Raw genomic sequence first — 72,089 nt, 5'->3', positions numbered from 1 at the left:
TAATATACATCCTTCAGCTTAGCAAGGCTTTCCAATGTATTATACATATTTCACTAGACTAGCCACTGCTCTACTTCTTTCAAAATAACAGCATTAAGAAAACGTTAATCATCAGTCTTAACTTTCCTGTATTTATTTCTTCCCTGTGAGTAAGTCATTACAGTATGTCTGATTATTATGAACAAGGAACAAACATTTCCCCTCTGTGAAGAGCAGGAAACAATGTTTGGAGAACAATCAAGTCAATTCTCCATGGAAAATGAAATGTAGCAACAGGGAGAGGCTTGACCTTTTTCCAATTAAAAGAAAAAAAATCCATTTTCATCTGAAGAAGAAGAAATCCGTTTATGTTTTCACCCAATCTGACCTCTTTTCTAAAGATGTATTTCATTGTAAAGTATATTTAAATATCAAGTAGAACCATGAAAAGAAACCAAAACACTAGGAGTTTTGGACTAAGTATTTTGCTTTCATCTTGTGAAATTCTTGTTTACATCTGCCTGCCATGGTAAATTATGTTTTCAGCTGAATGTGAAAAAAATGCACCAGATACAAAGAGAGGCCGTTCCCCTACACGGAGCACACACGAACACGCACTGCCACCTGCTCGCAGCTGTAGCTTACGTGGGGGAGTCAGCCTGGGAAATAACAGAGGCAAAGGCAAAGCAACTGCTCTGACCACAGTCCAGCTGAGGTCTTGTAAACATCAACAGTTCTCTTCTCTGGTTGGAGGTTTGAATTTTGTTCAGTATTTGTTCCAATATTTATTAAAGATCGGGGGTGGGTGGAAAAAAGAGACAAATGTGTATGGCACTGGCACAAGTAGTGGTACATGCACTGATTCCCTTAATCTGACACAGGCTGAAGTCATATGCCTCCTGTCACCTGTCCCATCCTATTGGATTTTGTACTCCAGATTTCTGTTGTATCACATAGTTCTTCCCTTTGGACTAATAATTAATTCTTTAGTGTGGGGCAGTATGTAATTTTGTTGCCACAGGAGCTAAGTAGTCACAATATGGTTCCCAGTTTGGCCCAAAGGAAGGAAGTAATTGATGCCAATTTTTAACTGATGAACAATACTTCCCTGTGTGTCAGCTCAGACATGTGGTTTGTGCATCTGGGAACTAAACACAAGGTTTAAATGTTCCCACTCGCACCCCACACAGCAGAAATTTGATGGAAATTTTTCTCCTCGCTGTGCTGTAACAGCAGCTGCCCTGACCATCTTGATACTGCCATTAAGATCCCTGGGCTGGCACTCCCGCTCCGGCCCCACAAGTACCCTGGGAACACTGATACCTCACTACATTATATTTCAGAAGAAAACGCGGATTTACCAGTCCTATGCAGCAATGATGTTGCCAGAGCTTACAGTTTTAGTATTAGTTTTTCCCTTTTGGGCACTATTTCCCTACTTGCTCAGCAATAACAGAATCTCAGGGGAGACTTTTTTCCCCCTCTTTTTAAAGCATATTTCTAGACCTTTTGACTAGGGCGGGGGGGGGGGGGGGGGGGGGGAGGCTTGAAGAAATGAAACATACAAATTTGTTGGGGCACAGAAAACAGGGGGCTAAGGTTTTTTCATCACATTTTCGAATTCACTATTTTTCATCTGAACTCATTTCCACAGGCAAAGTCATGGGTTTTAGACACCTGAGTCCGGTGTTACTGAAACAGCAAATGCTCCTTGCAGTCCTTCTGTGCTCTGAAAGCTGACACATTTCCAGCACTGAGCTCCCAGCCTTCATGCTTGCTGGACAGGAACAGCATAACTGCTCTGATCTTACCACGTCCAAAACCAAGATAACAAAAAAGGGCATAATAATATGAAGATCAATAAGACGATGAGAACTGCTTATTCTAAGGGGAGAAAGATGCATTGCAAAGAAAAATGCAATGAGCAGCGCCTGTCATGTACAAATTCCTACTCGCAGCTCACAGGAGACTGGAGAAACAGTGTTCTTTAAAAGGCTGCACACTTACAAATTGCCATGAACTATAACCCATGAAACTCATTGCCATTAGATGCTACAGAGCTTAAAACACGTCAAGAAAAAGATTAGTGCATAAGGATGAATTCAAACACTGACATGCACAAGGACGCAAAGAAGCTGGGGAGAATTTGACCTGGTGAGCAAGAGGGTATAAAGCAGTACCTGCAGTATGTAAACTTTATGGGTTTTTTTCCCCCAGAAAATAATGCTCCATTGGTGCTTGCCAAAGTACTCAGCCACCATCTGACATCAGGCTGAGAGCCTGATTAATACGTGTAAGATAACCTTTCTGGCACATTTCTTTAAAATTACTGATTGCATTGTAGCTGTGTTTCAGATTTTACTCCCTCTAGAACCAGACAGTCTGTCAAATGCATTCAGTACATAATATGTTTACTGAATTTCATGATATATTAGAAAGCTATTATTCAAAGGAATGTTCTCAATGGTTCATTCAGCTCTGGTCAAGGCTCTGCTATATGGGCTGCTGTCGGCTAAATTTGCAAATCCTCCTACACATGCAGCAAAATACCAAGGCATCACAAGAACAAGTTAACTTTATAAATCTTAGTCGCCTTTTCCCCTTGCTTGAAATAATGCTGCTGTTGTCTCATTTGCAAAATTCCTCTTGGGATATAATGATCTTTAGTCCCAACATATCGCTGTACTACCACAGAGTTCTTAACTTCTACGGTTTGTTTGCAAAATTAAGCGATTAAGCTTGCAGACTCAAAACTTCTCAAAACACTTTTTGTCTCAGAAATCTGGTGTTTGGAGCTACTTCATAAAACATAAGGACCCTGTCAGTAGTTGTCTCACATTGAGTACAGAGCAAAAGACTGATAACCATATCTTAGAAATATATAGCTAAACATTTATCATAAACTGCAGGAATATTCCGCAGATTATAATGAATATTCATTCATCACAAAACCTGATTAATTTCTCTTTTCTCATTCCATTCAGGTTTTAATGCATATTATGGACTGGATTCCACCTACTTCATGAGTCTTTTCCATTTTAACTCATTCCATTTGTACAGTTAGAGTTAAAAAAACAAAACACAAGTTGGCAATTGCATACTCCATATCTCTGTAGCATACTTAAGAAATTACATATTACCCAAAAAGTTAACTTCTGTTTCCACTGGTACTGGAAAAGCACTTCTAAATTAGCCTTACAGCAAAAAATCACTGTCATTCTGTTTTATTCTATGAAGATTTACCACCGGGGGTGCAAACCCTTCCCACCAGTCCAGAACACTGAATCCACCGATCCAACATGGGTTTTTGCAAAACTGGGCCTTGTTCTTTCTGTATGTCCTGCTAAGTGTTGAATATATTTTGCCTTTTTGTACAGTACAAAATTAGGGCTATCTGTGGACCTGTATAAGAGGCAAGAACAATAGCATAATGCTGGCGACACTATTTCTAGTCTGGCAATAAGCCCGGCACCACAGGCCAGTCAGAGCCTGCTGGTTTTGGCACCAAGCCATGATAGAATTTGTCATAGGGATATACCGTAAAAGTCGTTGAAAGGAGAGACAACGTTTGCAGTTGGTCTGTTAGGGAATTGAAGGCTACCTGTAAGGTCCAGAAACAGGGCTGCTATGGTCACAGCCTTTGCTCGTAGTGTTATGAATGACTGCATATATGGCAACATTGCAATTAGCAAGCACAGCCCAGGGACAGGGGTGTTTCAGGACCAGGCATGATATGAAAGCTCATACAAAATGCAGCTGTGTGCGGCAGGGCGAGGGCTGTATCCTACAGAAGCTGCACAGAAGAACTGCAAAGCTGAATTTGACAGCACAGTTTCAGGCCTGAGTGACAAGCCGTACTGATGTTGTCCACAGTGACAGAGGAGCTGTCTATGAGGATTTGACGGAAAAGATTAAAATCTTCATTAAACTTTAGCTGCTGGCAAGAAACCCTTAAGATGGTGTCAGGCAAAGGCCAGTCAACGAAACTGAAGGCTTGCAGTTTAAAAAATACAGACAATGAGGAACTGTTTGAAACAATGGTCAACTTTCAAATTCTTTTTATAGTTTGCCTTGGGTTTTTTTCCCAGAACAACATTATCTTGGTGTGAAAAATGGCATGCAAAAGTGAATAATTCATATATTTCTGCATTTTCAACAAACACGAAAGAATACTGAATGAATATACATTTGGTGCAAACTTCTGATCAAGAATGACCCATCTTTATAAGGATTATATTAAACATATATTATGATTATTAAACATATGATTTTCCTTAGCCTGCTGTTCGATTCCTTCACACATCTACTGTATTTAAATCATTATGCTCTTTACTATTTGCTCACTGTCATCACTGAAAATCCTTCTATAGCAAGAGCATGACTTCACTGTAGAAGCCTTTTAATTACAGCTTCTTCCAGTATTTTTCTGGCTTTTTCTGGCTTTCCCCAGTTTAGCTCTACCTCAGTCTCACATCCCAGCCTTGGCAGTGCCAGAGCCTGGGAGGGAAACCCCTTCATACAGGGCAGCTGGAGGGGAAATGGAGATGGAGGCAATAAGGCTCAACGGGAAAACAAAGCTTTGTCTCCTAAACTCTTCTGCCTTAAAAAAAAAAAAAAATGCACCTCCAGTTTGCCTTAAAGGAATCGTACTTCCAAGTCAACAGGCAGCCATGACTGCCACAACAGGGTGCTGAACCCCTGCTCGCCCCGATGCACACACCCCTGGGCTCCTCTGCCGTGAGCCTTAGCACCCCTCCATCTCAGTGCCACCTCCCAGCAGGAACTCCAATGTTCTCATGTTCTTTCTCCCTCAGCTACCTTCCACTGGAGAAAATTCAACCTTGCCTGAGCTATACTGTACATATGCTATGTGGTACATATGCTGTGCCTGGCCTTGCACCTGCCGTGCGACGACGTGGACTTGCCTGGTGGTCACCATGCTGCTGGTTGAGCTTGGTTTCACTGGACACACTGTCACTCCTGGCTAGAGACGGAGTGGGACAGCGCTCGCCCTCGGGGCCACCTCAGCCTCCAGCTTGCCTCCACTCCCGCAGGCCCTGAGATAACATGGTTGGGGCAATCTAACCTTCCAGTGTTCCTCCCCATCGCTTTCCCTGCTCTTAGGAAAGCGATTCTTTCCCTATGGCTGGTACTGAGGACCTGCCTTTCAGTGTGCTCCATCCAGCTGAACTGTGTTGAGATACTCTGTCTTGCTCTTATCTTTTCTGCTTGGTTCCATTTTTGAGCTAACTCAATGACAAGCAGCCCAGCCCAAATAAACAATCCCATACATCATCTTCATCCTAAAAAAGACAATTGTTTCCCAGTTCCTGTGGGACTGGATGGTTATACAGATGGTGTGAACATCCTTCTGTATGAAGATTTTGGCGCTGGCAGTCTCACAACTGAACACTCACTGTCCCACGATGTCTCCTTCACTTACACTAAATTGTTCAGCAGATTTACAAAGTCTTGCATTCAGTGTCTCCTCCACTTCTCAGAAGAACAAGAGGCTCAGGAGAAGCTTTATTGATCAATTCCGCCAAAGTGAGCAAAAGTTTTCAAGGAGATGCTTTATGGTATTAATTTTCCAGTGGCTGACTTGACTTGCCATGCTCCATTAAGACAGCCTTCTGTACTAAGCAAGCCTTCAGAAATGGAAAATTGTGTCTTACGGTAATTTAGACACCAACCCCCCAAAAAACAAGATTAATTCTGATAGGATATGTGCTGGCACAGTTCCAAGCAGCTGGGCTTGCACAAAGCAGCCTTTTTTTCTTTAATAGATTCTGGTGAAGTTTTGTCCCTGTCTATAAAAATTGTATTATCCTGAAAATAGCAGCAATTGAGCTTTCCCTGACCTTATCTGGAAGAAATATAAAAAAAGCTCATTTTGTTACAAAACCTAATTAATTTATGCTCTCAAAGTTCATTACAAGAACATCGTTGAAAGTTATTTGGAAAATCATAGGAAGCCTCAAAAATGTTACTTGCCATCCATTGCATGGCTGTCACCCACTGATTCCCAGGGAGTACTCTGGAAGTTTTCAATGTGTAACAATTGCACAATAGTATCCAAACCAGACACAGGATTTCCTAATCTTCAGTTTCATGCTGGAGAACTACTAAAAGCAACTATTTGTGTGGCTTTCGAGATGCAAGGCCGGGTTTGCAGCATCATCACATTGCTTTTGCAAATTCTAGACCACAAGCAAGGCTGCCATGTGCCCTAAACAGAGATGCTCATCTTGCATGAGAATTTTATTCTGCACCAAGGATTATCTTTAGAAACAATCACCCTGTGTTGAGTAGTCAAAAGACATTTAAGGATTTATTTAATTTTCATTTAATGCTTTTGTCCTGTTTTTTGTTTTCACTGAAGGCAACTTGAATGTGTTTATAAAGCAAGCTTGGAAAGCTCACATAGCGAGTTCTACATGGCTGAATTAAAAAAAAATAAACAAAACTAATCCTACTACTATAGATACCTATCTGTCTTTTTAGATTTTTGGGTTTCTAGGGGTTTTTGTTGTTTGGGTTGGCTTTTTTTTTTTTAAAGCCTATCTTCAAACCATTGCTCTATTTTGGATTTTACCTCTTCCTCTTGAGCAACTGAATTTCAAATATGTCTATAAAATATCTGATTTTTAAGGACATCACTAATTTTATCCTCAAAATCATATGTATTTCAAACCCCCACCAGCTCTCTCTTTACTTATTGAAAATGCGATCAATTCAGGATTAAGGAATTGAGAAGAGGCTAAGGAAACATTCAATCAGAGTGAAGAAAGAAGTTTAAATATCTGATGTATGGCTCCCTTTATTGTACTAAGCATACTGATTTTTGAGCAAAGCGACTTAAAGAAATAGGTCATAGCTTTTGAGGAATTATTTGATACACCTGAAAAAAATAGGCAGGTTTTCAGGCACCGAACCTTAATCAGTGGTAATTCAATGGTACCTCTGTTACAATTTTTAATGTAGTTATTACCACAGGTCAGTCACCATTTTACCAGCTGTAAATCAAAGTACAGATGCAGGTAACTAAAGGTATTGTAAACCAAATGATATTCAGTTAGACACCTAAGTACTCTTACAAATCTGTGCTCTAGCTATTTGCAATGAGACACACAGGGCACCTGAAGTGGCAGAGAGATCTGAGCACTTGTACATAAATGGAACATCCCTTCCCACAATCCCACAATATAATCAAGCCAATGTTTTGCAGAAACATTCAAATACCTTTTAAGCTACTTTCACCTGACTTTTGGGCAGAAAGAAAATTCCATGAAACACAAATTGTGTAAAAACTGAAGCTAGACCTCAAACACCATGCAAACTGAATCCTAATTTGAATGCTTCCAAGTTAACGACTGTTTCCAAGACTCAAATAAAAAACATCTGATTGCATGTAATTTTTAGAGTGCTCTTGTTTTTTCAGCCCTCATGTTTCATAAATGTTCTTTTATGTGACTGAAATGTATTGGATTTGTGAGAAGTTCTATACTTAAGTTCTGAACTACATCAAACCTCCAGGAACCAGGGCCATTTCAAAGCAGATACCTCTACGTAGCCATAGATGAAGCAGCCGACAGACAAAACACCTCCAGCTCTGATGGGCCTGAACCCTGGTATTACTGACTCCTTCAGCACACTGCTTATGATCTCAGAGCTGCAATAAAAAATAATCACTACAAGACTGCAGCTGCCCATAGAGATACAGGAGATGATACCCGCAGAAAAGTGGGAGACAAAAGGGAAATGTGTGTTAACAAGAGCCAGTGGAAGCATGAACGAGACTTCATTAACAGACTCCTTGTCCCTTGGGGACTTTGCTTTGCACCCCCGCCACCCTCCCATCCAAGACAAAGAACTGGCAAGTGCAGCCCATTCACGAACCTGGCTCTGAATCAGAATGGCCTAATTAAAAATTAATGCTCTTAGCCAAAAGCTAATGACTGCTTCACATATCTTAGAGAACGAATTGAAATACTTTCATATTTTTACAAGTAAATTAAGGCTGCCTAATTGGATTGCAGCTCCAGGAACTGCGGGTATTCACCTGGACATGCTGTGATGATAGTTTTAAAGCTGATTTGAAGCCCTATTGTCATACACGGGGCTATCGTCATTACCCAATTAATTGGCTTTCAAAGCTGTTACCAGATCCTAAGTCAGCCATAACTCACAGAATTTTAGGAAATACTTTTCAATAGTATCATTAGATTTGTGTGAAATTTCCCAATTAGAGTTTAAAAAACTGTATCACCCTCACAACGTGCCAAGTCAAAGAAAATTCAACTTTTTCAGTGTGCCATGCTTTTACTAGACTATATCTAAAATGATAAGTAATTGTATGTTTTAAGAACTGTTTGACTGCATAATTTTGTACCTATTTAATTAATTTGATGTGGCATCTAAGACTATGTCTTCAGTGAAAGAGAAATCAAATGAACTATACGAATGAGCTCAGAATAAGGTATTGTGAGGAAAGAGCATCAGAGTCAATGCTCACTTCTGCCCTTTGTTACATTTTCCCTCTGTTGTGCCAGGCAGAAATAACTCCCACTTTATGATTAAAAGAAGTTCTGCTCTCAGGATTCATTGTGATGCTCACACACACATCGTCAGTGTAGATTTCATAACAAACAGGAAGACAGCTTTTACTTTTCAGATCAGAAAAATGTTAGATGTTCAAAGTTTCCCAACATCAGTGCGTTGTAAGAAAACTCACCCACAGAAAACTGCAAAGTTTCTAAATCTGTTTCATTCACTCATCTTTTTCATGATTATATTTAGACACAATTTGCTGCATTATTTTAAACTTCTTTGGGTTTTGCCTTTGATTGTCTATTTGGAGCAAATTTCTTAATGATCTTACTCCACCTTGGAAATCAGAGCTCTACCACACTGTGCTGGGAAGCACAGCTTAGCCTGACTCTCAAGTGAGCATGTATCATCGGTATCACAAGCCTGAGCCAACGATTTCCATACTCCCTGGGGGTTCTGCCATTACATCTTCAGGAAATGTTCTACCAGGTTTTCAATGAGGAATGACCTTTAGATAAAAAGGCAGCATACAAACAGTTCAGACATCCTGGTTCAGCTGGAAATGTATTTGAAGCCGATATGATTTTAGGATCTTTTTTTTCCTGACATAAATATTCTGCTATACTTGATCCATATTACTTTGCACCTCAAAACTGCAGCATTATGTAAAATCTAGCATGTATAGTTTAGCAGCTTTCAAACTGATTATGAAACCTCAACAAGTAGAGAGCTTTCCTCAGACAAAAATTCATGATATTAAATATTTGTATTAATTCAAAGGTGAACTATTTTCCAGAAAACACTAATGTCCTTCCTCATGAACCACACTTAACAATTTCAAATTTATTCTAGCCTTTTACACAAGAGGCTGTTAAATTGGTTTAAATGAAAAACAACTCTGAATTGTATTTGCAAAATATGTGGAATGATACTTGGATTGTTTGTTAAATGAAAAGTAGTTAATATAACATGAACCACAGGTGAAAACTTCAAGTGTGGATGAGAATATAAGGTCTTCATTTGCTTGTGTTCTTGCAAGACCCTCAGAGAAAATTCACAGGATGGCTCTGAGGGGCAGGCATTATATCCGGAGTTAATGGAAAGATGTGTCAAACAGTGTCCAGACTAGCAATTCACTGTTATCTATTGTGATTCTGAGAAGTTATTGCTTCTATAAACAAGTATAGAATATATTTTGGGATCACTAAACATGCTGAAGCACCTTAAGTTAAAGTTACTGTAAAAGTCTGTATTAAAGAACCACCAGTACAAGTAAGAATCAGAACACCATTAGCAACACATAAAGAATGAATGTGGATAATTAGAGGTTTCCGTGTGCCCAGGGGTATATTTAAACATTGTTACTGTTTGGGAGGAGCTGGGTAAACTGAGACAATCTAGACACAACTTCATATTACCTAATCTTTCGTTAGCTATCTTCCTTCCAAATGATGTTACTAGCCTCTTCTTTGCCCGTGATTCATGATGTGCAAGACATGTCACGAAACACAGCACACTGACTGGGAAATCTCCTAACTTAGCCAGAAGGAAATGCTGAAAGCTGGGTGTATACATGCAGGCTGGAGGAAATCACCTATTTCCATTGGGAATTAACGGCTGCAAACTGGGCAGAGGTGGTGCTTTTCCACAGGATCCTAATGGTTGGAGCACACTTGTGAATTGAAAAATAACTGAAATCCTTCACAGCTAAACAGTACTTGAATGTTGGTAACCCACCTCTCTACAGGGGAAGGAACCATTAGAGTTGTGAAGGAACGATCACAATAGCTTTCTGAAATGGATATTTCTGAATTTCTTCTGTGGCATTACAACTGGCGCTCAGAAAATTCACTGGAAAACTTTTCAGGTCAGAGCAGATCTCTGAAATGCAGAGAAATCAAGCTCTGGTCTCTACGACGTTCATCATCCCTAGGAAAAAGACACCCTAGTTCCACTGGGCTTTAAACACAAGTCTATATGAAGACCAAAGGCTTACTTTTATGGAAATTTCCGTATACAGGAAAAGTTTTTTCTCCACTTGTGTAATACATGCTCCATTTCAGTCCAGAATGCTTGAACAGATCTTGGCAATATCTGTACACCAAGAGAGAAATGGGAAACAAAGCTTGGGAATAAGGTGTGTAATTGCAGAAGTTTCCCTGGAACTGGAGATTCAAGTCTGAGCCTTACAGGACACCACCTTTGTTCCATTAATCCCAATAAGAACTTTGTTATGGACTTGAAATACTCGCAAGAGTGGGACAAACTCTAGCAAAGCTAATCACGCACTGTGTTGCAACATCTATTGTGGCTGCAAGAGCTGAGGCTGCTGGAGTGGCCCCAGGGATGGAGTCTGGGGGGCAGGAGATTAGAGCCGGCTACGTGAGGAAGTGTGGCCTCCCTGTAATGAGATCCCACAGGGAAAGTCATCCACAGTGCAGGACTGTTCCAGACTTTCGTCATATAGTGGCAGGGAAGGTGGCAGCTTATAAACACTTTTTTGCAAGGAAGTTCTCTTCATCTTCTTCCAGTACTTAAAAAGCAGAATAACGATGATACTGAGCTCCACAAGCTGTTTTTGCAGAACTGGATTAATATCAGATCACATTTTCAGATCTACACTTCTGAAGTATGCTTTTCTCAGATGATTTGTAGTACCTCCTTACAAGGCTATTTACAGAGATTTTGGCAGGACTTCTACCCCACCAAAGAGGAATTATTTATTTTCCCTTGCTAATTACAGTGTTACCTATACTTAAAGTCAGAGAAAGGGAATAGGCTGAAAATGTGACCCTGAACTATATGGGGGAGGCAGGGTGCCAAGAAGTACTGAAACACATGTAAGTTCTGTTTTCTTAGCAAGAAAGGCCCCGATTGTGGCAGCTCGAGGATATCTACATTGGGTGGTAAAGCTGGCAGCAGAAAATCAAAGAAATCTTTGCACTAAAGCAACAGTGTAACAAAAAATACGCGTCAGCTCTCCATGGCCATGCAGATTATCAGTCAGATAAGACTGTGATAGAGGGTAAGAATTCTTTCCCAGTACGGTGTTGACACTGCACAAGCTTTAATCTGTTGTTCTTTGCTTTTCGGATCTCTTGCTTCGGAACACAAACACTAACAAGTTGACAAAAGCTGTGTTTGCGCATTATAGCTACTTGCAAACTAGCATTTCAAGTTCAAGTTTAGACATACGAGCACGCAAAGCAAAATGAAGTGGAAAGCTGTGATTTTAACGGGGATTTAAACTCTTTTGTTCTTTGACATTTTGTGGCTCTCAGAATACATCAACACTTCTGTCGCATGAGTTGCCTTGTTGGCTTAGTTCGTGCTGATACAGCCAAGCATGCATTCAAGTGCAACTAGAAGTGTAGGTTTTGATGGTATTTTGCACTTTTTCTATCAGCAAGTGCTTATTATAAGCGCTGCCCAGTGGGGTATAAATCCTGTGAATCAGCCCAGGCCCCAGCTGCAGTCCCAAGTGCAGTGACTCCTCCAGCTGGACAGAAAGAGCCTCATCCCACAGTTAGAGAGCAGCTTCAGAAAGCAGCTGATCAGGTAGCTGGCAGCACACCGAGTCTGGAGGACCTGCCGCGTCTGCCAAGCACCTTCTCTGCAGAAGGCCAGAAAAAGGCAGAACAGCACTTGAATAGAACTAAAACATCTCGTAATACAACATTTTCAAGTCTGATTGTTAAGAAAACAACACACTGCATTTTTAGTGTATATATGAGGCATTTTTTATTTCCCCTTCCTTTTCATGCTGCAACACCTTCTCAACTAACAATGGGAGTTGCCCAGTTAGAAGTGCAATAGGAACTGAACGACTACAAAGGGAACCCACCGCAGAAAAGGAACCCACAGCAGGAGGAATGAGCTAGCTGAGGCCCTCCCCAGCAGCGATCAGTCAAGATCAAGTAGCAATTTGTGGATTACCTATGTGATAACAAGCCTCATATTCTCTCACACCAGACTCTTAAAAACAACAGCCCTGGCTTCTGAGATGTCTCATCACAACCTCTCTCTCGCCTGTGCCCTCCTCTCAAAAATTCAGCTGGATACACTCTAATAATGATATACATGAAATACATTAGAAGATTCTCTCCAGGCATTTATGTATCCAAGCAGCAACTGCAAGTCTGGATAGTAGCAGTGTTAGCTCCTATAACAGGAATATTGTATGGACGAAAAAGATTTGGTAAGAAAACAAAAAGATGTTACTTTTGTATTTGAAATCTGAGAAAGAACTGGTACTGATGCTTCACATGGTTGGAGATCACCAAGAGAAAAATGAAAGGGTATTTGCTGGGTTGCAACAGAGACCTGCATCTTGTAGGGATCAGATGCAAACTAAACACTGCAGGTTTAGTGTTGGGTGTTTATCATTTAAGTGGTTCAGCTGCCAAGGGAGAAAAGGTTAAGCCTATTAGATGGAAAGAATCAAGATTTGGGAGTATTGTAGGTATTCAAACTTAGAGAGTATATAAGTTCAGTAACCTTCATGTGACAGGCCAGTGGCAGCTGTGGTAGTAGAATTGTCCATGTGATCATTAAAAGAGGTAGGAGCATGAGTGAAGGGGAGTTTGGAGAGAGATCTGTTACAGCCATGCGGGCCTGAGCATCCTAAGATAAAGAGCCTCAGATGCTTTCGTCACACAGTGAGTTTTTTTAAAGCTGGGTCTTGTCATATTTAACAGCACAAATCCTTCTATCCTCCTATAAAAGCATGATGCTTTTATAAGGCAGCTCTAGCTGCTGTTTGGGTATCACCTGTTTACTGCAACTATGTCACAGCTGCCTTCAGAGTGCACTTCGGGCAATTCTCACTTTAACATTTTGACTGTCTATTTCTTTTTCAGGAGACTTGAGGTATTAAAAAACCTAGGTGACCAGAAAAGACCCTGTCTTAGGTATGTGATATATCCATGTATATCTGAAAATTAAGGTGTATGGCCTGCAGTTGTTTCCCAGAGCAGAGCAGCTCGCTGGACTGCCAGCTCTTACCATCTGTCAGACATAGTTCTCACACTTCCTAAGGCTGACTTTCACACTGGTGCTATTTTCCTTAGCGATTAATAAATTCCATCCAAATCTCAAAGTGTTTCACATAGCTAGCTGAAGAATATCTCTGATAAGGCGTGCTTGTGCAGCTTAACAGACCTCCATGGAATGCCATGCCACCTTTTCCATTGAAGGAAATACAGATAAAGTTCCTGAATAGTGAATGCTGAAACCAAATGATTATATAAGAAGTAAATGTACTGCAGAAGGTTGAAAAGGAAATAACTACTGGAACTGAACTAATTTTTCGAGAAAACCATTTATTTCAAGATCTAGTTAAGTTAAATAATGGCATCGGTATACCCCATACCAAATACAGATACAACAATGCATCGCAGTGGGGAAAAAAAATGTTTCTGCATTTTGTGCATATTTTGTCTTTTCCAGAAAAACAAAACCCATGGAACTGCTTTTGGAAAACTTTCCTTAGGCATCAGGAGGTTTACTGTCTGCTTGCTTTCTTTTCTTTCATAGAAGACAACGCAGACTCCCAACACCCAAGCATCTCCATCCTTGCAAATAAAAATAATTTTATATATTCTTATAGATAGGGAAAAGGCCTGAACAGCTTACAACGTTGCAGCTGGTTGAATAGCCTTCAAATATAAAAATACATGGAATTCCCTTCTGGGTCCCACCAGTGGGCCACCTAGCCCAGTAGTACATCTTGGTGGAATGGGAGGTGAGCACATGATCTTGGGGCAGTATCTGTGGGCCCTTTCCACTATGTTGCCCAGCATCCAGAATTGTTGTATTAGGAATGCTAAAGGATGAAATCTTGCCTAATTCTTATGAAGTCCATGCATAAACTTACTGTCCTTGAATTTGTCTAATCCCTTTTGAATCTCCTGATACTATCAGCTTCCACAGCTCCTCGTGGCAGCATGTTCCAGAAGCTCAATACCTGCTGTGTGAAGAACTTTTTTATCTGCTTTAAAGAGATACTAGTTTTACTGGGTGCTCTACACCTCCGTTATTGCAGGATTTGCTGAATAACAATTTCTGCATTCACCTCATCCATCACCTTCATGATTTCATAAACTTAAATTACCAGCCCCTCCAGCTTTCTCATCTTCAAACTGAAGAAACCTCTCCCTACAAGACAGCGGTTTCAGCTCCAGGTGCTCTTCTCTCTGCTGATTCTAACTTCAGCTCATATTTCTTGAGACGTGGAGACCAGCCTGCACAGAGTCCAAAATTCAAAACCTCTCCAAGGTTTTAAAAAGTGACAAAGCAAAGCCTTTACATTAATCCCTACTGCAGCTCACCTGCCAGGTTTGACCTGCTCAGTATCATGAGGTTCTTCTAGAGTTCTTCACTATTAATCTGTCATATGAACACACAAAAGAGCTTAGCATCATTTGCATCCTTGGAAATGCCACCGTTCACTGCCTTCTCCATGTCAGTGATGAAGATGTTAAACAAAATTGGTCGGAGGACCCCATTGCCTGCCTCTTCCATTCAGAGAAGCTCCACCTTCTGCTTGCCATCTTTTAATCAGATTTCAGTCCACAAATAAAGCATTCTTCATATACCATGGAAAATTTGTTTTTAATAATGTCATTTCAATATACAGTTTATGTATTTCATGAATTGTAAAAGAAGATACTGCTGCACTGCTCATTTTAGTTTTTATTTCAAATGTTTGCATTTGGCTAGGTAAGGACTTCTCACAGAAATACACGTGGAACAGGCTGATAGTCTTCAAAGAAAACTTGTAGATCCCGCTTGGAGCCCACAGATATTTGTTGAGAGAACTTTCATGCCAAGTTCTATACCTGTGCTGTATCTCAGTTACCTCTTATTAATATTTGTTTGTCACTCTCTTTAGGTCTCCTTTTGACCTTAGAGTTCAGTTCTCCAGTCTCTGAGAACAGGGGTTAACCCAATTCAAACTGTTTTGTCTTAAAATGGGATAATTCAGTGGAATTTTAATGAATTTACACAAATGTATCTGAGATAATTTAGAATAAAGTATGCAGTAATGTGCAAAAATCAACAATTATTTTAATAAAACAAATCAAATTACTTCGTATGGGAAAGAAAATGTTTGAAAATGTTTCAACACCTTTGCGTTTCCCATTAGTCCCTCTTAGATCATGGGGAAAATGTAAACGTCACAGACCAAAAGTCCCTAGGCTTCTTTAACTCTGTGTGAGTCTCTATTCCACATGGAGTTCAGCGTCTTTCTCCTACTCCTGTACTTGCTCGTGGTCTGTTATGTGAGTTTACCAGTCACATACGGGCACCACCTTTCCTGCCCAATGTCAGTGTAAGCAGTCGTCGGCAGAATGGCTAAAGAAGGCAGCACACACTGATGCCGCAGTGACCAGAAGCTCCACAGCTACAGTGACTCAGCTCAGTGAGAAAGAGTTACAAGTCTCGTGAGTAAACGGCTAGAAAATATTTCCACAGGAAGAGGTTCATAATCTGGTTTGGATTGTTTCTGTGAAGAAGCAGTTTCAAGGCCATAGTTCTTTCTAAACAGTATCTAATGAGACGCATATTACATTAATATGTATTACAGCTTTGGTATTGCAACTTAGAGATCTGAAGTGAAAATCTGATGAAGATAATGTTTTATTGTGTGCATTCCTGGACATTATATGACAATAGCAGCAGAGATCCAAATACTTCATTACTTGCACTAATGCTTTTACTGTTTCTAATATGAGGACAAATAAACTGCACAAATTCCAAAAGAAAATGGAAATTCAATACCTATTATAAAACTCATTAAAATATCTGAGTTGATACCACTCTGGCAGTTTAGCTTAGATACAAACATATTGCAGTTTTTTTCTACAATTGTAAGTAGAAAACTTTTAAGGTTATATCAATGTGTTAGCAAGGGAAGAGTTAATCCTTTGAGAAGAAAGCTTTCATCCATAATAATGTTTTGTTTAATCTTCAACTTGTGTATATCCGAAATTGGACTTAGGCTCACAAATACAATTTTACATGTAAACAGCAAATTGAATAAACAACTCTTTATTAGCCAAACTGACCATTTTACAGAAACAAGTCAAGGTATATATACATATACATGTATGTTTGTGTTCACATACCCACACATGCATGAAAGTGTTCCCAGAATTGCTACTGGAAGGTTGTCCCTTAATGTACCCTAAATCTGTATTGGCTTGTTTGAAACTGGAATTTATCTTTTTTTTTTTTATATAGTGCATTATAGAATAAACACACAAAAAAAGAAGGAAACTGCTCTCACAGTGCTCCACAGAAGTTTTTGTGTCCTCAGCTTCTGAAACATTTGAGATTATTGACTTGCTGGCAGGCTCCCGAGGAATTTTAAGGCATCTGTGCCTGTGCTACTTATTTTAAGCTCTGTCTTCCAATGTTATGAAATCAGCAAACTCTCTTGACTTTCTTAGTAATTCCATTTCATGTGGTCTGGCTTTCAGGCAGACTCAAGAATGACATAATCGTCTTTTCCCACCCACAGGTTTTGGACTGTTGCCGCTGGTTACACCCTTCCCAGCAATGCGCGACATCAACCTCTGCCTGAGCCCATATGCCCCTAAATGGAAGACAACCCAGCGAAGATGACTACAGTGCAGTTTCTTGGCTTTCTGTCAGTCTCCACCAGAGGTAGAGTAAGGCTTCTTCCTCTTGGTTAATATTACTTAGGCTACAGCAGGAATGTCAGTCCAATGTCACACTTGTTTAAAAGGACACCGACTGCTCTCCCAACAAACCTTACTCCTGTTGCTGAAGGGAGAGCAGATACCTCCAATGTAACAGCAGTGAATAACCAAGCTCTGAAAAGTGCTTCTTTTGTTTTTTTTACTGGAGCATTTATGCAAATGCACTCCAAAAGTACAGAATTTTTCATTTCTGTAAAAAATCTGGAATTTGGCTGGTGTGTACTCATAAGCACTATCGCAATCAGACTTTGCATTATTAACAATACTGGGTTCAAGTACCAAGCTCCACAGCAACAGGATATGGAGAAAAGGCATTTTCTGAAGTTTGCTATCACCATTAGAGACTTAGAAGCAATTTACAGTGCTGCCCCACTGCCCAGTCTCGCACACCCTCTCCTGACTTCCCCGAAGACTTAGGAGCGTGTTTGTATGCAGAAGTGATGTGGCATGTTGGCAGTGCACACAAAGCAAGGCCTCCAGCTGCGCTCAGTGCAATGCTCAGGCACCGTGGCAAGGTGACGGCAGGATGCACTCAGCCTTGCCCTAGGCACAAATTCAGACTTTCAGAGAAAGAAGTACTCCTTTGCCCTTGGAACGTGTGATGTGTGCAGCAATGGCACAGCCCAGTCTGCCTTGGCCGTCTGCTCTGGACTTGCTGGTCCCTGCAGCAGTTCTGAGAAGACAGTGCCTTTATGTGCCTCTCTGGTCCGTACTGGACAGCACAGGGAGACACACCTGTTCTTTCCCTTGTACTTTCTACATAAACCTAAATACTGTTTTGCCCTGCAGATTAGCTCTAATGACAACTTGATCTGTACGCCTCTGACACCAAAACTGTCTAGTAAAAAACACCATTCATTTCCTAAGGGACATTCATTTGCAGGATTTGTCCCCAGGAGGTCTATTCTTTACAGTTATGCTTTTCATGCTTGGTCAAATTTTTAAGTACTGCACAGCATCATGGCTACTCAAACCTCAAACTCAGGACTCCTGAGAGGCATTGCTCCAGGTCAGCTTCAGGGCAACTACTTACTAGCTGGCAATTACATTGCTGCTTTAAGAGCTGGCACTGAACTGCCAGGAAAATAAAAAAGCACGTATAGTGCTCAGGGAAACACTAGTTAAGTCCAGAAGAAATGGTAAAGAACACATAGAGTTATCACCATAAAAATAAAGGACATAACTTAAAAAGATAAAAAAATCCTGACTTCTGATTTCTTTCTCGGGCAATGAGTCAATTGTGGGAAAAAATACATCTGGGCAATGTGAGGCAATGACTCGGCATCAGGACGTGCAGGCTAAAGATAGAGGAGGAGTATTTAGAAGATAGAGTTCTCATGGGACTTTTCTTCATGATCAGGTGCACTCTTGTATCTCCACTTGGCCCTCAGAACCAAGTTCAGCGCAGCTGAGAGTCATGCTTTTCTCTCAATCCCAGCAGTGTGTGCTAATCCATTTGAACAGATCTACCAGGAAGAAAGCTGTGAGATCAGCTAGGAAATGAGACAAATTGATCGCAATGGTCATCAAAGAGTGAAATTCACTGCAACAGGAATTCCATGTGAATTGGATCCAGAGGATTATTTCCTTCTCTAGGTTCTGTTCACAGTGCAAACTACAGTAATATTTTTGTTTCTGTGATAGAAATTACTTGGCTAACAAGTCACAACATTTTAAGAAAGTGATAATATGCAAATCCCATAAAATTCCACTTTGGTGCTATTAAAAATTTCAAGGCACTCTAAAACGTGTCCTCTCAAGGCAATAGCTAAGTTTTAGGAAGTTTTTACAAATTTATCTGCCCTTTGATGACAGAATAAAATAAAAGATTATTTAGATGGCCAAGCTCTTAAAATTTTACTAAGCATCTTTAACGCTGCTTATAATGAGATCTATTTCTTCTACTAATGAGAATATTGTTACCAGCTGTTCTGACACTAAGAAAGAAAATCTGGTTTAGCTGCAGTGGAATTGTAGTTATTTAAAACGTTAAATCCACCCATCCACATTAACATCAACATGAAACATTTTCGTTTCTCATTAATACATTACACAAGCACTTTCAAAAACATGTAAAAATCTTATACACCCTGTATTTCTATACTATACCTGAAGACAAGAGTAGCTATGAAAGTATTCAACTTCTGTCATTACCTTGCAGCAAGAAGATAATAGATACTTCTCTAGAAAGGTGGTAAGAGTCTTTCTAAACTGATGGGTAGAAGGTATATATCATGATAAACTATATCAGCTGGTATTTTATTTCTGGAGCAGGTGAAGGTTAAGAATCCAAAGCACTTATCTAGTCTTCTCCAACAACCTTACCTGTGGGAATACTTGGGGTATTGCCCCTGCAGGGGTCAATCCGAATGGAAAACCAGAGCCTGAATTGCCGGCTGGGGCTACGCACACAGCACAAACATTTTCTGTACTGAGTTTAACAACATTCATGTCCTTAGTAGGTCTGCTTTTTGATAATATTCTAAAAAAATTCTTGTCAGGAATGTTGCAAAAATTAAACATACATTTCTTTAGCAGCATATGCATAAAATGCTAAAGCTGAATTTCTTTTTTTTTAAATAGTGATAATAAAGGATGATTCAGTGAGTAATGGCCCATTAAGGAATAGACAGAAAATATCAGATTATCCACCCACACATCAAAACAACCTGTACTGAAAACAGTACATTGTAACAAGTGACTCATGATGAATTGCACTCCATACTGGACAGGTTATAAACTGTATTTGTCAAATTAATTATTAATGTTAAAGCCATGTTCACCTCACTCTGTTTTTACTTCATGTCCAGTGCAAACACCCCTGCATTTAAAAGAGCTGAATTTAGTCTGCAGATTTCAAAAGATCAAAATAAAATAAAACAAAATAAGTCTTTGGAAATGCTGGCATTTTAGTACTCATAATCAAAAAGACAAATTCCTGTACTAGATATGTTTCATCAGGTAGATGGCAATGACAGTTTTCATCAATGTATTAAGTGCTTACAAATCTCTCTTCCTATTTAAATTTGCAATAAAACTTTTACTGACTTGAGTGAGGGAAGTAAGAGTAATCCAGCCTGAGGTACTGAAAATCCTGTTGCTAATTTTCAAACAGTTTAACAGAAGGAGTTATGGTACCTACATATTACTACATTATTGTACCATTTGGTTATTTTTCGTTTCATTTCACCGGTGACATAGAAGAGACTGCACTGTCTTAAGCTGCAACAGACATTCAAATGTTGCTTTTAAACCATGTAAGATTTCTTATTTTAAAATAAACTTGAAAGTTTGCAGAAAATAAAAATTAAATAACCCTATGAATTAAATCAATTTTACTGTCAGTTTTGCCTCATACAATTTTTTTTAAAGACTGTCTCTCAGACAGAAACAAGGCTGCTTCATTCATTCATGGGCAATACTTTGGCTCCATGTGCATTTATATAAGTAAGAAGAATTTTGGACCTCCTTTCTATTACATCAATAAGCTTTTCAATTCCTTTTCTGCCTCCTTGGCTCTCCCAGTATATTTTGTCAAGGAACAAAGACTGGAGCAGCTTCTCACGTAAACGCTGGCTTTTCAGCACTGAAACTGCAGATTGAGGGAATCTGGAAAAGCACAAACACATTCATCAGCTTTGCCATCGCTCTGAATTGCAATATTTATGTTGTGGTTTAGCAATCAACTCTATTGATACAGACTGAGACTCAACAATGATGTCCATGCATGCCTAATCATATGCACGTAAATTGTATCTTTACAGTTAGTAAATGTAGTGGGATTACTCACACATTTTTAGACACACCCTGTAAATGTCTTGGACCGATGATACCTATTCCCATAATTTAGTGTCTCATGCTCAATCTGGAAGAAATTATCAACGCCTTTACAAATTTAATAACTTAAAACTTACTCATTGATTCCTTGTAGTATTTTGAAGTCAAGATTGTCCTCGTTTCTGTCAAAGAAACCCTTATTGTCTATAAAGGTCAAGTGCCTTCGATCATGCCTTCTCTGAACTATGTGTGTCAGGTCAACAGCGTCCTGGTCACTACATTTCGACTTCAGTCCTTGCTGCATGCAGGAATCCTCCTTGAGAGGTTTGAATCCACAGCAGTTTCTGTCTAGTCGATTATATATCTAAAACAAAGCACAGCAGAGTGCCAAGTGAAAACGATACCGAAGTATTGGGGGCAACGTTCCACTGTAAGACAGCGCTCACGAACACAGCTGACAGGACAGCAAGCTCAGGACAAGTACCAGTAAAGTCAGCCATGAAACGGCATTGAAGACCTGGTCCCCACACTTCATGTACTGTTAGAAGCGATTTCTTAGAGAGTGTAATATTTTATCCATTGTATTTGTTATGTCAGTAGAAACTCTTTGAAAATAATGGAACAATACCACTGTGTAACTGCAATAACAAGATGGTGAATACAATTCTATTCTTTGCAGAAGGCTGTAGGTTTTTTACATTTTCTCTGCTGGAGAACAATAGAAATGGCACAGCCTGACACACACAGAGGGTCTCCTTTTGCATGACCTGCTAGACAAATACTATGCAAACTAATTGAAAAGATTAGTAAGGGGCACAGCAAACCATCGGAAGCTAAAAAACACATTTACAATCACAGAGAAGCCTCTCTGAGTTGCATTGTGGCATATACTCTAACAATATGATGGTCTAGGCTATTTTTTTCCCCATGTGAACCCTTGCATATTCATTGTACAGCACTTAGCTGGAAAGAATGCATCTGGTCTAACTTTAGTGGTGTATAACATGAAGCATCTCTTCTGACTTAGTTGTTTATGTTCCTTTGCACAAACAATGACTAGAACGAAGCACCCCCGGAGCAAAGGATGCCATTCTATGATAACCACGTAATACAGGAAGGATAAAACTCCTTGAAAGTGCTTCTACCCCTATTGACTAGATGAGAGTAAATACATAACATTGCTAGCAGCCTGAGTGCACAAATAGGCCTTAATTGCCCTAAACAGCCCCACCTGGGACCCACACACATGCCCCCTCCATCCATTGGGCCCCAAACCCTATTTAAACTCACCTCAGCCTTCCTCTAAGCCCTTTTGGGGGGTGAATTTGCTGCTTGTCCTGCTCCCTCCTGCTCCTGGATTGCCGCTTGGGGTTTCTGTTTGTTTGCCTTTGAGCTGGCTCACTGTCTTGCCTGTGCCTGATGCTTGCTGTGCTCTCCATGGGACCTATGGCTTGCACCATCCTTCCTGCTGGGCTGCCTGCCCTGGTGCTCTGGGGCTTGCCCTTGGCTCTGCTCGTCTCCCCAGGGTGCAGCCCTGACCCTTCTGGCAGAAGCTTACAGACTGGGAGTCTGGTCTGATGCATCTAGGGCTTAGTAAGTAACTTATGAAAAGTAAACATTATTTTTTGGTCCTTTTTTGTTGTATACGACTAACTCTTCAAACTGCTCTAAGCATAAAAACATTAACGTTCACATCAGCCTTCTAAACTTAAGTTTTATTTTTGTGGCACTCTAGTGAAATGAACTGTTAGGACTCTTCTGATGTAGGCCTATGCTGGCTGTTAAAAAAAAAAACAACTCCTGATTTTGTTCATCAAATGGAAATCTGAGGGTTGTTTTGGGTTTTTTTTTTTAAGTTTATAGCACCATTGCCATCAGTCTTGGTGGCAGTGTTTATTTTCAAATGTGAAAATTCTGAGGAAAAGAACACATTCCTCTCTCATTAGCAGCATTCAGCACCTTCTGGCACTGTAGCCCCTCTTGCTTGTGGTGTTCTAGTTCATGGGATCCCTCGTTCAACTCATCGTAAGGCTTTGCAAAAAGTGAAGCAGAGTCCTTCTAGACAGACTCCTTTGATGTATAGCCCTAATTAATTCACACCAAACTTCATTACATGCATTAAATAGATGAGGAGATCATGTTCTTACAGACAGCCTCTTCATAATGTCACAATTCCAGTGTTAAAACAGAATGATGGGACACTCTGGAATTGATGCTGCAAGATTAATAGTTTAGCATTGCTTTTTGTCATGTATTTATGTACATGAGAGGTCCAAATTCCCAAAATTAAAGAAGCCATTTTAAATTTAATGTCCTTATTTTACTTGAGTTCTTGCAGAAGGCAAGTGGATGTCAGCTATAAGCATTTCTCAGCCTGCTCCCATGTTTCATAGCATTTGAAACTAGAGATTAGGAACATCTATTATGGGCACCAAACTCCTTTTGAAGGCAGTATATTTACTAGAGAATACTTTTTACCATTATTCTTTATTTCTGAATGACTCATGAAGCACCGATTGTTGTTTTCTTAAACTCAGAACCCCTTCTTGGCATTTTTTTGTCTTATAGCCTTCATGTTCTACTGCTGATAAACTTTAAAGTGAAGTCTGAGAGCTCCCAGATAAATTTTTAATCTTTAAGAATGGTAAGACCTACTTTCACTCACTTTCTGGAATGCATGTTCTTGTCTGCTAGGCAAGTGGAGCTATAAATCACTCTGATACCAGCTACTGTTGTAGGAGTAATTTGTTTCTTTGTCATGTAAAGTTCAATCCTGCTGATACAGTTCAGTCTTGTTGTATTCTACTTTAATTGACTGGTCCTTCTGGGTAATAGCACTTCTGTTATGAAGATTAGAAATTTGCCTTAAAGACCTTAAAATTCAAAATCAACGCAACTCATGAGAACTTTTAAACTGGTCAACAAGAAAACAATGGCATGAATACATTAACTCTGATGCAATCTCTACTGTTCCTGCAGGGGCATTACTATGTTAAGCATCAGAATAATCCACACATGCCTTTATACTTGCTTATAGGGGGATTAAAGATGGAGTCATTAGTCAAGTGATGATCTATTTTCAGAGAAGAATTGAATGCTCTTTTTAATGTAACAAGTCTGCAAAAATGTAACCCCAAAAAAATGGAAACATCAGTTTGTCCTTGAACCAGACTGAGAAGGATGTGGTTAGGCTCTGTGTAAGCCAAGTCATGATTTTTATATTTGAAGTAATGTAACTCTATTAAAAGCTGAATTATATGAACAACCAAACACAGTGCATAAAACTAGTGCTTGCTGCAGTTTTAAATAAACCAGTAAGTGCTGCAGGAAGCTCAGTCACCTCAACTTGCCTGGTAGGCAAGGACAAGTGGAAGTAGTGCCATATCTCAGGAAGCCATAAAATTGGCTTCCAACCAGGTGGTTTTGTTCACTCTTATTAATACATGGAATGTATTGGTATTCTACTGCGTAATTGCTAAACTTTAGCCACACAAGATACCGCTGAGCAGAGCCCTGGTTTGGTGTTATTTGCAGAGCCAATGATTATATGCAATACCTAATTGAAGAACAGCAGCCATATGGTTCATCAGTTGCAGTTCCACTCTCCTTACGAAGTCACTGGCTAGGTTTTTAAAAAGAAGGAAAAATAGTCACTACAGTTGTTACCTTGATCCAGCTTTCAGCTGACCAAAACCACCTGAATTACCTCTGGGCACTGGGGAGGTGCAGGAAGAACCACACAGTAAAAAAGATGTACAGTTGTGAACATAGTCAGGAGCTATGTTGGGAGAACCAAGGAGTCAGTGTGCCTGCCTCAAGATGAAGCAAAACAAGGCAAAAGCCTTTGCTTCCTTTTTTACAAAATGAGTCAGTTAAGTTCCTGCTCTCTTTCTCTGATTATAAATTGCATCTTGGATATTTTAATCATAAGAAACAACCAGAAACAAGTCCAAACGGTGCAACTACAGCTTTTCCTCATTTCAGAAAATGAAATAAACAAGAATTACTTTTCTAGGAGTCCTATGTGTGCTCACATGACTTTTGAGGTAGATTGTTGCATTCAGTAAATGTTTTACCTGCAGAAGAAAATCAAAGAGTGCCATCTTGGACCACTCGTGATGATGGATGTCAGTACAGCCCCACTCGGCTTTAGGAACTTTACCATTCTGCCAGCACTTCTGCTTCAATAGCTGCTGATACTGCCCCCAGGTCAATCTCACTGAAGAATGGGTACGATTATCTGTTGGGATCAGTGAGGAATCCCAGAGAATAACAGGACAGGCTTGACCATCTGAGAAAGGAAAGACAGATCATCAGAGTAGTGCGATACTGTAGACTTACTTCATCATTCTTTAGACATTGCTTAAGTATCAATAATTATGCCTCTTTGCAGATGGGGCAGGAAAAATGACCAGACACTAAGAACTTGATATCCTTTGGTTAACGTGGTCTTACTCGACATCTAAAACCAGCCACCACAGAAATGGAAGAAGCATAGACATTACAAACACCTTCAGTGTACAGAAGGCTTTCTTTGTTTGAAGCAAGAGATTAATGTACAAAATAGTGTACTAAACCAAACTACTAAAAAGTTTATAGGTAGGTTAAGGAGCTATAAAGCCACTGTGAATCAGTGGTGTAATTCTCAGTGAATGGCTGATGACTTTCAAGAGCTGAGAATTTGTCAAACTATTTTTTTCTGCATAATGGGCATAGAAACACTACAAATACTTTACTCAAAGTGGATATATATAATCTTATGTATTTTAGACCTATAATATATGATTTCACAGCTTTGAAATGACATATGAGAATACTAGAGTGAGTTTAACGTGAATAAACACCTTGACAAGATTTTTTTTTTACCCAGACATAATATGAGATCTGTCTTGTATAGCTGGTATTTTGACCAAATTCTTTAGTTCTTCTATGTAAAGAATATTCTGCTCTTCCCTGAAACTAAGTCAAGAGCCTTAGCTTTGATGAATTCAAGTGTCCAGAGTTCTTAGTGGGAAGAAACTTCAGCAAAGAATTTAAAATTAGCTTTCCCAGTATAAAAACTGATAAAGAATTTCCCCCAGTATCAGGTAACAGGCAAATCTATCTTCTTGGGAAAGTGGGACTCTCCTTTTCACTGTTGATGCAATTTTGCTGCTGCCTTAAACTGTCCAGCACCCAGGATTTACTGTGATTATACTTACACTAAAACAAAGAAATCCTTTATAATTTTGGATGTAGACAGAAGACCAAAATATGTCTTGGGTACTGAAAGGAGAAACAGTTTAACCACAAAGCTGCTATTTACTAAATAGCAAGTGCTGGAATCTGTATAAAGCTTTAAAGTTTATTTATTTCATCTGGAAAGCCAATGAATGTAAAGTCCAAACTATTGCACACCTGTCTCAAGCCAACCCAGCATGCAGCTCCACCACCTCTTTAACCACCCTCCCAGTTGCCCAATCTTTCCTTAGAGAAAGTGTCCTTCCACTTGGAATGGCAATTTCCCTTTCACTGGAACCAGTACTATATCAGCACCATGCTCCACACTTTCCTCCACCGAAAAGAGTGCTGAGCACTCCTGAAAATCAGCTTCTCTACTGAGGTGCCTGGATAAGTGTTTAGGAAATTAATTTGGGAAATCCTAGCCATTCTCTTGCTCTGGCTGCATGACCTACACTGTAGATGACTTTAGCCTACTTGGGTCAACTGTTGGCTAAACTTCTTTTCCAAACCTGTTTGAGAAATAAACATTGGGAATTATCACAAAAAAAAGACAGCTTTCTTCAGGACCAAGTCTGACCCATTATTTTTGTCTCTCCAATAACAGCTTACGTAATGTAACTATTCACAAATTCTTCCACAAACCAAATATGTAAACTGTCTTCTAACAAAACAAACATCTCCTGTCTACCTACATGATAAACAATAGTAATATAAATACTTGAAAAATATGAATAATAGCTTGCCAGTTTCCATTAAGCGACAAAAACATTTTTAAAAGACCAAGGCTAAATACAGGAAATGTTTGCATTTCAGAGGAAATGGGAGCAGAAAAGATGAGCCAAAATAAAATCTTTAAACTCTGTAATAGAAATTGAATTACAGGAATATGAAGCAGCAGCTTCAGTGAAGAGCAGTGACTCGAATTTTTGACACTTGCTGGAAAAACATGATGTTGAAATAAAGCAGATTAGGGGTCCGATTCATAGCTGCATGAATTGGCGTGACCCCGCTGAAATCAGTGGAGCTCTTCTGATTCAAACCTCGAGAGAAGGGGACTGAAGCTAACTGAATGGTGAGGAGTCAGGCCTGGCTAAGAATCAGCTTCAGCCTCATACGGCCAGAACTGAGGAGGTTCAGCACACTTCAGAATAAGTCCAGTGTGTTCTGAGTGTGCTTCTTTCCTAATCAGCTTTATTCATTAACACAAAGAGCTACTGCTTTGCTGCTGCTGTAGCAGCATCGCACTAAATCTCACCTAAAGCTGGTTGACTTAATTTCGCTTTCATCTGCCATTTTAGATCTATATAGCTACTTTACTATCTAAAAATGGTCTGCAAAATGGTATAGGAAAGGTTTTTCAAAATTTTTGTGGAAACTAGCTTCCTAGTAATTCCTATAAACTTTTAAAAGTCAAAATATTTCTAGACATTGCTTAGGCCGTTAGGAGCTACTGGCTCAGGATATTCAAAGTTGAATAAACTAACAAGGTGAAACCTCGGGATGCTGAGATGAGACTCCCTCAAAGTGCTCAGACTGTTCCATGCGCATTAGGTAATGCATTGCTGCATGGCTTCTTCAGCAGCATCACCTTATGGATCCACATCACTGTGCAAGTGGTCTGTATGCTGCTGAACCCCAGAGATGCTCTGGCAAATGTTACTCTTCCATCTTGTGCTCTAACTTCTACCTACAGCATTTTTTCCACCTTTCTCAAAAGAAAATATTTTTAAACATGCCCCTGAGCGCATTACTAAAGACCAAACCTTTCACGAAGTAATTAACACCCTTTTTCAAACTTATTCACTGTAAAACAGCACAGCTCACTACTGCCACGTTTGAAATAAACAGTTTAGTTGCCCAGGTATTAGCAGGAGAGGGTAATTTAGTGTGGAAAGATGAGAGGGACTGACATGCAGAGCATTACTTTAGAGTTTAAGATAGAGTTTGGGGGGAATAGATAAGGGACAGAAGCAGAAAGCAGAGAAGTTAGGCCATTTACTTTTTTTCCCTCTGCACCTTATTTGCATGTTTCTATCCTTTGCTTATTGCTGGATGTCAATATTAAGGAATGCATGAAATGTGCATTAGTTGCTCTCTAGACTATGGGCTGCATTCTTTATCATATTTTAACTTCTCTACCCAACACAATACTGGAAATATGCCCTCTGGTACCCCTCTGAGAGCTACAATGCTGGTGTAAGTTGTTTTGTTATTTGACAGAAAACATGACAGATAAATTGAAACATTTTAGAGCATTCTGAATGCATAAGGCAGTGTTAGATTTTTCTTATTCTTTGCCCTGACATTAGCAATTCATAATATCTTTGACTGCTTTTCCACAAGTTTTGGTGGGATGGCAAGGGCAGGCTGACGGTGCAGGGTGTAACACAGGAAAACCTATGAAACTCCTTTATCATCACGTGGAGGCTGGGGAAGCAAAAGGACAAGTACAACAGCGGAACCATCTATCATGTCATTCATCTATTTGCACTAAACCAACCATGAAAGACGTTACTCAAAGGAAGAGTTTCTTGCATGTTTTATGAAATAGAAGTGGTTCTGGGCAAATAGTGGGTTCAGTCTTGAGCTTAAAAAAGCCCCAATGAATTGATTACAGCTGTGCTATTATTCTCAGCCCAAAGTAAAACATTTAGCCAAACTTATGACAACAGAAAACCAGGGGGGAAGAGCAGTGGTTGCCAGCATGCAGTAATTTAGGCTCTCAGCAAGTGGCACAATAAAACTGTGTGGCGATAGCCATGTATTTTGTACCAAGAGGTGGATGAAGAGCTCAGCCTTGTTCCTATGGTGCAAGGAGGTCCCTACAGCTGTCAGCTGCAACACAGAAGCGAGCCTGCTCCAGCCTGGCAGTTACTGCAGTTGTAGCTCAAGCCCTGACAAACAGTGGCATCATCCCAAGGTGCAAGTGGTGCTGCTGAGTTGGGGGCAATATGTGCAGTCATTTTACTTCTGTGTAAATTAAGGTGTGGTTGTGACACCAAGCAAGGTCACTTATGCCTTTTCTGTTCCTCAGGATAGGGTGATGAAATAAAGAAGATTCTCAATCCTGTGATATTAATGTGACCATCCCAAAACTCTGACACAAACAGTCAGCCTCCATTTTCTTCACAGTAGACATATTTTTATGGTTATTTCTTGGTTTACAGGCTTATCCTTCTTTGCTTATAGGTATTTTGGAGCTCTTAACATTTTTTACACGTTGTAGGTAGCAATAGGAGTAACAAATGGCTGTTTGCATATGCTCAGAATCATGCTCTTTGAGACTAGAATACTGAACTGGAAACGGCTTTACCCACCAGTACTGCTCAGGCTTTTTATGTTCCACCAATTCGTTGCAAAAATATGAGAAAGTTATCACGCCTGATTTTTCCATCTGATGGAAAAATAAGATAAGCCATAAAAAACATCAGTTAACACTCAGAAAGGTTTCTGACTGACTAGGGGAGGCAAGGGCAGCAGACAGAGGACTTGCATACAGTATTCTGCTAGACTTCAAAAAAAAAAATCAGTGGGGGATTTGTGGGAATAGGGGAAACAGAACCTATACAGGGATTTACTAAGTAGTTCTTTGAAAATGCTTTGGACAAAATGAATGACAGTTTTGAAAAGTCCATTTTTTAAGATTTTAATGCTACATCAAACATGTCCTGTTAGATCACATCACAACTGAGGCAAGCTAAAGGGATGTGTTGTGGAGTGAGAGAGATGTCAGCCCAGAAATTGTGTACATTCATATACACATGCCCAATCTCTAATCCTGCACTGCTTGCTTTCCCATATGAATAACCATAAGTCACGCAAGCTACCATGTAAAAAACTTTACAGTGCAAATGGGTTATAGAAATGAGCTCACTAATTGTTCATATTATTTCTAAGGATATTTTTTTGCTTATTTTCTCAACATAGATGTCTTCCAGATTATGCCAAACACAAGCATGTAAACAGTAGTGAGCTCAAGCAGATGTTAGATGTTGGGCATCTGAGGTCCAGCATATTTCCAGGCTAAAGAAACGGAGAGAGAAAATGTACAATAACTGTTCCAAATGCTCCGTTCCTCTTTTAGCTGGAAAAAATGAAGGGAGACCAAAACAATGTTATTTTTCCTTCTCATCACCTAGCAACACTCTTTTTACTATAGGAATATAGCCAGTTATGAGGAAAAGAAAACTAAAGAGGGCAGAATGACACTCTGTCCCAGACAGTCCAAAATATACTGGAAGGTGACAGGCATTAAGCAACACAATGGACAATTAGCCTAATAGCAGTTTTCAGAGGCTTGCAGTCTGTCATCTCCACAGCCATACTGTGCACAGATCCTCTAACTGAAATACCTTAATGCCTTATGACAGCTCTATAGCAATAAAGCTCGATCCTAAAAATAAACCAGGCACAATGTATCTTCCATGCTCTGCAAGTATGAATAATATTCAGAAGCCTCTAAAATGTTGTTCCTAGAGATTCATTCACATTGTTGTACAGGCTGCCAAAGGGAAGGTTTACAAAGCAGGAAGAAATTGAAGATCACTGGGTCATCTTCCTGCTGTCAGACTTTAGAAAGTCATTCTTGCACTTTTTTTTTTTTTTTTCCCAGAAACTCAGACTGGTATATAAGTATTTGGTTTAAGCTAATTTCAGCAGCAAGAAATGAACAGCAATGATTCATTGAAATGCAACGTAATCCTTTTGGATTGTGATTTGTGACTGTACAAAAATAGCAGTTAGGCTAAAGACATTTAACAAGACAGCAATGCTAGAAGTAGACCTCTAACTCAATTACATGTCTGAAATCTGCCTTTAAATTCACTAAGTTTAAAAATTGAATTTTTAATTGAAAACTTTATACCAATCTTGTAACAGGCATATTGAGATATTTAATGTGTATATTTGTCTGCATAAGATATAGATGTGTGTAGTGAACCTCAAAATGTACAGCAAGATGCATGGAAATGTAGTTTGGATTTTTTTAATTACCAGGGGAGAGGGAAGCACTTTTTAAAAATGTTACAGTTTCCAGATGTATTAGTGCCATGCAAGTAGCAACAAACTTCAGCAGGAAGGTCCCCTACCTCTCAGAGTAGGTTATCTGACTAAATACAAAACCTCCCCTTTCCTACCACCTGTTTGAGACAACAATACTTTATTAAAGTCAATTCTAAACAATGAGAAAACCTTTTAAAAAACAGAACTGCCCATGGAATCAGAGGGTATTCTGGAATTTTTTACTGGTTTCACTTCAGGCAATCCAGGCAATCTGTACAACATCATGCAATCTATGGATGACTCCTATTTTTATTTTTTTTTTTCCTCTCCTCATTCGACTTTCATGGAAGGGAAACTGTTACCGCCTCCAGCAGCTCAGTGGTATTTGAGCTAAACTCTGGGGTACTACGTCCTTCGGACAGGATAATTGCTCTGCAGAAGTTATGCGCAGATACCAGCTTGATTTCCCTGTAACAATGGGGTTAGTTGTCAGGCTCACAGGAGTTAAAGGTGGTGGCTGTTGCCCCATTGTTAATGTGGGAGGGGGAAGGAAACCTTGGCACCCCACCTGCAAGCTGAAAACGGTAGGAATGCATTACCTTGGAAGAACTCCAATCTCCTGCTTACAGAAGGTAAGCTCCTGTTTAGCCCCAAGATCCTATCCAAATGAAAGGCAAATACCTCGCTCATGTCGAGGGGTCTTTTGACGATGCCACAGTGTCCCTGATTACAAGCAGTTCCTGTGGTGCTGGGACCTCTTGCAAATACTACCAGGACTGCTTTGCGAGAAGGTACTTCTTGGATTTTCTTTATCTGGGAATCCGCCAGCGTGCGCATGTGCAGGATGTCATCTTTGCTCAGCCATGGGGGAGAGCTCTCGCTGTAAATCCTGATGTTGCTTTCCTCAGGCTGGAGCTGTGCCTTTTTTATAGCTCCAGAAATCCCCCCAGGTCTGCGGTGCCCCCTCTCCCTGATCGCTGTTCCTTTATGCCTGTATTCATCCAGCTGGCGCTTTCTTGCTCCCAGAGCTGCTCCCGTTGTGCCCACAGCATGTGTGGCCCTCCCCGGCCGATGGCCAGCGGCCTCTTCCTGGCCCAAAAAAGCAGCTTTTGGAAAATGCTGCCCATAGGACAAAGGGGTTGCATGTTTCTTCCTGCGCTTTGGCTTCACCGTGCCTCTGATGTTAGCAGGCTTGCTGCGCTTGGACCTCAGGGTGATATAAACTACATTGGGTGGCAGCAAGGTCCCATTGCTACCAAACTGGGGTTCCTGGAAGTTCGGTGGTGACAGGGTGCCATCCAGTGGGATGCCCAGAAAAGGAGTTTGGGCTGCATCTTGGAGACTTCTGGAACTGATCTTCTGGTGTCCTCCTTTGTGCTGGGGCAAAACGTGACCCACTTGACTGACGAGGAATCCCAGGTAGATCACACATGCAGTGCCCACTAGCAGATTCCTCCTTGCCCTTGGGCGCCTGCAAGTCCAGACCCTCAGCACCCGTGGGGAGCACAGGCAGCAAATAAACAAGTTTTTGATTTTACTTGGCTGAACAAAGGTGGTCATTTCTCCAGTGAATCCACATGATGAATGCAGCATAAAGTCTTCTGTATGTCCCAGCCAGGATGATGATGATGATGCATGATTTCCCTTCCCCAATTTCTATTTCTCCTTTTCCAAACAGCTTCCAGCATGGGTGTTGGACAGAGGTTACTGATATGCCTGGGAAAATGTTTAGCACTAAGGATACTGACACTCCACCTTCTCAAGCTGTAAAATTCTTATCAGCAACCACAGGGGAAGTGACTGGCTTCAGAGAATGAATGGAGCCAGCTGCGTAAGCAAAGTTTACTGACTTGTCGTCTAAAATATCTGAAGCATCTCCTTTGCAAACTGCTAAAAGAAAACAGTAGTATTTCATTACTCATATATGGCACCTGTGGCGCTCTGTTTTTAAGAGATAGAAGTTCTAGGCGAGACAGTATGCACGTAGAAATTTGTCACAATGTTTTTCACTTTCTCATTACAGTATAAATTAAACACCAAAATCATACAATACAGGCTCAATTTGCAATCTCAGCTAGCTGTGTTCCAGCATTAAAGAAAAGTTTCTCAAAGCCAGATTATTATCAAATTTTTTTGTCTTCACTAAGCCTCATGTTATATATAACTATATATGTAACTATTAGTTAATTATGTACATATTCACTAATAAAAAATATATTAGCAGTGCCAGATTTCCATAGTTGATTATGACTATAGTTCACATGATTCATAAACACAAGTTAAAGATGAAAGACTGTTAATTCTCTTCACTCTTGTGAAGCCATAAATAGGAACTAGCTATACTTTTTCAAATAAAATGACAGTGATTATATATCTTTTCAAAGAAACAAAGATAGAATAAGTGCACATTGTGTGTGTGTATATATAACTATGAAAATATAAAATCTCTTACCTATTCAAGTTGACACATCCATCCTTCTGGTAAACTCCTTAGGTTAATGAAAATAGCTTAGTAAAAGATGATGTTCTTAAAGTATTCTAGCACATATTTCAGTTTTAAGTATGGTTCACATTTAGGAATTTCATTGTGAGCTAAATACTGTTTGAAGCTAACTGTACTGAGAGGTGGTTTGCATGTGAACTGCTGTAAACTTGCATGAACCTCATGTTATTAAAAAACAAAAATAATCAAACAACAAAAAAAAACCCCACCAAACCAAAACCCAGCAACTTCTATTTTAAATTCTGTAATGAGAAGTCCTGTGAATTATGTGCCTTCCAAAAGTGCATTCCATCCATTTCTAACTCCTGAGGGCCATCTAGTGCACTGCATGCAAACATACTGAAGAAATTATTCTCCACGGTTTTGGTTTTCTTTGGTGGGGGTTTATTTTATTTTATAATTTAAAATACACAGACACACCACCCCCTGGATTTTAGAACTTTTGGGAATCGTATGTTCTTGTGACGTTAAATGAAAAAACATAGAGTGGCTTTTCAAATGCTATTAACGTGCTATTAAACAGCTCAGCAGTGTTTCCTACTTGTGCTTTCCAAAATGAGGCATAGCATAGTCACACACAGCTGGAAAAGTTGAGGCAGAGACGTTAAGGGCTTGTGCGGAGTTAAGCCGTGAGATGCTAGCAGAGCTCTGACTTCTGACTCCTTGCACAGTCTAAGTACAAAATAATAATTGTATATTATTGAAAAAAGTACATGTTCACTGTAATTCAAGCTAATGGAGATATTTTCTTCTCCGTGATTAATACTAAGGGGAATAGACAGTTAAGGAATTCTTTTGTGTTTCAGATGAGTCCAACCTGAATTTATAAAGATTTGTGAGTGAATTTGTTCACTGGCCGCCACCTTTCTTTACTTTTTGTCTAAATGTGTATTATCAAGTTATGATTTCAGCATCTGTGACTTATCAGAAAGAGCCTTCATATCACCTACTTTTTCCAAATCTGATTTATTGAAGGGTTAGGGATTTTAAGAACTATTTCTGGCCACATCTCCTTTTTTTTTTTTTTTTTTTTTTAAGTTCAAACTTGACTGAAGGGACGTAGCCCAAACAAAAAAATAATATTTCAAAAAGCTCCAGACAAGTGCATCAGTAAAGGCAGTAAAGATGCGGCTGCTGCTGCTGCTTAATTTTTTTTTATACTTTACAGAAGTTGCCAGAGACTAACATTATTAGATCAGTCCTAGATGCCTGAGGGTCCCTCTGAAAGAGGTCACTAGTGAGAGGCACCAGGTTTCCAGTCCATTTGACCGACGGACACTGCACGTGGCTCACAAGGAGAACGGCCTTCTATACCCCATTTCATACCAGTGCAAAATATCATCAGTTATATGGCTAAACCCAGGGCAAATAAGGGTAACTGGGTATTGCAGCCTGACAGCAGGATTTCACCCATAGTGCGTATTTACACATACCCACGGAGAAATTGTTTTTAAATTCTAAGATAGGCTTCACTTATTATTTTTTTTTAAAAAGGGGGGTGGGTGGGGGTTACACCTCCTGGATTCTGTTTTGACTTACTGCTGATTTTGACAGCAAATCATTCGGCATGAAGCTTTTATTGCAGTATAAGAAATGCAATTGTCTTTGAATTATTTGGGGGGATTTTACTTTATATTGCTAATGGGCACACAGCTGCTTTTGTTGGAAGTATATCATGCTGCCAAAATTGTTTTCCAATGCCCAGTTCTTGCATGTAGACAGCACCATGACCTGTCCATCACAATAAAGCAGTGCTGAAACACAGTCCGTTCCAGTTACTAACAGCTTTCCTTTGCTATGACATTTCTCTTAAATTTTAATTTCGGAACTTATATAAACCTCCTACTGCAACTGTTTAAAGAATATCTGGATGAAATTATAAAAGGATATGGAGAATTTATCTTCACTTATTTCATTTGTAGCCTTGAAATCAAAATGTGTTGAACCCACTGATGTACAGTGTTGACTGCTGAGGGGTTTTTTTGAGGCTTTCTAAATGTGATGATAGCAATAATATTTCCTTTATTTTTCATGTTCAGAAGGGAGAATTCATTCTTCAGAATGGATGGTGGTAGGAATCCAACTAAATAGGATTCAATATCTTGTTAATTTAGCAGGCTTTTGCCTCTAATTTAAAAAAAAATTAAAACTAACATATCAAAAGACATTCTTTTCTCAACTCTTGTGGTATGCTGCTCCAGTGCCCTTCTGGATTTCACAAAATAGTTAAGGCTGGAATGGCTATGGACTTTTTTTGAAAACAAATGTTTATTTTGTGCTTCAGGAAAGACAAAAAAAATGCTTCTTGTTCAGGTGGGTAGTATTCCTCTTTCTGCAACCATTACTAACCCAAAGCTGCAGCAGGGCACTAAGGGGCATTACTAAGCTTCCTTAGGGTATTTCCTCTGCGGTCATAAAATATTCAAGACCAATTTTTTGAAAGATTGGACTGAACAATGCTAGCTGTCTAACCAAATTCTGGCCTACGTTATTGCAATTTGCCTACCTATATTTACCCTGCAATGTCAGTTAGACTCTGTATTTATTCCTTGCCCTAAACTACATCTGTGGTATTGCCATCTGCATCCATTAAACTCAGCTTCTCATGTCATTTCTTTATATACCCATATTTCATGGCCAGTGTTATCCCTTCCTATGTTTAGGAACACAGGAATATCAGAACTGATATTGCAGAATAGCAATGAATGGAAGAGGGGAACTTAAATATAGTTTGACAATGTAAACAAAGAGCTGAATTGCAGATTTGCAGTTATTTTCTTTGCAATTGTTTAACTTCTGAAATTCACCTCCACCCATACCTGCATTAGTAGAAGAAACCAGATCAACTTCTATTTATGTGAAGGACTGTCCCCCAGGGTGCTACGGACGGTGCTGGACAAGCTAAGGCTCGGAAGTCTTCCTAGCAGGCAGGCTCTGGCCAACCTGCAGAAGAGGGGTGGGCTGAGCCAGTGACCACGAGTCACAACCTCCTGCACCCTGAGCCATCTGCTGGCAACCTCAGAGAGCACCATCCAGTTACTGAAATGCTCTGCTCCATTTTCAAATCTCTGAAGATGGGAAGACAACAAAAAACCATGGGCAGGCAGGTCTTCAGCCACCCCCAGGACAGAGGGCTCCATCACGCGCAATGGTTACTCGGGAAGACAAACACCATAACGTCACATGTTCCCCGCTTCCTCCTTCTTCCCCCAGTTTATACACTTAGCATGATGTCATATGGTATGGAATATCCCTTTGGCCAGTTCGGGTCACCTGCCCTGACTGTGTCCCCTCCCAACTTCCAGTGCCCCCCCAGCCCTCTGGCTGGCAGGGCCCAAGGAACTGAAAAGTCCTTGATTTACCACAAACATCACCCAGCAACAACTAAAAACATCAGTGTCCTGTCACCACTAAGAAAATTAACTCTATCCCAGCTGAAACCAGGACAAATAGTAACCCATTTCTGCGGAAATAACAAAAAGTCGCTAATTCACCAGAAAGTTCTCAAAACCACCTATTCATAGGGTTTACACATAAATCGCCCTCCCCTATGGCATCTCCTATAGCCTTCCTTTGCATCCTTCTTTGTCCTACCAAGTACAGTTTCTTCCTTCTCGTCTGAATTATAATTCATACTCCTTTTTTACAGCTTCTTTTGTAGGTGATCTTCCTTCTTTAACCTAGACGAAGTACAGCCTTTGGGGATAGTGAATACCACAGCTGGAGGACTTAAGAAAAACACAGAGGAAACCATTTGTAACACCGCACAGGTAACAATATTATTATTAATACAAAAAAAGCTACCTAGCAGCTAGTATGTTTTTGCTCCAAAATGTCAGATTAGGTATTAATTTTTGCCAGTATCACTTCTCTATTTTGAAGCAATACATCTCCCGTTTCTTCATCTAACGCTTCCTTCTTGCTCCAGTCAGTCATGTCAGTTTTAAGGGAGAGGGGATTTAAAGATACTTGGGCTTTTTAGTTTTCCAAGATGTCTCAGTTTGGTTCCTCACACTGTAGGTATGACTGCAGAAATTGCTGTGATTCAGCAAAGAACAAAATACTGTCTGTGGTGGACTGTAGAGCATTTTGCAATAAAAGGCATTCTTGAAGTGGACACTTGTTATATTCATCAAAGGCTCTGAAATTTGAAATATGAACGTTGTCATTTTCCATTTTAGTAAATGCTCTGCATTCATGGACTTCCTTTCCCATATACTTTTCATCTCCAACAACCTATGATTTCAATAAAACCAAACAGCACAAGTGAACGCATTGGAATCTGTCCGCACTTGAAGAGTTTCTTGCTTACTCTCAGTGTAATTTCAACTGGTGTGTTAATGAGGAAAGTAATACTCCAAAACCAGCGTGGTTTGAAAAATAGTGAGGAACAGATGGAACAGTGAGGAACGGGTATCAGCTCACGTGGGGTAGGGACAGTAATGAGAAGTGATTGCTGATGGGCTCCTCTGAGACCCATTCTTCCAAATGAAACCAGGGGCAGGATTTTTGGAAAACATTTTTGTTCAGTATCAAGATTCTTCTGAGCCAAACCTCAACACCCTTCTCTATCCCTGGACACCTGAGAGGATGTAGATTCATGCTGGGTCCCTTACTGTACATGCTCTTGCTTTCTGTGTGCAGGCAGTTCATTGCAAAGGTTTAACATTTTTCTTAGTTTTCCTTTTTTCTGAATAATGTAACATGTAGACTCACATTGCCTTTAGAATCAAACGCACTTCTCCCCCCGAGGCTACATTTGTGATTATCATAAGGGATGTTGTTCCTCTTTCTTGGATGCACTGCAGCTAAACTGTTTCCATAGAGATGTTCCACAGTTCATCTCTCTAAATGTCACATGGACAGATAATTATGTTACAATAATTGATAGCTGGTGCACTTCCAGCTCTACCAAGTCCGTGGGGCTGAGACCTTTGTCTCCGGAGGAAAAAACCGTGTGTCTTTATTATGGGTGATGCAGATTTGATTTGCAAAATCGGAAGCGTTACTTTAGGAAGCTCGCGCGGTGTTAGCACGGCGCTGGATTTGGAATGCCCCTGGGCAGCAGCAGCGCGGCAGCACACGGGTGTGCCTCCACCGGAGCCGCGGCGCCGCCCCACCAGCGGCCGCCTAAGCCGGCGGAGGGCAAAGCGCTTTCGCAGGCCCTGCGCGCCGGAACGTACGGGTTCGCTCCGCGCTGCGCCCCGCCGGGCGGGCACCCGCCGCCACGGGGGCTGCCGGCCGCGGGGGACGGGCGAGCGGAGCAGCCCCGGGCCCGCCCCGGCCTCCGCCTGCTCAGCCCCGCCCCGCGCCGGGATGGGGAAGCGGATGGGGAGGAGGCGGGACGGGGCGAGGGGAAGCGGATGGGGAGGAGGCGGAACGGGGTGAGGGGCTGCGCAGGCCTGGGCGGGAGGCCGGAGCGGCGGGGGAGGCCGGAGCGGTAGCGCGGCGGGGCTGGGGTGGCGGTAGCGCGGCGAAGGCTCGGGCCGCACGGAGGGCCCCGCCGGCTGAGGGAGCGGGGAGCGGAGCGCCGTCAGAGGCGCCGCGGCGGCCACCGGGGTCAGGGCGGTGCCTGGCTGGAGGGGCTTCCTCAGCTCCTCCCGGGGCGCGTTGCCGAGCGGTTGTGCCGCCCCGCGGTCCCAGGGCCGGGCCTGCCCCGCCGCCTGGTGGCCCTGCCTCACGGGAGCCCGGCCGCCGTGGAGCCTCTGGGCGCAGCGTGCGCCGGTGCCGGGGCCCCGCAGCGCCTGTGCGTTGCGCTCTCCGAGCTGCTGCCCGAACTGCGGCGTTCGCTTGAGGGAGCGTCTTAGGGACGCAAAGAAGCGTTTCTTGAGCAGCTGGTCAGAGGCCGTGGTGTCCCCTGAGGACATCGCTCAGAGCCGCCTCGGGTCTGATCGGAGCCTCCTAAAACCAGGATGGGCATAGCCACCCTTGATGGCAAATAGGCGATAGGAGAAATGCATATGTCAGTGTGGCACACCACCTTTAAAAATACCTGTTCTGTCGGACCTGCCCTGAGGTGAAAGCTTGTGATGCCCTCGGGCAGGCTGCTCGGTTGCACGGCTGCCTGGTCAAACCAGAGGGTAGCAGTATGTTAGTGTTGCGTTCAGGGAGCATCATCATTTGTTGTGTCTGTACAAAGGAAGAAAATGGCGGCACATCTCTGAGGAAACTGTGAAAATACAGAGTGCAACCTTCCAGCAAAGTGAACCAGTGAAGTCAGTAGGATAAGGGCAGTGTGTGGCAACAAAATTCCATTATATTTCCTCTGCAGCTTGGAAACCCCAAGTGCCCTTCATTAAGGGCTACTGGGTGAGAAAAAACCCTTCAGTAACAGCAACTATTCCATTTGTCTCTGCTTGAGTTTCAGATACAACCACTATATTCTAGTATCTTAGCAGCTTCAACAAGCGCATCTGGTTTGGCATCTAGTAGCTATAAGTCTTTGAAGGCACGTATGCTGCAAGCGCATCTGGCAGTAACATGGGATTGCAGATAAGAAAAGAGGCTTTTACTGAACTCTCTGAAGCTCTCTGGTGTGCAAAGCGGGTGCAGGCGTGCCGGTTCATTATTTGCGCTTGACCTTCAATCAATTGTACAAGAAGGGACCTCTGGAGGTCATCTAGTCAACTCTGCTTAAAGCAGTGCTATCATTGAAGTTAGAGCAAGTTGCTCCAGGCCTTGTCCGGTTGAGCTTTCTCTTAAAGGCTTGAAAATGGAGTTGAAAGTTGGGTCTGAAATTTAGCCAGATGTGGAGCTAAGTGGCCCAACAAATTTTAAGCAGTCTGAATGAAACAATGCTCTTTCTTCATTTGAACTGGAAGTTGTGTTTCTGCTTTTGGTGTCATGATTCTGGTTCTCCAATTGCGCAAGACTTCAATGTGCACAGTGTAGAGATTCTTGGATTATAAAAAGCAAGCAGAAAAGTATATTGCCCCACAGCACACGGATTTCTCTTAGTAGATACAAAACCAAAATATTTTTGAAGTAACATTTCTCTGTACGTTAACGGAATAAAAAAGGCTGGTAAACCACTTTTGATTTAAAAGGTTCTTAGTATTTAACCAGCATAATGACTTAGTGATTTAAAGGCTAAAGTGCTGAGTCCCGCATTCATGGAGGTACAGTGTAATCAGCTTTATTGCTATGTCCTTAGCAGGATGAAGTTCCTGTGCAAAACCCAGCTCTTGTGCCTTACTTACCCACTAAATGAATTAAATGCCTTCACTCCATGAGTCAAGGTTGATGGAGTGAAGATTGCTGATCTAGGCCTTTATCTGTGTTAATCCATTCTTGTGGTGTCACAGTGTTCCATAGCCTGTGAAGTCAGTCTTTGAAGAATCCCTAGCATTGTTATTTGCACTGCTCAGTGTCTACAGGTCCCAGGTGAGACATACTTCATTGGAAGAGTCTTAAATAGAGTGAAAACTTCCAGGAGAAGCTAGTCCTTTAAGTAGGCAAGAGAGATGAAGAGTGAAAAAGATAAATGGAAACACCCAGGTGCCATTGTACCTTCATGATGTGGCTTCTAAATGTCATCTCTGTTTTCATTAAGTACTCAAATTTAACATATGCTGAGGATTTCAAGATTTTAAAGGGGAAAATTGTAGAACCTAAGTGGTCATATTAGTTGTGGGATTGAACTTTTCACCTGCTAATGCAAATAATTAATTTCAGCCAGTACTGGTGGCCCTGCTGAAGCTGTAGATAAAAGCACCACCTCAGCAGATGCAGTTCTCAGTGTCCTGAGGACTCCAGAGAAGGTAAGGCTGCCGGGTAAAATAAGATGAAAGCATGTGCAGTTGCTGATTTCTTCCTTTTTAATAGAGTGTAGTCACAGCACCCCTTACAAGAATTGGCAGAATTTCCACCATGCTATTTCAGCTTTTTTCCTCCAGGCAGTAGCTAGTCCACCGCCACTGGTGGATGTTGAACTGCATAAGGAAGTAATTTGATTCAGTATAAATAGCATTACTATGACAACAGAATTGGATGCGTAACTTTATATATGTATATATATGCCCCTTTATACTGACAGCATATTAGGTATCCCGTTGCCATTTGAAGTTAAATTTCCAAATGCTTTTCTTACATGTAGTCTTTTAAGTGTGGTATGCAATGATCATGTTACTGTAGTTGTCCTCGGAGCTACCTCTTCTGTCCATGAAGTTCTGTCCATGAACCTCTTCTATGAAGTCTTAATTCATATTGAAAGTGTATATGTGGTACTTCTGTTGAGTGTAACCTCAAGATGAATCTCCCACTTTAAAAAACCAAAAGGGAGGAGGGGAAGGGATAATTTAAATTTAATAACTACTACTTTAGATATGGATACAATAAATTTAAAAAGGTATTTGCTTTCTTATTATAGTTATGTGGAATGAATGAAGAAACTTTGAGAGGCAGCTTCTCCCTTTGTTCCCCACAGAAAATACGAAGCTTTATGGACATTTCGTATTAGCTGGAGCAATTCCTGTGATTACTTTATGATCCTACATTGATCTCACTGTGGCATCCATAGAATCTCTGTGCCTGTTTCTGACTTCTAGGCAGTGGGGCTGCAAACTGCTGTAGCTTCTTCTGCCACTTCAGATTTTGCCTAACCACTGCTTTTTCTACACACCCCAGTGTGATTTGGCTACTGGAATAAAGAATATCCTGACAGGGCATCACCCTAAAGCATCAGGGCTTCCCGTAGGCCTCACAGATTCAAATCCTCAAAACCTTGTAGTGCATCTCTGCATTCACGTTGCATGTTTTCTAACATGCTTTTCTGTGAAGCAGATTATGGAACAAAAAATTGTCTTTTTTTTTTTTTTTGGTGCATCTGTTCTTAAGTTACTTCATTCACAATGACAGCGTTTCATGGGATTCTACAGTATGCTTTGCAGACCGTTCCAGGATTTAAGAAATGGATAAGTAGGGTCCTTTATGTTTCAGATCTCTGAATTTAATACTCCATGTGTTTAATTCCACCTTCTGATTTCAGAATCTGTAAGGACCTGCAGCAAAACAACTCCACAAAAAGAGGCATCTTCAGAGCAAAGATGAACATCGGGAAAGCTTACAATACCTTTAACATGAGCAATGGAACAGATCTAGCTATTGGCTTTACCTCTTCCACAGTAGCTATCCTTCTATTTGGGACAAACTTTGTGCCTATTAAGAAGTTTAATACTGGTGATGGTAAACTTATTTTTTTTTTTTGTTGGCTTTGGTATATTTCCTAATGGGAATAGTATTTTTACCAGCAAATATGAGAGTTTCTATTGCTAGAGTTACAAATATCATCACAGCCTTAATCCATAAAGCGTGTTTTAATTTTCTTTGCTATTGTTAGGGTATAAAGCAGTAATGTATTGGTTCAGGATGTGGCAAATCTTTAGAAGAGCCTTTTTTATGTGGTGGTGTGCATTTTAACAGTGATGTTGTATGTTTCATGAGCATTTTGCAATGGAGAGTGAAATGTCCTTTCTCCTACCCTTGTGGGGATTCTTAAATACACAGTGGTTTTAATACTGTAAAAGTTGTTGGACTTTAGAGTATTGCCTTTCAGTTGTGGACCTAACATAAAAACAACCAAAAACTGAGATTGTAATACTTTTATCTGGTGACTTACTAAGAGGAAGCAATCACTTCTATTTCCTGCTTGGAATTTTATCATTTTACAGTACTAGGTTCATGTTGTATTTGCATGTTTATAGGAAGCATAGACAATTACCAGATTCCTGAATGAATAAATCTGCCATTATGTTTTGGCAAGAATGGTATCTGCATTACAGGCTGGATATAACCTCTCTCTGCTTTGTGCCAAATATGGTCCTAACAAGACAAGGCTAGACTTCAAAGTGAAAGTCTTAGTTCACCTGGCATGCAGTTAACAGGTCTGCCTTGTTGATCCTTTAGATAATCTACAAAGGTAGAAGAGATCTGTCCGAAGTTTTTGTCATCCTCAGTGTCCTGGGTTAGTGGAACAGCCTGAGCCCTGAGCTTTGAAGGAGTTTTGTCCTGTGCAGTCATCTGTGTTATCTGTTGCTAGGGTGGTGGGAGAAGTTTGCAGTAACTGAATAGCCTCTTTGTCAGAAGCCTATCAAGATTTTTGTATGTTTGAGATTCAGGGCCTGTGTAAATTTTGTCCAGCAAAGCGTCTTTTGCAGCTGCATAAAAAGAATGCATGGTAAGGAAAAGACTGACAGAATTATAATACCCCACCCTAAAATGCATCTTTAAAATATATCGTAACACAGTTCCCAGAAATTCACAAAGGAGGTGGCCACCTTTTGATTTTTTTCTGTACTGTTTTATCTAAAATATAATATTGTTAAGAGATTCACACATGCAGTATTCTACAAGTTCTCTGTTATGTGCATTTGATTTTTCCGTAGGTATGTTCTTCCAATGGATTCTCTGTGCCTCCATATGGATAGTTTCTTTGGTGGTCAATTTAATCCAGAATTGCCCCCGGTTTTGGCCTCTGGCTATGGTTGGGGGTTTTGTGTGGGCTACAGGTAAGGATAAAGAGATTCTATTCCTTAAAATGCAAAGTAATCCTAACTCTTCATAAAAAAGAAGCAGTGATAAAAACTTTTCTATATATAAAGTAGTAGTTATTTGACTTTTTAAAGTCTCAGTATTAACAGAGCTGTACCCTTACAGCAAATAGCATTTTATTATGCTTATCTTACAAGCAGCAAATTCACACCAAAAATAACTATTAAAATGGAACTGAGGAAAAGTCCACGTTTAATGTTTGGAAGTTTTTAAAACACTATCTCCTACCACCTAAGAGTTGCCTGAATTTCTTTGCCTTCTGAACAGTCACAGAATCTAAAGCTAAATATGCAAGATCACAGTCAAGCTTTTAAATTGATTTTAATTTTGTTTTTTGTATTTCAGGCAATGTCACAGTTGTCCCTGTTGTTAAGACTATTGGCTTAGCTCTTGGTCTTTTGATATGGGCTTCTTTTAATTTGCTGACAGGTTGGGCAAGTTCAAGGTGAGTATGTTTAAGTCATACATAATTAACGTTGCTAATTTTTCATTAATAACTGCAATAAAAACACTTATCACTAATAAAGAGTATTTATCATAGAAATGAGTTCTTTTTCCCTTTCAGTGGAAAGTACTCAGGTTAATTATTTTATCTTCTAGTGTTTCCTTTGTTTCAATAGGAAGAGGAATGCCCAATGACGTTCATTAACAAAATTGAGTGAATAAATAATGTCTCTGTTAATGTAAAACTAGTACACTGCATTTTTTCTTCTACAGCCTGGGCTGATAAGATAAATTAACTTCAATTTTTAAATAACCAGATTAAAAAAAAAAAATCAGTGTAAATTAAATTAGTTTAAAGATTAATTTTGTAAAGTAAACATAGCTTTTTTAAGTCATCTGAAGCGCTGATCCAATATTGCAAATATAAACTCAAGCAGAATTATTTACATGAGTAAAGTCTTCCAAGACTGGGTTATAATCTAACTACTTGTATGCAGTCAGTGCAACTAAGTGAAACTGGTTAAATTTTCCAGGTTTGGCTGGTTTGGAATTGACCCAGAAGAGGTATCCAGACCAATCTTAAATTATATTGGAGCTGGACTTTCACTCTTAAGGTAAAAAATTATTCTTAAAATAAATTTCTGTAATGTAAAATATAAATATAATAACCACAGGGACAATATAACTAAAGGGTAAATGTATTGAAGTATTTTTTGCAAATTGATTTACTGCACAGTTCATGAGCTATCCATACGTACCTGGTCAGTGTTGTATGTCAGAATAGAAACATACATGATATGCAGTACAGAGGTGAAATGGGTATTCATAATTGCAGAAATGTGTTTTTATGCTGATAGGCATGGCCAAGGCAGAACAGTGATGCACGGATTGTCTCTAGCTAGGTTGTTCAAGTGGCTCACTTCCCCAGGTTTGTGAGAGAGGAAGAACTGTCTAGAAGAATCTTGGTGAGAAAACGTCTGATTTCTGATCTGTCGGGGTACAAATCCTTCCCCTTAACTGCAGATCCCTTCCCAGATCCTTCAGGGTCCATGAAAAGCCAGACGCTTTGCATTATCTCTAGTCCTTAATAGCTCCCTGTCTTGTAACTTAAGCCACACTTACAACATCGCCCAACAGTGGTGCCCTTTGGGATCTTTGGAAGGGCTTCTACTCTTATTTTTTTGTTTATGATTTGTACAAGTGCACATTTTGGTCCAAACACAGGAAAGAGGGTCTTTGTTACATAGCAGTGTTCTTGCTTTCCAGCTGGGTGGCCAGGAAGGTCTTTCTAGGAACGTAACACTGGCCCTAAATCCTAGGGGCAGTAGGCTTGCCATAAGCGTGCTAAGCAGCCAATGCACTTTAATGCCTTTAGAAAAAGAAGGGCATTAAGAACATGGAGATGGTGGAGCCATAGTTGATTGCTGTGGAAGAGCCACTGCCTTAGATTCACGAATTTGGATTGCAGTCTTCCTCTTTCCTAAGAGTCCACAGCTTTTTACCCATTACCATTAGGTGTAGCAGATGATTTTGTATGGTACCCAGAAAATGGTAGCAGTACTGCTGTTTTTGCCTTGTTGAATTCATTCAACTCACCACCTGCTTCCTGCCTCTTTCTGAGATATTACGGACAAGTGATTAACAGAGAAGATGGTTGTGACAGAATATGTTTTCCTGGCAAGCTGCACAAAGCCTGTGTATGTTGCTCTGCAGTGCTCAGAAGCATGCATTTCATTTTAGCCTCCTGTGTGGAACCGGTATATGTTTGTCTAGTCCCTCTGGAGGAAGCTGACATCGTTTCATATCTATCCTTATTCCTTCAGTAGGAGATGAGTCATTCTTTAAATGGAGACATTCTGTTTACAATTATGAGAAGGAATCTCTAAATCATTAAAATAGCTCTCATAAAAATATAAAAACAGATCCTGCCAGTTGTGGTTGCACATACTTACCTGATTTCCTGGGGCTGGGGCACAAGTAGTTACGTTTACCCTTTCTTCTCCATTTTCTTCACTTCGTGCACTGGAGCACCACTGAGCCATACTCCTTCGACATATGCTTGACCCCCTGTAGGAGCAGCATTCCCTCACTCACATATGATAGAAGACTGAAAATGAACTTAGTTTCTTGAGCACAGAGCCAATTCTGTGCAGGTTTAAGCTTTTCCATATAGAATTTTCGTGCAGAGTTCCATCGTGTGTGTGGTTTAGCACAAAAGGGCACTGTTAACTAAAGCAGCTGTTGTTAACATGTGGTTGTAACTGCACACTATAAAATGGAGACATTTCAATCCCATTACATAGAGGAGAGATCTATAAAGTAATACAAAGACTAATTTATATACTTCCACTTAAGTTGTTTAAGACTGTTAAAAGCAATTGCATTTTAAAAATACATTGAAGTGACTCTAGGGCAATAATGAAAACAAAGTAATACGCCTACAAATATGTTTGGTCTCTGGACACTAAATGTTATGTCCTTGTGAGCTGACGTGATATTTATTGGTCTATTTTTCTCTTCTGAGTGCTGTCATATTTCTTTTTATAAAAACTGAAGTCCAGACTTCTTCAGCTTCATTAGAAAGCACACCTTTACTGAGAGAAAGTGTAAGTACTCTACAGTTGTTGTTTTACAGCAGCGAAAGTACATACCCATTTGAAAACAAGAAAGTTGCTTAATGTTAATCAGATTTTCTAGGATTTATGGTGGAATACAACCAATGCAAATGTATGTAGTTTTATGTATTTAATTTAGGGATCTTGCATATCCAGTTGAATGTGAGCAACAGAAAAGCTTTTCCCTTAGTAGTCCTATTTCGTTATGGCAGAGGTTATATGAAAGATAAAATGTATTACTTTGCTACCAGAGAAGAGGAAGCAATTTTAATTAAACTGTAAAATTAGGAAGGTGCTTAGATGAAAGGCAGCGGCGTGTGATTCTCATCCACCAGATTTTTGACACATTACAGAGCCAGGAGATTGTCAAGAATTGCTGATTCTCAGCATCAGCTGTGACACAGGTTGGAGGCCAACAAGGGTTGCTAGATTGGCTGTTGCTCCTTTGGGAGCCCAAAGTACAGAACAAAAGCTGGAGAGCAGTAGGCTGCTAGTACTATTGTACCTTACTCTTGTAGGTCGGTGCTCAGTTGCTACCTGAACAGAGAGTTTCTGTCTGTGCTCCATGTTCATAAGAGGTGCAGTCTACCAGACCAAATCACAGAAGACAATCTGATTGCAGGATTAGAATAAAGGGATGTTGCAATTTCTTTATGCTATGGGCAAGTGTGGTTATTTCCGTGTTTGCAAATAGTCCTAGTATTCTGATAGTAACACCAGAGCTATCAACGAAAGAAAAAACTACATCATAAATAAATTCTGTAGATGAAATCATTTTACATTTGAGGAAGGACAAGTTCTGAAAGTCAGATCTACCTTCATGCGGATAAAAAAAAAATGGCTAGCAAGTGCTCGATTATGTAGTAAACCCAAAGTCCATATCCAAACTCATAGTTGTAAACTTTGAGGTTCAGAGATCCAATTATCAGTTTATTTTATTTAAAAAAATAAATATTCTTCTTTCTTCAGAGTATTTCTTTAAATTCCTTTTGTTTCTCTTTCCATTTTCACTTTGTTTTCTTAGAGCAAAATGTTCTGTTTAATACAGTGTTTGACGTTTGGTGGTTTTTTTTTTTTAATCAAACTAAACTAAACTTGTGTGAAAACTCCTTGGTTTTTGCAGTCTATTAATGTTTCTGAAGATGCATCTGACTCATGGGTGGACAGATTTTCTCCAGCAAAAAAGAGGCTGATGTAAGTTATTAACAGTTCTTTTACTGGTACAGGCCAAGTAGCCAGAGAAAGTAGTTGATGAGCACAGCATAAGAGCAGAATTTGTGTCCTGTGGTTTTCCTAGCACAGCCATGCACTAATAAATAACAGTTTTTAAAGTACTAGTGTAGTGTGCGTATCTATACATACATAGCTGCACAGATAATTATTTAATTTGCACTGTTGAGTGTGCTTTATCTTGCCAGTTAAGTACTAGTTAATACTACGAAAGAACAACATTTGGCAAAGTAAGTAGCAATAGGAGCTAAGTTATTACAGAGCTGGTTTTTATCACCTGGTTGATTAGCACTCCAGCATAGAAGGAGCCTGTGCTAGTAACGTACTTCCAGGTGTGGTTTCCAAGTGAATACATCTGGAGAAGGCACAGTAGTATGGTAAGGAAATAGCAGAAGTGCTCCAAGGTGGAAGCAGCAGCTAGTGAGGGGCTGATGTGAGGAGTGGAGGCAGCCAAGAACACAATGATCTGGAGGTGGAGGAGGGGACTAAAAAGACAACAAACCTGGTTGTTTATAATAGTTACAAAGAATAAGTAGACTGCAACGGTGAGGCTGAGGGATGGAGCATTTTAATTATTTTGTTTGTTTTCTCCTAGCTCTGCTTTTAAGAAAACCTAATTAGTTGATTTCTTTTGTTTTCGTATGATTCATAGTCTTAACTGCTGTATTGGATTTGCTTGTGTGGATTTTCTACTTCCGTAATTAATGCTAGGCTATTTTCTCTGATTTTTTTTTCACTTTTTAAAGAGGATGTAGTCTGGCTGTAGTAGCTGGAATACTCTATGGTTCCAGTTTTGTACCAGTGCTTTACATCAAGGACCATGGAAGAAGAAACGAAACTGTGTACACAGGAGCAAGTCAATTTGGTAAAGGCTAATAGATCACTTCTACTTGATTTCATTGTATATTGTGTTCTCCTGCTTTTGTAAAGGCATAGAGTGCAATTCTTGATGTGCCTGAAAATATGTTGTGACAGCTTACCAGTTCTGCATTACATGTCGCCGTAATCATAGTAGTAGCACTCCTTTTTTCTCAGAGGTGAATTACACCATTAAAAGAACAGTGAGAAACAGCCCAGAGGATACCATAATAACTCGTAGCTATGTTTCAGAAGGCGTTAGATACTAGCACTCTCAAAACACAAAATTTGTATGCCTGGAACATGAGGTAAACAAGGGCAAGGCTGCCAGTTGCCCAATTGGTACACTGATAGAGGAAGAGCTTGATCAAAACTGATGATCAGAAGAGATATATAACAACATAAGTAATTAAAACCTTGTAGGGTTTTGAAATGGAAACCTTTTGATGTAAGTCTAATTGGCAATTTCAAACAATGTTTCCCCAGAAGTATTTTCCTTAAGGTTTAGTGTATAGTCTGTCAGGTCTTAAGAGCAATGTATTGCTGAGACCGCATAATGTTCTCATTAAGAAATTGTTTGTTGTCATCACATACGATTTGTCTTGAATACTGCAACTTACGTATTCCCCAGCTAGACAAAACAGATGTTATCGTCACTGTAGCTGCCTTTCCTCTTGGGAATTTACAGCTCCAAGGAGATAGAGATCACCTTGCTACCTGCTTCTGCTTTGCCAAGTCGGAAATACTTTTTTTAGCACAAATGAAGTCCATAAGGGATTTATTATTGTTAATGATTATAGTGGTCAAAATTGTGATACATTATTAAAGATTTTTAAAAAAGGATAAAACTGTGCTGTGTTTAGCTTATACGATACGTGGAGTTGTCTTGCCCTTAAATGTACAGAAAACAAACAAGGCTATGCAGGAACACAGGTGTAGATGGTCAGGACAGGATGTAATTATGTAAAATCCCCACCCTAGTTTTGTAGCCTCATCTGAGGATTTTCTTAAGGTTTTAATAAACCAATTCAGTAGTTTGACTATTACTAAGGTTCCAAAAATAACAACTGGCAGAAATGCCTAAAAGCCCATAAAAAAATGTTAGGGTCAACGCAGCAATTAATTCATGTTTAATGTATGTGTGATTGACCAATTCCATCCAGTCAGACTAGCCGCTGTCTTCATCACAATTGAATGTGAGTTGTTAGCAGTAGCACCTTACGTGGTTTTTTTCTTATGCAAATGCTGTCAGTGAAATAAAGTTAGTTAAAATTAATAACTGATGTTTTAGGCTGATATAATTTTGTCATTTCTCTTTCAGATTTAGATTATGTTTTTGCACACTTCAGTGGAATATTTCTTACAAGTACCATTTACTTTTTGATCTACTGCGCAGTCAGGAAAAATAGACCTAATGTTTATCCTCAAGCCATATTGCCAGGTATGACTTTTATTAAAATTAGCAATTAATTTCAGTTATTCTGACCATTTTGCAATAATTAGTTCAAGCTGTATGTGTTTGAATTGTAATTCACCTTTCACTTTTTGGTCTCTTTTGAAAGATCACTCCTATTAGGTTAATTAATTAAGGTTAAGAAACAGTGATAAATTTTGTTCTAATCTGAAGCTAGAACAAAATGACATTGCATACAGCAGGTTTTCAAAATTTCATTCTGCCAGAGTGGAGAGTGCATTGCCCAGAAAATTGTGAACTTTAATTTGCTACTTCAGTTGTACTAGCCAATTTTATCGCTTGACCTTTGGTTTAGATTATCGGAGCCAGCTTGTTAAAGTGGTTAGCATACTAAAATACATACAGTTTCTGTATTGTGCTACAAATATAAATGTTCCACAAATTGCTGTCTATACCTTACTGTGCATGTTGATGATTGGGATCTGTTTTTTTAGGGTTTGTTTCTGGTGTGCTTTGGGCAATAGCCAATTGCTGTTGGTTCATAGCCAATCACTATCTCGGCGCTGTGGTCAGCTTTCCAATAATTACTGCAGTAAGTATATAAAAAATAAAATCTCTGACTAGAATTAAGTGAAGGTTTTTGGTTTTTTCCCTCCTGTTTGTGGAATTAAGTTGAAATTATGACATGTCTAAAGCATTTGAATCAAGAGTATACATTGCCTTTTCTGCTTGTCTGTGCTAGGCTTTGGTTTTCTAGGAGGATATGTGGCAGTGACAGGCACCATCTTGGCAATGCCAAGCTTAAAACCCCAGAAGAATTGAAAGTGTGAGTCCTGAGGCTATGTAAAAGTCAAAGCTTTGTAGTCAGAACTATATCAATATTGAGTAGTAAACTGAAGTGATTAAAAGAAACATTTTATGCTTTCGGCCCAGCAAGTACATTTTGTTCCGGATGTTCTTATTTGTGACTTTTATCGTCTAGCAGTCATTTTGGTTGTCAGGTATATTTCCTGTTTACAGTTCTTGAACAAACAGAAAAGATTAGGTATTGCTGAAAAAATGTTCTTATGCAAATGAGGGGAAAATAGGTTGGCCCATTTTGTCTGGTTTATTCCTAGTTATGATACCATAACCTTTAAAGCACCGTTTATTTCCAGAAGCTGCATAAATTCCATTACTATGTAAAAATAAAACTTTGCCTTTACTCTCTTCCCAATCTGCTAGATGGTGATGCAAAAGCGGATAACTTCTGACAAATGAAATTTCTTAAGTATCAAAACCAAAGTTTTGCTGAACAGCTGTATTTTTAGAAGCAAACTAATGAAACAACATTAATAGGGATTAAGCTTTGCCTCAAGATGCAGTAAATCAGAATAAACTCTGCAGTGTGCAATGAAAAAAAGACAGGCTTGGGATCATTCTAATTATAAATTGGAAGGATTAATGGAAAGCAGCTTTAGTAACTTAGTTATCAGTATGCCTAAAGGGCAAGGATGTAAAGTCATGAAATGAAAAATGTAAGGACAGCACAGATGAGAAACTGCCGGTCTGGACCACAGGTTCAGAACTGCTGCTTTATTTCATCCCAAAGTGAATTTCAGACAGCTATTCATCACATTCCTTTTAGAATTTGTTTAATTTCTAAAATACATTCCTCTCACAGTGTACGTTATCTAAAAAGTGAAATAACACCTTAGCTATTATTCAAATAATAGTTGGTAATTTCACTAGGAAACAGCACCCACAGGTGTGAGGCAGTTTCCTGCTGGCCTGAATCTGTGTCCTGTCAGCTGTACAGAAGATGGAGAGAAGACGATCACTGTCCAAACATCTGTTTCTGGGAACAGCTCTAACGGGAAGCATTTATAGAGCCAGTTTTTGCTTCATTTTCAGCTAATACTTTTTCATCAGTCGTGAAAATTCAGATCACTGCTCCCACAGGGGAAAAACGATATTACTAAAAGTGCCTGGAAATTGTCGTTGTGTATCGCTGTCTGCTGTTAGCTAGGAAATCTGTACAGCAGCATCGGAGATAACCAGTATTTTCCTGACCTGGCTGGCTGGCTTTGTGCTTTGTCCAGATGCCTGCTATACAGGAAATGCATGTATGTTCCAGTCTTTTGATACCGTACTGAGCGATAAAATCAAACTCTGTCCAACTAGTTAGTCATGCCAATAAAGGAAATGTTGGGAATATCCATGGTAGCTGCTAATAAACCTGAATAGTCCTCTGAAATGTGGTAACGTCATGGACTGTACTTTGGACTGAAGTAAGGCGTATTATTTGGAGCCTACTACAAGAATGTGTAACAGCCAGCACAGACTCCAAAGTGCAATTTAAAAAGAAATTGTGCCTCTGGCTAAAGAGGCAAGAGACTTCTTTTTTTCATTCTTGAATATTTTTACTGTGTCTTACTTTATAAAGATTTCAGTGATGTTTTTGCCATGAGTGCTGTAATTATGTGGAATGGAAAGGCCTAAATTTGTTATCTGGACAAAATTCAACCACCCTGAGAACAGTAGTGAGAAGGCAGTACATTTTAATGAAGAGCTGTAATGTACAAATGAATCTTATCCTTTAGGGTCCTGGCCTTGTTGCTGCAATGTGGGGAGTCCTTGTATTTAAAGAAATCAAGGTAATCTTATTAGGTCTCTTACCTGATCTCTTCTGCTTGTCTCTAGCTGTAGGAACAGCATGAGTTGGTGTACAGCTGTATCTCTGTTTCTCTTCCTTATCTCTGTTTCTCTTCCTTACAAGTATTGCACTGTGAAGCCGAAAGTCGTATCATACAATGCTAAGTTTTCCACGAAAGATGAAGAACTGTGAACAATTTTTACAGGAATGAAGATTTGAGTTCCGTAACTGTATGAGCAGCAGTAGGAGTAAAGGAAGACTGTAGCAGGGCCAGGAGGATGTCAGGCACAGCCCTAGAGCAGCCTTTATTCGAGATAGTTCTTTCAGTGTGGGCAGGGGAATGAACAGTTGTCCTAATAATCACATGGACAAGTAGACTAGACTTTTAGGGTCAGGTTCACCAAAGGACCAAAAAATGAGGTGGAGGTTAGTTGGCCTTGTCGGCTACTATAATGTGGAGATCCTAAGCTCATACATACGGCAGTGATTGCCTAGAACAGGCTAATTTACTCTACTGGATATTAACATATATGGCAGAAATTAATTTTTTAAGTAGAATTTGAAGCATTAAACACTAGCAGCTTAATCCTCGGGTTCACTTAGCTAATCTGTCCAGGATCCATAGTTACCTAATTTGCCATTAGACATGTTCTTTCCTAATGTTTCTGGTAACTGTGTAAAATGTGTTAGGCACATTTCTGGATCAGGAACTAGAAGTTCTCTCTTTCCCCCACTGCAGATCAATGTTTCGCCAGACTAAAGACCAACATGTTCATTATCCAAGTCATTGTCACTCACCAAGTCTTTTATCCTTCTCATACATTTTAGAAGTCTATGCATAAGTGCTTACTCCTTAAAAATAATCTGAAAACAGGCAAAGGCCTTTAAAAATACTCTTTGAAAAATTGCTGAATTAGTTCTGTAAATATTTTCATAAGTGTATGGTGCCATAGATTATCTGTATTAAACTCTTTTGAGCAGCAAATACATTACAAACTTTATATAAAAGAAAATGGTATAAAGTTTACCATTTCATGTTAATGGATTTATTCATTTTGTCATAAAATGAAACCCTAGTTCTTTTATTTTAACTTTTTATTTTCTTTTGGTGAAGTGATATCTATTATGACAACATGATACTTCTCTTTTTCTCTCCCATTGCCTATCCAGGGACTGAAAAACTACATTTTACTTTCAGTAGCATTTTGCATCATTTTGGCTGGATCACTCTCCACAGCTTTTTCTAAAGCTTGAAAGGATCTTCTGGACCAGTAGATGGTGCTACTGTTTAATATAAATAGAAAGACAATATTGGTATATCGCAATATATAATAACTTTCAAAACGTATGTCCAGTGTTTACCCTGATTTGCTTCAGACAAGTGGAAAATAAAACTTTTGCTAAATGTTCCTATTTGGCGTGAAAGAATCTGGAAATGATTGTTTCTGCATGTCTTGGAACACTAAAAATATCAAAGGATTTTATTAAAGCTAAATGATTTTACAGTTAATAATTTTTTTTCTGGTTCAGGTACTAAACTTCATGTCATCATAAATTGCAGTTCACTGTGGTAATGGTGAATAAAGGGATTTTAATTATTGGGCTGTAATACTGTATGTATTTGCAAGCTGATTTGTTTTACTATAATGTTCTGTCTTAGTGACTTGATTATAAAATGTCTTGTAAAAACTCTTATGGAACTGATACACGTGCAGACGTGAAACATTTTTAATTTAGAAGCATTATTCTTTAAAGCCATCAGTTTACATAAAAACACTGTCTTCCAATCACTTCAAATTTTGAAGGAAATAGGGGGGAGAAAAAAAGGTGCTGAAAATAAATTACTTGTGTTTGCTGCTGAACTGTTTAGTTGCAAGAATATTATGTAGAAATCGGTAAAGGATGCAAATAGTTGGGGAATATTGTTTGGCTTTTTTGTTTTGGTTGCAAGTAAACATTACATTTCTGCACTGCAACATGAGCTAAGTATGTGATTCAGTTTGTTTCCAAATAACTTTGAGCTTTTTCTGAATACTTAATTTTCTATGTAGCATATTCAAATCTTAAAAATTATGTATGTCGGTATTTATTACAGTGAAGCATCATGCTAAACTACCCAATCATTGTTCTGCCCAAAGCAAAAGGTTATGTATGTAGATGTAAATTGCTTCTGACAGTTGTTGTCTAACTTGTTTCTTTAAAAAAATAAACAAAAGAAGTAGTTTTCACAATATTTTTAGGCAAACTAACCAGATTCTAACTACCTGTCCTGCTAGAAGCCCTGATATCTAAAGGAAATTCCCCTTGAGGAATGTTACGACCACACTAACGTGGAGAACTTTTTATTTTCTTACTGATGGCAGCTAACCTTTATGTATTGAAAGCAAGTTGTCTGAACCTCCCCTTAGTCTTTTCTTCAGTATGTTGGACAACCCTGGCTCCTGCAGTCTTCCCTTGTTTGTAATGCGCTCATCATTTTTCTTGCTCTTTCCTGACCTCTCACTAAGTAGACTAGATCTCTGTAGAAAAACTGGACGTGGCAGTCAGCCTACAGTCTGAGAAAAACCAAGAGAAGCAGCAGTAAATATTTTTTTTTTTCATCCAATTTGCAAAGCCTGTTTGTGATTACACATCGTTGTATGACACTTTTTGCCATCACGGCTTGATAATTGTTAATGTGCTCAGACTGCAATCATAATTTCTCCTTTTTTTCCTTCCACCCTTTTTTGTCTCCTGTTTATCAGATTTGATCGTAGAACTGTTACTTAGCCTGCTTTTTCCCATCCTGTGTTGTTGTTTCCTACCCAAGTGTCAGAACTTGGTGTCTGACAGGGTTTTTTTCCCCCTTAAGGCATTTTGTTAATTGTGCTTTGTATGTCAGCCCCATCCTCCAACAAATTGGGAACATTTTCCAGCCAGATGTCATCTGCAAATTTAATAAACATGCTCTCTAATTATTGTCAATAATTTATGAAAATGCAGCATGCTACTAGCCTTTACTTACTTTTTGGAATCTAATTGAACACTTTTCACTCTGACAGGGAACAATTGAATGTTCTGGAGTACAATTTCCCTCTGTCTTATGGTGGGTTTATTTAGACTGCATGCTCCCAGCTTTTATTTAATGTCTGATAGAGTTGTTAAAGATACATGATGTGCACCACCCTAATACCTGATACCCAGTATCCAGGTCGGGCACAATTGCTTCTTGACAGATCCTTGCCCGTTAATCACCTAGCCATTGTTCTGTTAACAAGGAAGAGTTTGTTCACATGTTTTTGAAATAACTTGAATTCAGTTGGACATGTCTAGTTTCCCTAGATCAGTTTCCCTTCTTAAAGATCACAAGAACTTCTATATTCCTGGAATATACGCCATGCTGGAAATTTTCTGATAAACAAAGAATATTTTTTTTTCCACACAGTTACTGAGAAAAACACTAGCCTTGTAACTCACTATTTTGCTAAAATAATTATAACTCAATACAGTGGTTTTAAAGACTGTGTGATTACAGCACCAGTCCACTTTGATGTACCAATGCAATTGCTCAGGGAAGATCATCTGTTTAGTTTACTACTACCTGCAGGTCACCTTCCACATTTGGTTGAAGCCTGCAAGGACAGTCTACGCTAGTCAATGAGGTATGCTCTTCACTAGTTTATTTTAAGCAAAATACTAATGCCACAGTCTGGAAAAATGCTTGGAAAATGTTCAGCCAGAATTCTCGGGGTGCAGACCCCTGACTGTGTGAGCTGGGGGTGAGCTAGCCTGTGCACGCTGCCAGTGCCAGGGTGGAGCTAGCTTTAAGGAGTGTGTAAAATACACTTTGTACAACAGGTCTCTCAGGCCCCAGAGCACCTCCAAAGGAGAATAGGAGCAAGAAGAAACAAAGGTCAGAGAACCAGGAGATACAAGAGTGCATGGCATGATTAAGAGCTGAACTAAGCATCAGAAAACCGACAGAGCCTTTTCTAGCAGAGCAAAACTCTGGGAAGAAAAAGAAAGAGAGGAGCAGATGAAGCTGTGTGGAGATGTTTGGAGGTTCAGTGTGTCACAGCTGAAGCAGGATCTGATGGTGTCTCCCAGTTGTCTTCCACAGCTGGGCAAGCCACAGTACTCGCTGAAGGGTCAGTGCCGAGGGGCTGTCGTGCAATTGCTGGTGTGCCTGCACCTGCTCTGCTTGGCACCTGCACCCCATCTGTGCGAGGAACCAAGCGGGGTTGCCCAAGCCCGGCCACTGGATCCTACTTTATCCTTAACCCTGGGCAGTGGTTCCCATCCTGCACGACAGGGAGTGCCACAGGCCATGGCGGCGGCTGCGGTACCTCGAGGCTCTGCTCAGTGCTGTGAGTATCCTGAGTGAACGTCTTGGGTGTTTCAGATTTTTGGTCCGTAACTTACAGTGACAGGACAAGCTGGCTGCCAGGGCTGTAGTGGGAACGTCACGAAGGTTAGCAAGCAGTAGAACAACTCGTCCTGGCAGTGCCTGGTTTTCCTTGCCTCAGTTCAGATTCTGCTTTGCTCGTTGCATTTGTAATTGTTGTGGGTTACGGTGAATCTGAAAATGTTCTATGGCAATGGACCTGCTCCATCCATCCCCCATCAGAGGACTGGCCGTGTCTCATGCTGGTTGTGCAAAAAAAGTTAAGCTGACTGTCCCTTGGCAGTGCGTTTAGGTTTTGGTGTTGGGTGTAAACTGTTACCATATGCTTCAGCTTGCTGTATGAGGGATGCTCTTACGTTAATGTCTGGATGTGATCCCAGGGCGCAGCTGAATCGGGGCAGGAGCATCTTCACATTCCCTGGTTTCTGTCCAAGGGCATTTGCTTTCTGAAACAAGCCGAGAAGCTGAACTGCTGACCCTAGCGATTGCCACGCAGTCGTACGCAGCTTGGTGCAGTTCTCCAGTCTATGTTGAAATGCTATCAGATGTGCAAACTTAATTGCTGACTGCTAGGGCGTTAATTAAAACTCTTGCTTGTGAAGGCTCAAGTATGACCTTTATTAAATGCTTTCTTAGCAGCTATCCTGGTGGGTTTGTCCTGCCAACAGCAAAAAAAAAAACAAACCACCCCACCTCTTGCAACTCTTTTCTGTGAAAAATCCCTTGCAGTAATTAATCAGGATTTATGGTTTAAATACTTATTTATTCCAAAATACTTTCTTTTGATGTTCACTTGGAATATATTGGATAAATATTCCAATCATTTCTGAGATTGTCTTGTTCCTGAAGTTTTCGAGTTTGAAGTAACACTGGCACTTCTTTCGTGTTAAAATGCTGGATTAACAGATATCTGTTTATAGAGCTATTTATACAAAACAGTCTGGCAGCAACTCAGTTTAATAAAATTCTGCAGCTAATATAAATTATCATGGCTGTGTTTATATCAGCATGTTTTTATATCTGTGTAAGAACTGACCCAGAATATTTCTCTTCTTTTTTTTTTTTTTTTTTTTTTTTTTTTAGGTGATGGTGGTAATTTTTCTTTTTTCATACATAACTGAACAAAAAACCAAAAGTAGGACCAAGGTAGAAGATTCACATTTCTTGGAGAAAACTATGCTTTCAAATATTTGTGCCTGTTTAATAACTTTGAAGAGTATATTTCAGCTTGCTTTACGAATTTGTCTCTGGTAATGCTTGGAGGCAAACTAGCCTTTAAAACATAGGTAGTCTGGGATTTTCCAAGTCAGATTTTTGTGCAGTGCTGGGAACCAGGGAATTCAGTCTTTTTTAGATTTTCCTTACCTGTTTATTCCTTTCCCTATGTTTATTATCAATTAATTTTCTGAGACTTGCTGCCCTTCTTCCAGATTTACGTTCCTTCATAGTATTAGTAAAAATAATTATCTGGAAAAATAAATTGAACACATTAATTCCTATGGCTTCAAATGAAAACAGTGAAAACTGGCATTGTTTTTATCCCTATATACATTTTTATGTGTTGTCTATAATTTTCTTTCTGAACCAATATTCATGGTTGGTTAAATGTTAGTTCAACAGTCTGACCTGATCCTTGAGCTTCCTTGCATCTGGTGTGAAAAGAAAATGACAGCCAAGATGATGCATGCTATCGCTTAGTGTCTTTTTATTTTTATTTTGACCTTGCTTTCAAATAGAAGACTGAAGTTTAATACCATATTCCATAATTACTGAATGACTAATGGATTCCACCTTCATTTAGCTATATAGTGACTGCGGAGCATTGTATTTTAGCTGGTACAGCTGAAGTGATGGTTCATGCTTTTTTCATGCTTATCACAAAACATTTCTTAAAAATCTAAAATTTATTTTCTCTCGAAACACCAGACAGTTGCTGTGCCTCTTACTGCACCAAGGGGCCTGTTTGAGAGCCTGAGAGAGGAAACAAGGCTCAGAGACAACGGGACCTGCGTTAGTCCTGCTGGTGTCAGGGCTCCAGGCACTGTGACACCACCCTGCGTTTTCAGATTGTGTAACTAACTACTGATGACCTTGGGGTTTGGTACTTATATAGCAACCTATACATTAGTAATGAAATCAATTAAAGTTGGAGATACATTAGTTATTTCCCACGCCCTTGCATTTTTCATGCTGTGGATCTTCTGAAAACACGTCCTGTAGAACTGGGAGGCAAACCACCCAGCTGCCAGGGCCAAAGCAGGGAAGGGGAGGGGAGGGAGAGGGTCTTCTCACTGGTTAATGAAACGGGAGGAGTGGCGGCAGTAATGGTTCTGAGCCCTTTGCTTTGATAGATTAGATATATATGTATATATAGAGAGAGATTGCTATATATAGATACAAAATACTGTCTCTCACTGAGCCCGTAGGCAAGCCTGTTGTTGCTTATTTATTTATTTAATTATTATATATTTATTATTTATTTTTATATATCTATTATTTATTTTTATATATTTATTATTATTTATTGTTGCTGTTCATGGACCAGAGAAAATATTACAGCCTCTACCTGATGAGTCACGTTTTGGTTTTGTTTTTTGTGGATGGAGCCTGGGGAGAGGAGGGCTCGCTCAGGCGCTGCTGAGTGATTGCTGCCCCCACTGAAGTGACACGTCTGAGCTTCGACCCTAGCCCCGAAGAGCCCCAGGAATGCGAAGGGCACAGGCTCTTCCCACATCCAGCTCGGGAGAAGGGCTGATCCGGTACTTAACTGGATAGTAGTATTCCCCATCAAGCAACGCTTTGACTCTGCAGTTCGGTTTCCAGTTGGTTTTGGATGCTGTGGAAAGGTTGGAACTTGTATAAAACCACATCGTGGCTTGTGTTCCCAGAAGCGTGCTGTGCCCCCCAGTTAAAGGCAACTGGTGGACACTGTTGGCGGGTTGTGAGTCCTCTGGCAGCACGTGCAGGGAGCGTGCGTAACGTCGGCTTCCGTCCTGCCCCGGGTATTTGTGTTGGGCATTTGTAAGTAGTTGAAATGTAGTTCATAAATCCATACAAAAGCTACTACTTCTACCGAACCAAAGCTGGATGTGATTAAAAAAGTGTGCTCGTTTGAATATTTCTAGAGGTTGGCAGCATTTACTATTATGATGGTTTTAAAAGATATTTTTAAAAATGAACGACACACTTGGACTGTAGCAACATACATTGTATTTTCATGGCTTTTGAGAGGCAGTTTTCTTTCACTCTTCTAACTTTGCAGACATCCAAGTCATATGCTTGCCTTGTTTTCTTCTCCACTGGTTACACTTATTATAGTTCAGTGCCTGATACATTCTTTCTCTTAACTTGGCAAATAACAATCCATTCAACGAAGCAATATTGAATTTCATAAGAAGGAGGGTAAGCTGAACAATGTGCTTGTATTCATGCAGGTACAATCTTACGGTTTTGCTGATACCAAGCCAAGCTATTCTTTAGCAGATAACACGTTTTGTTTTAAATTACTTTTTATTTGGCAATCACCAATCTTGCCACATCCCCTGCATCTCCTTTGTTTAAGGGAAATCGTGGTACCATTAAGATGGACTGATCTAATTAATAGACTCCTGCCTTAGAATCAGTTGGTTTAAGATGCTGCCCGCTACCTGACTCTTCGCTACTAACAGACACCTCACAGTGAAAGCAGTGGTTAGGATTGTGAGGGGGTTTGTGTATTTATGGCCAAGAAATTAGGTAGATTAACTTGCTTTGCTGTGAAAAGGTCAACTGAGGAAATTCTGGGAGCGGTGAGTGGCACTCAGCCTGGCACGTTAAGAAGAGCACGTCCTTGCTACTCTTTCTTTATCTGATTGTTGTGACAGAACTGCTGTTCCCTAAAATATTTTTTTTTGTTTTCCTTTGGTAAGAAGATTTAGCTTTAATTTTTACCTGAAGATAATACATTGCAAACATCTGTAAATTTACTGTGCCCTGCTAGGCTTTGCAAATTTATTTGCTCCCTGTCCTACTTAGCATAATTTCCTTGCCTTTACAGGTAATGTCTTGAGTTTACTAGAAATTCAAAATCTTGGCTGCTGTAAACACAGTTTTTAGGTTTTTATCAGCTATGCTTTAGACATTGCATATTAAATACTGTTTGCTGTTTCTGGTTAGGGCTGATTAAGGATGTGATGTGTAAAGTTTGGTGGTCTCCTTCAGTTTTAAGTCTTCGTAATATGTCAGTGCAATAACTGAAGCTGAAAACACAAGAAAATATCTGTTTGCTGGGCCTCCGTGAAATATGCCCTGACCAGAATTTGGTGACCTCTTACATGAGGGAGAACCAAAACAGCATGGTTGGACTTCAGCTAATGGATTTCTATGTAGCTAGAAAGCACAAAGAGCTGCTACACCGTGAAATCATTTCTGAAATTTTAAAAGGAAGAAAGTTTCAGCAAAACTATTCCCCTCTGCCTTACATTAATTTGTCACATATCTGTTGCTAGAAGCATTAGCTTTTAGATCAGTGACAACTTGCTGATGGAAAATTATTCAGCATGTCAGATTTTAGGGCTGCCATCAAAGCATGGCAAAGAATGCCACAGATCAAAGGGACTGACTTGTGTGTATCTGCAAAATACAGTGACCCTAAAGGTGTAAATGTCGGTAAGCGTGTGTATAGGCATATGGAGATACACCCTAAATTGGATGCTTATAATTAAGAAAGATCTGGGAATTGTTGCAAATAGCTGTCTGAAAATGTCAAGTCAGTGATTAGCAGCCGTTGAAAAAATGCTCACGTGTTTGAAATTACTAAATGGAGAAATATCACTATGCCAGTGTACAATTTCAGTTCACTGATCTCTGAAATACATGTATAATGGATTTGTAAAAGTCATCAAGAAACAACATAATCTTCCCTTGTACAGATTAATTATTTATTTAAGTAGAACAGGATGACTCAGCCTGAATTGTAGAACCAAAATGTGAAAATAACTTCCCAGTACATTAATAATATGAGGCACATGACTCAGGAATGATTAGTCATGATGGGTTACAATGCAAGGACAACTGAACATACAACAAAGTTCTGTGAATACAAAGTCTGAAAGATTAAAATGAGTTTTTTCAAAAAAAAGTGTAATCTGTATTTCAACAGTCATTCTCAGAAGACTTAAATAAATAGGTTCTGAAGCAATTAATGCAAAATAAGGCTGTTTCTGACTATCAGTCACTCCAGCTGATCTGGATGGAACCTGTGGCTCAAGCCTGTAAGCCACCTGAGGTCCAGGAGGTGGTATCTTCTGATAGAGACTTGTTAGTCCCAGTCCCAGTCACTCGAAGACTAGGATTTGCAGACTTTGGCTATTCTGCTACATATACGGAACGCTTGATATTCATTTCATTAAGATGGTCATATCAATTTCATGGCTAGATTAAGTATATAAGCATCTTTTCAGTGTAACTTTTTAATAACTCACTGGAATGTTCCCAAGCACGTAGATGTCATGGGGAGTACTGACATGCAATGCTTAAACTAGAACTTAAACTCCATCATTTAAAATCTGTTTACGTTGATCAAGAATATTAAAAGCCATCATTATACTAAAAGCTTTTGAAACATGCATTCTAACACAGAACCTCACACCACCACAGACTGTTTCTAACAGGTGTTTAGAATTCAAGCTGTACCATTTGTTTACATTGCATCTGCTGTGGCATCTGCCCTGCTGTTACTGCACAGCCAAGACATTTTTCCAAGGAATCCACATGTGATCTCTTAGTACAGGTGGGGAGCACTTTTGCTTAGGGGTAATTGTATTTTTTTCTGCGACTTCTGTGCAAATTTGTGACCGTGGCTGTGTTAATTGTGATGGCAAACACAAGGAAAAGTCTAAGTCAAAAGGCAAAACTCCAGAAGGCAATAAAACAGGAAACATTAAAAAGAGGCAACTGAAAAAAGCAGAAGGAACATGCTAGAAATAACATGATGAGAAATATAAGCAGAACAGTTATGTAGGAATTCCAGTAGAAGGACAATGAGCTTTTAATAAGGGTATGTGAGACAGGCAGGAGTTCCGGGAGTACTGATGCAGATCAAACCAAAAGCAAGATGATGATCCTTTCAGTGCACTGTAGCAAAAAAATTAAAAAGCAATGAGGTTATAGTCACAGTTTCTGATTACCTGAGTTGAGGGGACTTTCAGCAAATCAGTTTGAATCTGGCATATTGAACTGGTTAGGCTTGTAATTTAGGGGCTGTGTGGTGGTTTAGTGTTAACTGGGTCAGCCTAAGGACTCAGAATCTGTCTCCTGCACCTTACACAGTGAAGTGCAGGATGCTGAGCTGGGCAGAGTCGTGGCACGTTGCTGATGCCCGCAAACAGTTTCAGTATTTCTCACCGACCGCTTGGTATGTCACCAGCGTAACTTACTTTCCTAGTTACCCAAGTAATAATTTAGTAATATTTCTGTCCATTCCATAAGGGAATTAAATGCTCTGCTCACTTTACAAGGAAAAGAACCTTTCCATTTAAATGAAGTACAGTTCTTAACAAATAGTATTGAACTGATCCATATACAATCAGCTTGGTAATAAGGCAGTATCTCATTAGCTTTCCTAACATTATCATTAAAAAAAGGTAGTTACGGGGGAGAAGATACTTCTGCTGCTGGTGCTATGATCCAGGCTGCTGCTTTTTCAAAAGATAGAGAAGGCTGTGCATGAGGAATGTTAAAGAAGGGGTCCAGCTGCCAACCTGCTTTCTCTTTTAATTCAGGCTGTGTTACTTCTCTATAAATTCTGCACTTCTGTATCCTGCTGAAGCTCTTTGTCAGATTTTTAAATATGTAAGTCCAGGCCCATAATCTGTTCCTGGAAACAGCAAGTACGTGTCTGTGTATCATATTGATGCCAGGATAAAGGGATTATCTTGTTTTCCAGAATCTTTTTTTTTTTTTTTTCGACTTTAAAGTAAGATTTAAAAGCATGTCCTTTTCAGGTCAGAGGCGCCCTGGTGTGAATGAGCCGCGGGACAGGCACACGGTGGGTGAAGTCGCAGCCTCCCAGCAGGGTGCCCACAGAGACATGAAGGAGGGAGGCTGAGATCTGCCAGTCCTGACAGGATAGTGAGCTGGGTGGACAGAATGTCTGTGCCTAACCTGTTCCTGCATGGGGAACTGGGGTGTGCAAAGAGAAAAAAATAATTTCCTAAGAAAGGATGCTCTCAGAGCAACTTGGCTGACAAGAAGAAAGAGGTAATTTTAAATGCAGCGCTTTGGTCAGAAAATGATAAAAATCTTTCTCTTGGTAGCAGGGATACTTCAAACTATTCCGTAAAATATTCTTATTCTGCCCACATTCTGTCTGTAGAGCTGGGCACGTGCAAGGCAGAAGGGGCGGGTGATCTGCCCATTCCCGTGACCGTTCCCTTACCCTCACTGCTGAGCAAATCACTGTTGTAAATAAAATCTAAATACTCATAGGATCACTGTCCGTTCCTGAGATGAATCTTAGAAACATTTTTACCATGTTTTTTTCTGACACCTGCTCCAGTATTTCTTCCTAAACATGGATAGGGAAAAAAAAACCCAAAACAATTACATGGTGATGTAACCGTCATTGGTGTGCCCAACATACGGGAACTGTTAGAACTGAATGAGGAGGTTGTTGTGGTAGTTGTACCTTGAAAACACAATCATAGCGTTTGTTAATCAGGCTTAGAGAGATATAAAATCTTCTGAGTGGTCCCGTATATTTACATGACATAAGCTTGTAGAAGCATGTTGATGCTGTCTCCATACTCTTTATGCCACCCATATTGCTTGCAGCACTCTCTAACCTCTTGCGTGCTCTGCTGTGCTAAACCTGCTGCTCCCTTCTCATTCCCTTACCTTCAAGAGAGCTCAGCAGCAAAGATCTTAAGCAAAGGAAAGATATTCCTCAGGCTGTATGGAGAAGAGCTACCCCTTTCCCTTCTTAGGAAAGTTTACCTTCCCATACTTCGGTTAGATCTCTGAAATTGGGTTAAAAAACAGTAACTGGTGGCTCTGGTGTATTAAAACATAAAACTCAAGGTTAAACTTTCTTTGAAACAATTACCAAATAACAATAGCTACAAAAACCAGTCTGGCCATAGCCTAAATATCTATTTCTTGTAGCCCTAGGTCTGGTTATCAGGATTAAGTAGCTTCAGAGAATTTAATCTCTGTTATTTTATGGTACTAATAAGAATTAATTACAGTAAAAAGACAGTACAGTCCGTTAAAATTACAGTTTAAGTGAACTTTTAGGCTTTTATCCCCCCTTTAATCTTTCTATACTTCCACATTATGCAAGGGGGAGTAAATGTGGTTATCTGCTGCAACACTTACTCTGTATTTTAGTTTAAAGATTTTCCTGTCAACTGCAAATATTGAAGGTTCAGAGAAATTACATCATCATGTGTTAACCTGTGCTGGGAGTAGTCAAATGGCTTAATATGAATGATCCAAAAAAACCCCATGCATTTTTAATTTTTTTACATATTCATTATGTTTCCCATTTGTATTTATCTTCCTTTTGAAATCTATGGAGTAAGACCTGAGGAAAAAAATATAGATGTATATAGAGATTTATATAGAAGTATAAAAATGTGTAAAGAAATGAACGTAAAAGGTCACAGCAGTGAAAAACTGCATAACAGCATTACAAGTTCAGGACTGCCAGTTATCATGTGCCCAGGTTTCTAAAGAAGCTATGTTTTCAATAACTGAAGTAAAATCAAGGGCATCTTATGCAAATAACCATTCCAGATTTACATTCTGGGTTGCCTAATTACACTGAGGAGGAAAAATTATCCTGGCTTTCCAGAAGCCAGTAAGGTAGAAAACCAGCCTCCTTAGCTCAGCTGGGCAGTGATGGAAAGAGGAAGACTTCGGGCACTGTCCCAAAGCAGTATGTGAAGAAAGGTGGTTTTAAAACTCTTCAGCAGAAGTAGATGTGTTTAATCTGAAATACTTTCCCCTCTTTAGCAGTGTGATCAATGAGCAAGTCAAACAAATAGAGGAGTATTGTTCATGGTTTTGCTTTTCAGTCAGTGAATACAGGTATAGCTGTCTTGGAATGGGTTTGTCACATCTGCAGAATATGGGGAAAGAAAGAAAAACTAGTAATTTTCAAAGGCCAAAAGGGAGTTAAAAGCAAGTAGAAGTTTAGTTTCTGAATTCACAAAGATTCTTTAAAATCATATCCTAAGTAAACGACCCGAAGACTAGATTTGATCTAATTCCTATTTTCTTTAACAGAGAAAGAGTTGAAGAATAACAGGTTTTGGCCAGGATGGTATGATATTGCTCTGGCTGTGATTACATCAATGTCGAAAATAACCTAGTAGAATAACATGTAGAAGTGTTCACTGAAAATTAAGAGATCTATAAAGTAAGAGATAAACAGAATGTACAGAACTTGCTTGTCCATTTTAGTGAACAAAGTTCTATAAATTGAAGTTTCTCCTATATAAACTGCCAGCACCATGAATAGCATCATGTGCAATGAGAAAATGCCTGGTTTATAACTGCTTTCACGTCTTATCAGATATTTGTTGAATGCAGTAACTGAAAGCTCTTTCAGACTAAAACTTAAATTTTCTTTTGCATGTGGATATTAAATTCCTAGTATTAGTAACATTTTGTAATTCAGTATCTCAGAGTAAGTTATCTATTTTCCAACTGTTTTTTCTTGTACTGTGTGCTATGTAAAACTTCAAGTGAAATAATGTTCAGTATTGATTTTTTTCCCTTACTGTAATAGATTTTCTTGATTATTAAATCCAAAGAAATAACATGAAATGATCATGTAGAGAAAAGATGGTATAGTTCTAAATACTAGTTACTATATCTATTTTATAATCAACACTTTAAAAGGAAAAAATCATTTCTCTCTTGACTCTTGTCTGCCTCTTCTGATGAGTGACTGATTATTTTGACAGCTAGAATTGACCAATTCTACTTGAATTTTCCTGCTCAGATAAATGCTTGGCAGTAAAAAAAAAAAAAACCAGCAGCAGAGACTCCTGTGGTTAATTGTGCTTTTCATAAATTTTAGTTTGCAAAAACAGTACTCAAACACTAAAGAAAGGACCTGTGGTTGCAGAAGAAAGGACCTGTGGTTGCAGAACTTTTCATTTTCTTTCTTTCTTTTCCTGAGGCAAATAGGTGCTGAAGATGCTCTGTGTTAAAAGCTGTAAGTGTGCTGGCTGTTAATTGAAAACACAGAAGTACTGGGTTTTTCTTTGCAAAGTTATTTTCCTTCCCCTGAAATTAGGTAAAAAGAGGGGTGAAAGTCATTTTTATTGTGAAAGAAGTTAATACATGGACAATATTCAGAAAGCATTAGTAAACCTTGGTACTGCAAGTAATATTAACTGATGCTCAATCTTTCCAGTTTACTAGATGGAAAAGAGAAAAGCAGGTGAAAATACTGTCGGTATTGGAATACATATCTATTTAAATCATCAGATTTTGGAGCCAGTCATAAGATCCAAGTTGCATTGCTGGCGTTATATGCCATGTCCTCTCAGCAGATCTGCTTTGAGCATTCTCCATGGAATGCCATTGCCTGTGAAAAGCTCACCCACCTTCTGTCATAGCTGTTGCACAGAGCTCTGGTGTCCCCTCTCCCTGTCCCAGCACTGGAAAAGGGGATTCAGTTGGGGGCCAGTTGGTTCTCAATTGTCACATTGTTGTCTCTAGAAGTAAAGAATAGAATTTTCTTGTTGAGCCGCATTTGAATTCACATACACGTAAGTGGGCAGTATTCCTCGTTTACAAGTAGAGGATCACATGAGACTGTCGTGTGCTTGAGCTCGTTGTAGTAACGAAGAGGTTGTCTGTATGCACAGAGAAATTCTTACAGAAGTGTTAATGTTGAAATCATATCAATTATTAAAGTGGAAACAAAATATTAGATCTTTTGTAATATCACAGCTAGCTTTGTTATACTGTACCTGAGTTTTTTTAGCGCGTCTGGGGCCTGTTGGAGTCTCACAGCCTGTGTAGGGACCCACTCTCTCTCCCTGAGTGACGAAATGGCATCGGATACGTGCAGTCCCGTTGCACACTGCTGCCTTATTTCTAAGAAAACTGGGTAACTATGATGAAGGAGCCAGGACTTAATTTGGGCAATGCTATTGTCCAAATCTCATTCTTGGTTTAAGCAACTGATGGCTGCAATATGTATATCATTTAAATGCTCGTTCTCATGCTAAGCTTATAAATGTGTGCTAAGAAGGCTCAAAATTTCAGGTTGCCTGTCAATCAATTGCCTGTCAATCTATATACTCAGTTTCCTTTAAGTGACTTGCAGACATCCTTGAAGAACAAAAGATTGAAAGAAAATGCATTCACAGGTAAAAAATGAGCTAAAAATCAAGATGTCACCATTAGAAGGGTGTCTAACTACTAAGCTTTGACACGTCTTTTCTCATTCAGAAACATCATCTCAAGAAAAGTATGTGAAGCTGCAGGCTCTTGCTTCTAAATATTTTCAAGTCATAGATTCCCACATGTTTTCCTCTGCAGGCTTTTCCAGTTCAATACATTTCTAATTATTTAGTTCCATACAAAACATGAATGCTTAAGTATGTGTAAATTACAAGTGCTCTTACATGGAAAAATATTTACTTTAGCAGATTCTCATGAGTGGGGCATCAGCAATTACCAGGAGGACAACTGCATTCTTGTGGAGAGACTGCTTTAAACATCCACATTTCTGATTTTCACCTCCATTTGTCTTCAACCTGACTTCAGTTATAGCATGAGCTAATCTGGTTGGGTGGGTGGGTTTGTTTCTAGGAATTTGGGGTTTTTTTGGTTGCTTGGGTTTGTTTCTAGGAATTTGGTTTAAGATCATTTAAGGGAATGTAGGAGAGTGTAAGACAGGAAGAAACGCACTGGAAAAGCATAGGGGGGTTATTTAATTTAGATGCAAATAGGGCTTGTAAAGAACAGTTGTTTCTGGAGCTCTAGCTAAAGATTTAATATGAAAGCATTGCAAAATCCATCTGTTAGGAAAATAGCATTTTAAAGCTGAAATCTCATAATGCAAGTCCTGACAAAGGGGAAAGTGTGTGAAATATGCCTTCTCATAGCATTCAGGGAACGGGAGAAGTTTCCCAGGGAAATGTAACTGTTCTGAGGCCAAGGTAATTGGGGCTGCAACCTTTGAGAAGAGGTGACTTTCCTCTGCTCTCATGGTTTAAACAGTTATTGGTAGGGGTATAAAATGAAGTGGCATAGGGCCATGTTTCAGAAACTTCTTCCCCTCATTGTCTCAAAGACTTCAAAATGATCTCCCCTTTTTGGTGACATTCTCTTAGGTTTTTGTTTTACTTGAGGCAATTCATTATTTTATCATTTACACAGCACATGAAGGTGGGTTTTTATTTTCAATTTTTTTAGAGTGTCGTAGAAGACATTTTTGTATACACATTCATAATTAAAAAGTTGTTTATTGCTCTTTACTTTTCAGATGTTCCTCACATTAAAAATTCTTTTATTGCAAAATATGCATATATCTGTGCCTTTATGATAAAGGAACAGAGATTGTTATCTCTAGTGTTACTTGCTCTGAATAATTTATCAAATTATTTTTACAAAGGGAACTACAGTATCTGTCTCACTTATTTCTTCTTAAAGGAATGCTTGATTTGTCTGTTGTGATATAGAATAGCTAAGCTATCAGACTTGAAAAAGATGTATAAAGTTGTATAGATGGATTCAAACTCGTCCTGCCTTTTTGCAAATCAGGGACAAGCCCATCTTCTGGATTTAAGATCAAACGTTTTAGCTGATCCCTCTTCCGTGTAACTAATTTCCAAACACTGAAACAGAACAACTGCCTCAAAAGTCAACTCTCTCTTGTGGTGTGGAACCTGGACCTGTTCACAGTGGCCCGTGACAGCATGGGTGATACGGCCACAATTGAAAATGTTTCACCTGGAATTGGTCCATGTCAGTTGCAAATGGTTTACATGGTACTGACTGAATTCAGCGTTAGCAATAGCGAATGGTGTATTCACAAACAACAGAGCATGAAGAAAAAAAAGTAAAAACAGTTGGTACTCCAGTATTTTAAAGCGGATGCACACAAAACAGCGTAACAAACTTGTTATTTCACTTTTTATTCAAAAACTTTAGCAAATAATGGTAAAAGTGGTAAAATTTCAAGCAAAAGAAAAGGGAAACCAACTCGCTGATGTTGAATATACCTTTACAAGAATCCTCTTTCGGCTAATGGCTGAGCATCATGTTCTTAAACATGGTAACGAGAGAAAACTGAGGGATATTCAGTGGTGGTATTGCTGCTGTTGCTGCAAAAGCTACCAAGAAGAGGTAAATAAGGCGTCATCTGCAATTTGAAAGGAAAAAAAAATTAAAACATGCTCTTTGTGGACTTTTTAGTTGGATTCACGATTTAATATAATCTTTGTAAATTTACCACCCACCACCCCTCCAAAGTAAACTGTTACAACTCCTCTGAGGTCAACAGAACTCACAACAGAACTGTTTAATATTTTACAGTATTGCAAATCTACCTCAAAGTTGAATAATGTTAGATGTATTCAAAGTAATTATTATTACTGCTTTAAATCCTTAAGATTAATATTAGACAGGTTTTGAGATACAAAGTGGAAAAAATTATTTTCTATAATGTTTTCATTTCTAATTTTATTACACTGAAATAGTCACGTGAGAGTTGTGATACATACAGAGTTACCAAAATAAAAAGTTCTTTTAAAACACTGTAAGTTCTTTTCCATAGTTAAGTCTCTGCCAGATAAAATAACAATATGCTGTATTCAAATGGGGAGAAGCTGTTTGCTTTAAGGAATGATTTAAGACTCGGTAATCTGAGTCTTAAGTAATCAATTGTAATTAATCAGGCTTAAAACTCAGTAACCTGAGTTGTAAGTAATGACTTTGGACTATAATATATTTGGACTATAATAATAACCAGCTATACGTTTATCATGGGATCTATACTGCCACTACAGACTTGGTACCGAGATCCCATTCTCACTGAAGTCTGCAGCATCGTTTTTACGAAAGACGTAAAATATTGGGTTTGACTCACAGGCTTTTTATATCTTCAGTCTTTGGTGACTGACTACAAATTAAACCAGTCTTCCAAACAAACCAAGGCAAATAGCCATTTGGTTGGTGATTTTACTTGTAACTTCT

General features: G+C 39.6%; 2 protein-coding genes across 10 annotated transcripts; one reads left to right on the top strand and one right to left on the bottom strand.

Annotated features, from left to right (window-relative positions):
* Positions 1–16,215: 16,215 nt before the first annotated feature.
* Positions 16,216–33,135, bottom strand: GASK1B (golgi associated kinase 1B). The gene is made up of 4 exons (XM_037377946.1): positions 31,856–33,135; positions 25,109–25,323; positions 21,170–21,396; positions 16,216–20,864 (listed from the first exon to the last, which is right to left on the bottom strand). Exons 1-4 carry the CDS (start codon positions 32,847–32,849, stop codon positions 20,657–20,659), a joined length of 1,644 nt encoding a protein of 547 aa, XP_037233843.1. The 5' UTR covers positions 32,850–33,135; the 3' UTR covers positions 16,216–20,656.
* A 6,006-nt stretch (positions 33,136–39,141) lies between these two features.
* TMEM144 (transmembrane protein 144) lies at positions 39,142–55,484 on the top strand. 9 transcript variants are annotated; one of them, XM_037377905.1, is made up of 14 exons: positions 39,207–40,068; positions 41,064–41,142; positions 41,434–41,519; positions 42,746–42,942; positions 44,142–44,264; positions 44,653–44,752; positions 45,285–45,365; positions 47,276–47,357; positions 48,490–48,560; positions 49,343–49,461; positions 50,776–50,895; positions 51,363–51,460; positions 53,451–53,504; positions 54,674–55,484. In XM_037377905.1, exons 4-14 carry the CDS (start codon positions 42,804–42,806, stop codon positions 54,755–54,757), a joined length of 1,071 nt encoding a protein of 356 aa, XP_037233802.1. In that variant the 5' UTR covers positions 39,207–40,068; positions 41,064–41,142; positions 41,434–41,519; positions 42,746–42,803; the 3' UTR covers positions 54,758–55,484. The 9 variants fall into 9 exon arrangements, with proteins under 9 accessions (XP_037233816.1, XP_037233765.1, XP_037233802.1 ...); XM_037377919.1 differs by lacking the exons at positions 39,207–40,068; positions 41,064–41,142 and adding an exon at positions 39,142–39,199; XM_037377868.1 differs by adding an exon at positions 39,182–39,199 and having other exon boundaries at positions 39,899–41,519.
* Positions 55,485–72,089: the final 16,605 nt, after the last annotated feature.

Source organism: Falco rusticolus, chromosome 1 (assembly GCF_015220075.1).
Source record: "Falco rusticolus isolate bFalRus1 chromosome 1, bFalRus1.pri, whole genome shotgun sequence".
Lineage (NCBI taxonomy): Eukaryota > Metazoa > Chordata > Aves > Falconiformes > Falconidae > Falco > Falco rusticolus.
The sequence above is the reverse complement of the archived record's forward strand: the minus strand, read 5'-3'. Positions and strand labels throughout refer to the sequence as shown.

What these genes read in the sequence shown, in the direction of transcription:
- GASK1B (XM_037377946.1), bottom strand. Translation starts at nt 32,849, where the DNA reads ATGCTGCATTCATCATGTGGATTCACTGGAGAAATGACCACCTTTGTT. An exon ending in TCTTTGATTTTCTTCTGCAG is followed by an intron (nt 21,397 to 25,108) that starts GTAAAACATTTA and finishes GCTTTGTTTTAG; the next exon opens with ATATATAATCGACTAGACAG. An exon ending in ATACTACAAGGAATCAATGA is followed by an intron (nt 20,865 to 21,169) that starts GTAAGTTTTAAG and finishes GTGCTTTTCCAG; the next exon opens with ATTCCCTCAATCTGCAGTTT.
- TMEM144 (XM_037377919.1), top strand. Translation starts at nt 42,804, where the DNA reads ATGAACATCGGGAAAGCTTACAATACCTTTAACATGAGCAATGGAACA. An exon ending in CACCTTTACTGAGAGAAAGT is followed by an intron (nt 47,358 to 48,489) that starts GTAAGTACTCTA and finishes TGGTTTTTGCAG; the next exon opens with TCTATTAATGTTTCTGAAGA. An exon ending in CCAGCAAAAAAGAGGCTGAT is followed by an intron (nt 48,561 to 49,342) that starts GTAAGTTATTAA and finishes CACTTTTTAAAG; the next exon opens with AGGATGTAGTCTGGCTGTAG.